Genomic DNA, 72089 nt, shown 5'->3' on the forward strand with positions numbered 1-72089 from the left:
TTTGCGATCATGCTCAACCATTTCTGTGAGCATCCTGATTACCCGTGTTTTGAATTCTGCATGTGATAGGTTGGCTTTCTCTTCACCACTTAGTTCTATTTTTGGAGCTTTGATCTGTTCTTTTATTTGGGCCATATTTTTTTTGTTCCAGTGTGGCTTGTAAGGGGTGGAGACGTAGGTATTCACCAGGGCAGGGCAACCCACATCATTGAGTTGTGGTACTTTATGTGGGGGAGGAGTCTGAGAAGGAATAATGCCACTTGCTAGGCTCTTGGCCAGCTTTCAGTCACTTACCCCACTACACACAAACAAATTGCACTCTTATGGTGCTGATTCCCAGGTGGGTGGATTTGTGTATATTCTAGGACCCTGTGGGTCTCTCCAACAGACTCTCTTGTGAGGCTGTTTCTCCTGCCACCACAATCCCCACAGGTGTTTTCATCAGAGATTTTGGGGCTTTCTTTTTCTGTGCTGGAACCCTAGGTTTTGTGGTCTCTCTCACTCAGTTGTTCCTCCTGGTATACCCACACTCAAATGTGGGACCACCCAGTCTGTCACCCATGGCCTAGCCTCCCTGGTCCTCCAGCTGCTGCCTTGCCACACATCATCTCCACCCCAGATGCCCATCTGTGCTCCTCCTACCAGTCTGAGTGAATGTTTCTTTTTTAATTCCTTGGTTATCAGACTTCCATACAGTTCAATTTTCTGGCAATTCTGGTTATTTTTGTTTTTAAATTTTTTGTCCTTCTTTTGGTTGTGCAAAGAAGCAAAGTGTATCTGCCTATGCCTCCATCTTGGCCCTGAGTTTCAGTTTTTGGCTGGTATATCTTGTCAACATCCATCAAGTCTGTTCAACACCAGTAGTTTGCTTGCACTTTGCTGCCCCAGCAAGTTGCAATTATTATATCACCACAGGAGCTTCTCCTACTTTGAGGGATAATCCAATAAAGAAGAATTGAAACAAATAACCTAAATACAATTCAAGTATCAAAATTGTTCATTATACTAATGGCACATTAACTATGGGTAGCTTGAAAAGAATTGTCCCATCAGGACATTTTGGCGGGGGGGGGGAGGTAAAAATATCCTTTATTATGATTGTGTTGGTGATTACACAATAAGTTGGTTTGTCAAAACTCATAGAACTATATAGCTTAGGAGGATGAATTTTACTGAAGGTAAATTATATCTCAGTATAGCTGCTTTTTTTTAAACCTTTTTAAAAAGATTTTATTTATTTATCTTTAGGGTAGAAGGGAAGGAGAGAGGGAGAGAAACATCAATGTATGGTTGCCTCTTGTGCATTCCCTACTCGGAACTGGTCTGCAACCCAGGCATGTGCCCTGACTAGGAATTGAACCGTGATCCTATGGTTTGCAGGACCATGCTCAATCCACTGAGCCGCACCAGCCAGGGCTCAATATACCTATTTTTTTTTAAAGCAATTGCAAGCATGGATAGACTTGGAATTATGCTAAGTGGAATAAGTCAGTGAGAGAAAGACAATTACCATATGATTTCACTTATATGTGGAATCAAATGAACAAATTGAACTAACAAGCAAGATAGAGACAGACTCATAGATAGAGAGCATGCTGACAGCTCTGGGGGGAAGAGGGTTAGGAGTGGAAGGATTGATCAAAAAAGAAAAAAGACAGAAAAAACTAATGGACCTGAACAACAATATGGTGCTTGCTGGGGGAAGGGAGAAGGGAGAGGTGGAAGAAGGTGTAGGAAAGTAATATGGTAATGGAAAAAATAAAATTCACAAATAAATAAATGAGCAGTTGAATACAAACTCTTCCCTTATTAATTTTTAAGTATATTTTATTGGTTATATTATTACAGTTGTCCCATTTTCTTAGTCCCTTTTATTCCCCTCTTCCCTGTACCTCCCCCCACCAGGATCCCCACACCTTAGTTCTTGTCCATGGGTCATACATATAAGTTCTTTGGCTTCTACATTTCCCATGCTATTCTTAACCATTCCCTGTCTATTTTGTACCCACCATTCATGCTTCTTATTCCGTGTACCTTTTCCCCCATTTGCCCCACTTCCCCTTCCTACTGATAACCCTCCTTGTGATCTCCATTTCTGTGATTATAGTCCTGTTCTAGTAGTGTGCTTAGTTTCTGTTTTTGTTTTTTTTAAAGCAGATGTTGATAGTTTAGTTGTTGTTATTTTACTGTTCATAGTTTTTTTTTTATCACCTTCTATTTCTTAGATAAGTCCCTTTAACATTTCATATAATAAGGGCTTGGTGAGGATAAACTTCTTTAATTTGAGCTTATCTGAGAGGCACCTTATTTGCCCTTCCATTCTACTTAATAGCTTTGCTGAGTAGAGTAATCTTGGAGGTAGGTTCTTGCCTTTCATGACTTTGACTACTTTCTAGCCCCTTCTGGCCTATAAGGTTTCTTTTTGAGAAATCAGCTGATAGTCTTATGGGAACTCCTTTGTAAGTAACTTTCTCTTCTTCTCTTGCTGGTTTTAAGATTCTCTCCTTATCTCTGATCTTGGGTAATGTAATTATAATATGCCTTGGTGTGTGCTTTGTTGGGTCCAACTTCCTTGGGACTCTCTGAGCTTCCTGGACTTTTTGGAAATCTATTTTGTTTGCTAGATTTGGGAAGTTTTTCTTCATTATTTTTTCAAATAAATTTTTGATTTATCTTATTTTTTATTTTTAGAAAGAGGGAAAGAGAAGGAGAAAGAGAGGGAGAGAAATATCAATGTGTAGTTGACTCTCATGAGACTCTCACTGGAGACTCAGTCCACAATCCAGGCATGTGTCCTGACTGGGAATCATACTGGCGACCCTCTGGGTCACAGCCGTGCTCAATCTATTAAGCCACACTGGCCAGGGCAAATTTTTAATTTCTTGCTCTTCCCCTTTTCCTTCTGGTGCCCCTATGATTTGGATGAGGAACCTGGAGTTTCCTCAGCCTCTCTTAATTTTTTTTTGAATTCTTGTTTTTTCATTCTGTTCTGGTTGAATGTTTATTTCTTCCTTCTGTTCTAAGTCATTAATTTGAGTCCCAGTTTCCTTCCCTTCACTCTTGGTTCCCTGTATATTTGTCTTCCCTTATTGATTTTATGATTACTAGGAAAAGAACCAGAGAACCACAAAAATTTCAGTAAATTTTTAGGGAGAAAAATTCTATCCAAGATCAAGCAAACACCTTTTCTTGAAAGTCCTGACCCAAAAAGAAAAATAGAAATTAATTGACAGCCCTGACTGATGCGGCTCAATGGGTTGAGTGTCTTCCTAAAAACCATAAGGCAATTGGTTTGATTTCCCATCAGGACATATGCCTGAGTTGCAGGACAAGTCTCCAGTTGGGGGTATGTGGGAGGCAACCAATAGATTTTGTTTTTGCACATTGGTGTTTCTCTTCCTCTCTTTCTCCCTCCCTTGCCCTCTCTCTAAAAATAAATAAATAAAGTCTTTTTCTAATTTTAATTAAAAAGAATTGACATGTTTGAATTCTGAAAACTGCATATCCCTCATCTGTATTAAACTTGGGTCTTTTCACCAAGTAACTAAAAATGGCTCCAAATTCATCTAGGTTCTTCATCAACAGGATGCCTTAAAGCTATGATAATACAGAAACCACTACATGTGGTTATTTCCATCAATTTAATTACAAGTAAAAATCAAGTTCCTATGGTGCACAAACCACATTTCAAGTGCTCAGTATCTTGGTGTGGCTAGCATTGGATTGCACAGATGTGGAATATTTCTATCATCACAGGAAGCTCTGTGCATGGCACTGATAAAAAGCTCAAACAGATTTATAGGCCACTGGAGTTTAATGATCTGAAGATTAAATTTGGCCAAAGAAAGTAAGAATTCACCGAGTGGTGCCATACCACACTGACTTGATAGCCAACTCAGTCTAAAATTAACACCATAAAAAATGAAATCTTGCCATTTGGGACACATGAGGGGCCTAGAAGGTAATATGCTAAGTGAAGGACAAATACTGTATGATTTCTCTAAAATGTAGACTCTAAAATACTGAAACACATGAATAAGCAAAAACAAAACAGTAATAGACCCATAGATATGAGAACAAGCTGGTGGTAGCCAAAGGGAAAAAGAGTGGGGAAGGTGGGTAAAAAAATAAACAAACAAACAAATGAATGAAATCAACACCATTGTTCACCTGGGCAGGTCCCGCCCTGGACAGAAGGTTGGACACTGACTTTCCACACACTGGCTCCTCAGCGTGTGGCAGACACTGTGGTCTGGCTGACCCCACACCCATCCTGACCCCCCTTTCCCTTCCCAAACCTTCCTTGCAATTAGGGGTGGCTGTGTGACCCAGAAGCAGCAGTTTGAAGGCACAAGGGTGACTACCACTCTTACTTACCTCTTCTGTCTTGAATGTTGAAGTGATGTCTAGAATTTAGCAGCCACTTGGAGGATAAGAAATTACCAGTGTGAGGAAAGTAAGGGAAACCAAAAATTGTTTGGCTAATGTAATAGATTTTTAGGTTGTATTTGAGGTCTTGTTCCCTGGCATATGCATTCAGTTTGGCTCAAACAAACTCATAAAAATTTTCTACAGGTTAGGATGCTTCTTCTATTGACATTTACTTGGTGTAATTGGCAGGATTTCAAAGAAGCCTACCCAGGACCACCCTGCCAGCACAGATCCTGTGCTAGGTACCCACAAGGGCCCATTATGCCCCACCAGCTCCCCACTTTACACAAGGTAAATTTGGTGAGTTTCTCTCAGAATTGTGGTCCTCCTGCTTTAAGTACTAGGCCATGACTTTATCACAGATGCTCTTAGAAAATCCTAGAGGTGGATAAGGGTTCTAATAACCCAGGAACAGAGATGCAATTTGTTGCTTTTTAAAAAATTTTTTTAAAATATATTTTATTGATTATGCTGTTACAGTTGTCCCATTTCCCCCCTCCACTGCCCTCCGCCCTGTTCATCCCTTCCCACCCACATTCCCCTCCTATAGTTCATTTCCATGCATCATACTTACAAGTTCTTTAGCTTCTACATTTCCCACAAGATTCTTACCCTCCCCCTGTCTATTTTCTACCTACCATCTATGCTACTTATCCTCTGTACCTTTCCCACTCTCTCTTCCTCCCATTCCCCTGTTGCTAACCCTCCATGTGATCTCCATTTCTGTGGTTCTGCTCTTGTTCTAGTTGTTTGCATAGTTTGTGTTTTTGTTTTTGTTTTAGGTGTGGTTGTTAATGATTGTGAGTTTGCTGCCATTTTACTGTACATGTTTTTTATCTTCTTTTTCTTAGATAAGTCCCTTTAACATTTCACATAATAAGGGCTTGGTGATGATGAACTCCTTTAACTTGAGCTTATCTGAGAAGCACTTTATCTGTCCTTTCATTCTAAATGAAAGCTTTGCTGGATAGAGCAATCTTGGATGTAGGTCCTTGCCTTTGATGACTTCAAATACTTCTTTTCAGCCCCTTCTTTGCCCATAAGGTCTCTTTTGAGAAAGCTGACAGTCTTATGGGAACTCCTTTGTAGGTAACTGTCTCCTTATCTCTTGCTGCTTCTAGGATTCTTTCCTTAATTTTAATCTTGGGTAATGTAATCATGATGTGCCTTGGTGTGTTCCTCCTTGGGTCCACCTTTTTTGGGACTCTCAGCTTCCTGGACTTCTTGAAAGTCTATTTCCTTTGCCAGGTTGGGGAAGTTCTCTTTCATTATTTGTTCAAATATCTTTTCCACTTGTTGCTCTTCCTCTTCCCCTTCTGGTACCCCTACAGTTCAGATGTTGGCATGTTTAGAGATATCCTGGAGGTTCCTAAGCCTGTCCTCATTTTTTTGAATTATTGTTTCTTCATTCTTTTCAGTTTGGTTGTTTCTTCCTTCTGGTCCACACCATTGATTTGAGTCCCAGTTTCCTTCCCATCACTATTGGTTTCCTGTACATTTTCCTTTATTTCACTTAGCATACCCTTCACTTTTTCATCTAATTTGGGACCAAATTCAACCAATTCTGTGAGCATCCTGATCACCAGTGCTTTGAACTGTGCATCTGATAGGTTGGCTATCTCTTCATCACTTAGTTGTATTATTTCTGGAGCACTGATCTGTTCTTTCATTTGGGTCATTTTTTTTTTTTGGTCTTGATGTGCCTGTTACACAGTGAGGGGTGGAGCCTTAGGTGTTCACCATGGCAGGTCAACACAGTCGCTGGGTTGTAATGCTATATGTGGGGGAGGGGTCCGAGAGGGAACAATGGTGTTGCTTCACTCTCTGCCAGATTTCAGTCACTTCTTCTGCTTCCCACAAGCAAACTGAGCCCTTCTGGTGCTGATTCCCAGGTAGGTGGGTTTGTGTACATTCTAGGACCCTGTGGGTCCCTCCACCAGACTCTCCTGTGAGGCTAGAAGTTCTTTCCGGCACCTCAATCCCCACAGGTGTTTCCAATCAGAGGTTTGAGGTTTTATTTCCCTGTGCTGAGACCCTGGGTTGTGTGGTCTGTCTCACTCTCTAGTTTTGCCTGGTTTATCTGCACGCGAATATGGGACCACCTGGTCCGACAGCTGCCTTGTACGCCAAGCCCCTCTACAAAATGCCACTTCGCTGGGTCTGTCCGCTGTTGCCCCGTGTGTCTGGGATCTGCTAGCCGAAGCTTTGCTGTCAGTCCTCTCCACCTGGCTGCTCGACTTTGCCCCTCCTCCTGGCCTGGATGAATGTTCTTTCTTCAACTCCTTGGTTGTTAGACTTCCATATAGTTCAATTTTTTGTTGGTACTGGGTTTTTTTATGTTTCTAAATTTTTGTTGTCCTAATTTTGGTTGTTTGAGGAGGCACAGTGTGTCTACCTATGCCTCCATCTTGGCTCGAAGTCCTCAAATTTTTTTCATTTTCAGTTCTCTAGCAGTTTCTCCTGCAGATGGTTCTGCCTCCATTAAAAGCTACTGAGAGCACATACACTTCTTCAGAGAAAGACTATAAGCTCTATTATTCCTGTTGACTATGGTAGCCACTACTCACATGTGGCTATAATTTAAATTTAAATAATTTAAAATTAAATGAAAATTTCAGTCCCTTAGGTGTACTAGCTACTAGAGTTTCAGTGGTTAAGAGTTACATGTGGCTTGTGGCTACTCTACTGGGCAGCTCACTAGGGGACGTTTCCACCTCACACAGAGTCCCACTGGGCAGCCCTCCCCCTGGGGCTCTCTGATGAGCCCACTCCCTTTGCAGACACTTGGACTCTCTGCTAACACCAGCCTCTTCTTCCAAGGCTGATAATGTTGAAGGATTGCCTGCTTTTGGTAGGCTTTGTTTATAGTTAATTGTCTAAAAGTATCATTAGATTTTGTGTGGCCACAGAGCAATGGTGAGCATATTTTCACGGCTGCTGTTAAAGGCACAGCTCAGCCTCAGAAACGTGCTGCTGCCAAAGCCTCCACATCTGGCTGTGTTTATTTTGCCTCCGGCCCTTGCGTATGTCTATCTTCTACTCTAACGTTTTCATTACGAAAGTTGAAGTATTTCCAAACTGTTGACAAATTCCCTTCTTATTCCAAGTCTAGATCCCACTGTTGGCCTCTAGGTGGAGCTAGGATCATAATTAATATTCTCCTGCTTTAAAGAAGGGGGGAGAAGGTACGGAAAATAAGTAGCATAGTTGGTAGGTAGAAGATAGATGGGGGAGGGCAAGAATAGTAGGGGAAATATAGAATCTAAAGAACTTGAGACACATGGTCATAAACTAAAGGGGGGGAATGGTGGGGGAGGAGATGTGCAGGGTGGAGGGGAATGAAGGGGGGGAATAGAACAACTGTAATGGCATAATTAATAAAATATATTTAAAAAAATAAAGAAGAACACATTCTGACTTGCGCCAAGACGGAGGCATAGGTGGAAACATTGTGCCTTCTTGCACAACCAAGTTCAAAGACAACAATGTTTTAGTAACAAAAATGCAGCTAAAACACAGAAAATTGAACTATATGAAGTCTGACAACAATGAACCCTTCAGTATGACTGGTAAGAGGGGCGGAGTCATCAACTGGCAGAGCGGGTTTGCACAGGAAAACTCGGTCAGACTGACCCAGGCATGTTGGCGGCGGTTCCCGGATCCCAGGTGTGGGGTTGCGACAGGCAGACCCAGTGAGGGCACCAGACGGCAGGCTGACTGTGGTCACACATTCGCGCGCAGATAAACCAGCGAGGGAGAGAGCATTGGCGGGCATCAGTGGCGGGAAGCAGCAGAGGGGACTGCTATTGCCCCTCTTTGACCCCGCCCCACATACAGCATCACAACCCCTCCACTGGGTTGCCCCGCCCTGGTGAACACCTAGGGCTCTGCCCCTCATGCATAACAGGCTCAAACAGACCAAAACATTATGGCTCAAAAAGAACTCAAAGCCCCAGAGCCCATAACTCTAAGCAACCAAGAAATAGCCAAACTTTCAGATGCACAGTTTAAAACACTGGTGATCAGGGTGCTCACAGAACTGGTTGATTTTAGTCACAAATTAGAGTGATAAATGAAGGCTAAACTAATTGAAATGAAGGGAAATGCACAGGAAACCAATAGTGATGAAGAGGAAACTGGGACTCAAATCAAGGGAGTAGACCAGAAGGAAGACAAAAATGACCAAACAGAAAAGGATGAAGATACAAGAATTCAAAAAAATGAGGAGAGGCTTAGGAACCTCCAGGACATCTTTAAACATTCCAACAACTGAATTATAGGGGTATCAGAAGGGGAAGAGGAAGAGCAAGTGGAAGACTTATTTCAACAATAATAAAGGAGAACTTCCCCAATCTGGCAAAGGAAATAGACTTCCAGGAAATCCAGGAAGCTCAGAGAGTCCCAAAGAAGTTGGACCCAAGAAGGAACACACCAAGGCACATCATCATTACGTTAGCCAAGATTAGAATGAGGAAGAGAATCCTAGAAGCAGCAAGAGATAAGGGGACAGTCACCTACAAAGGAGTTTCCATCAGACTTTCAGCTGATTTCTCAAAAGAGACCTTACAGGCAAGAAAGGGCTGGAAAGAAGTATTCCAAGTCATGAAATCCAAAGACCTACATCCAAGATTACTCTATCCAGCAAAGCTTTCATTTAGAATGGAAGGACAGATAAAGTGCTTCTCAGATAAGCTCAAGTTAAAGGAGTTCATCATCACCAAGCCCTTATTATATGAAATGTTGAAGGGACTTATCTAAGAAAAAGAAGATAGAAAATATGAACAGTGAAAGGACAGCAAACTCACAGTTATTAACAACCACACCTAAAATAGAAGCAAACTAAGAGGAGAGCTAGACCAGGAGTGGAACCATAGAAATGAAGATCTCATGGAGGGTTAGCAACAGGGGAGTGGGAAGAGGAGAAGTGGGGAGAAGGTACAGAAAATAAGTAGCATAGATGGTAGGTAGAAAATAGATAGTGGGGAGGGCAAAAATAGTATGAGAAATATAGAATCTAAAGAACTTGAGACACATGGTCATAAACTAAAGGGGGGAATGGTGGGGGTGGTGGTGTGCAGGGTGGAGGGCAATGCAGGGGAGAAATAGAACAACTGTAATGGCGTAATCAATAAAATGTAATAAATAAATACATAAATTAATTTTTGTAAAAAAGAAGAACACATTCTATGCGGAGGGTCATCTGGCTTTTCTCTTAAATCCTTAGGACATTTCCCATGAGGATGAAAAACACCCCATAATTTTAACTCTCTGCAGTTGTCCAATCAAAAAGGGAAGGGAAATAAGTCCTGGATATTTACCCACCATGTTTCCCTGTGACAACCCTCTACCCCCAAGAAACCCAACCCACTGGTTCAGTTTTTGAGTTAATGCACAGCTTCACTGTTCTCGGCTGACACCATGTTTGAGGGATTCTTGATGAACGACAAAATCAGGGAGACCTTTTTCTCCTTATCCAACCCTAAATTAATCTATTGGCTCTGCTTTATAAGTAGAGGAACAAATGTTCAGGACTCTGAGATAACAGTCAAAATATGTTGTTTTTTTAAAAAAATAACATAAAAAGGTAGCTTTGTTGTTGCGATGCCAGTGGCGGGCGGTGAGCAGCCTGTCTGACTGCAGGCTGAGGCTCTCTGAGGCCCAGGGGCCCGGGAGTTGAGGCAGCCCTCACCAAGTGCACCAGCCCCTGAGGGCTGCCCGGCCACACCTGCAGAGTGGGGTGCAGGACATCTCCTCCCCAGTCAGCCCAGCTGGCCGGGCACCCCTCTCACTGGGGCCCAGGCCACGCCCTCAGCTCCACCTGGGTCTCCTCACACAGGCCTTTTGCTCTTACTCACCGGCCTTGGCTTCTGGACCCGTCAGGTGTGAGTCCGGCCCTCAGAAGAGCAGCCACACTCCACATGGAGTCGGGCCCTGCCCTGGGCTTCGTTTTTTCTTCTTGGGTGGACGCGGCCCCCTCAGCCCCCAGTCTTGGCTCTCCCTTGCTCACAGAGGTGGTGGTTCCCAGGGTGAGACTTGGAAGCCAAGCCAGAGGCTCCTTGTCCCCACGACTCCGAGAGCAGGCCAGCAGGAGAGCTGTTTCTCCTCCTTCCCACCCTTGCCCTTCCTCCCCTTCCCTCCCACCCCCACCCTCCATCTCTTACTCTCCCCCCCACCTCCTTCCCAGCCCTCACTGGGGGTGTCACCTTTGTCAGGCTGCCTGAAGGAGCTGCCAGCCCCCAGGGCAGGTGCACAAAACAGAAAAACAATTGGCGAGCACAGGAAGGGAGAAAACCCACCAAATCAGGGTTGCCTTGGTCTACAGGTCATGGTGGGTCCCAGCCAGGGGACAGTCTGCTCAGCTCTGAGGCTGGACGTTCTCTGGAGCTGAGCACAGTCCTGTTCACCTCCTTTTTAGGTGAACTTCCCCCTCCCCAAGAACCCACACTGAGAGAGCCCTGGAAGGGTGTGCATGGTGCGTGCACTTGTACTGCCTGGGCTCGTGTTACACACACGTGCACACAACTGAAGGGGTGCCCCTGCTCCTCAGGGGCTTTTCTCTAGTAATAAAATCCTGTGCACACATATGAAGAAGATGGGCACATATGTGCACACACACAGGATTCTCAGAGAGAGTAGGAGGTGGGGTCCCCTGAGGCTCGCTGGACCTGGGCTGAGCAGAGGGCTCCCATCTGGGCGGGTCAGATGGTGGCTGGGAACAGAGGATCGTAGATCCATTTGATGTCAGCCTAGCAAGTGCCATGAAACAGCATGACAATAAAGCATCTGGATGGTGATCCGGCTGTCTAGAATCTTCTTGTTCCAGTTCTTTATAGTTTTGCAGTGGCTCCAGGCAATGGTGCCTTGCTGTCCCAGTTGGTTGTTCCCTCAGGCCCAGCAGCTGATTCTGCATTGGACACTCACGCTGCTCCTGCAGCTCCCAGGCTGGATCAGGTGCTGCTTTTGGTTCTCCTTGCTCCGGGAGCCGCCTATTCTCATCTTGCTCCCCGAATCATCCTCGGTGGTCCTGCCACTGCATTGCGCCTGGATCTTCAGGGCTGGTGCTTTTTGGAGGCAATCATGCACAGGCCGCCTGGCCACGTAGCAGGTTCCATCGCTGCGCACCCTGACTGTCTACTCAGTGCGTAGTGGTCTGCCCACCCAAGGGCCAATGGCCAAACTCAAGTGGCCATGACCCAGATCCTCCAGGCCTGGCAGTGCTTGCTCTCCTGGCCCTGGTCTCTGTGGTGCCTAGAGAGGTAAGGGCTGCACTTGGGGCCAGGGTTACTCCTGTCTTGGGGCCATGGTCATGGTCCTCTGAATGCTGTTTCCAGCCCACCTCGGGATCCTGGGAGAGGGATCGGAACTTGGTGGTGCTCTCCCGTGGAGGAACTGCCTCACCCTGTGTGGCAACAGGGGACTGGAGGGGGTGTGGTTGAAGCTGGAGTTGCCAGCAGCGGCCGCCTTAGGGGGCTCTCCAGCAGGGCTTTGGTGAGCAGTGGGGTGCTGTGGCAGCTCTCCGCCTTGTTGTGGGCACTGGTGCTGTCCTTGTCAGACTTCTCAGGCAGCTCAGAGATGTCAGACAGCTCATGTTTCTTGGGCTTGCCACCTGCTCACCCATCTGGCCTCCACATGTCCCACTCTCAGAGGCTCTCTTCCTCTGGCAGTCAGGCCTTAGATAGTGCTCCTGCAGCTGCTGAGTCTTCTCCACCAGCAGGATGTTGCATCACTGGAATTCCAGCTGCCTTAGCTCCTGCTCCAGCATGGCCATCTCATGGCACAGGCTCTCACTGTGGGTGAGTACTTGGCACTGTTGCCACAGGAGGCACAGTGGGAAGAGAAGGCCTGACTGCACTGGTTGCAGTTCTCCAGGTGGCACTTGATCTCCAGGAGCTCCCAGTAGTGCTGGTACTCCTAGTAGGTGAGGCCAGGGTGTTCCCCACCCCCAGCCCAGCCCCCTCAGCCAGCAGGGAGTCCAGGCTGAAGTGGGAGTCCCTACTCTGCAGGGTGTTCCCTTGCAGGCCAAAGTCGTGCAGGGTCCTAGGTGTGTTGGTGGCTCTTTGGGGCTCATTTTCCAGCAGGTCATGCTCAGAGCTCCCCCCTTGCGAATGCTCTTCCTTAGTCAGGCCTACCCCACTGTCCAGCTCCTGGCTGTTGGTGATTTCTGAGCTCATATTGGAGGGGGCCCTTTCTCCTCTTCATTTCTGAGCTGCTGGGAAGGGGTGATTTCAAATTCTGAACACACAGGTCCCCTCACTCTCTAAGTCCAAGTCATCCAGGAAGTCATCTGGTCACTGTCCTTCCATCGCTGTGCCAGCTGGCTCTCAGACCGGGCCACCGGCAGGGAAATGTTGGTGTTCTTCCCCTGGCTCTGCAAGGCCATGGCCTCCTCCTGGTTCTGGGCGTCCACTGTGCATGTGGGTGATTCGATCTCCCTCTCTGATCTCGCCTTTGGCTGCAGTGCTGCCAGGATTCACCTCCCAAGTGCTGATGCCCAGGTCCTCTCCACCGTCTGTGTGGCAGCAAACTATCAGGCCCAGCCCATCCCGGTGGCTGGCATGGTCCACCTCCTGCTGGCTGCTCTCGCTGAACTCCACTGGGTCCTAATACTCACAGCTGAAGGGGGAGCTCAGGCAGGATGGAGGCTCCAGGGTGACTGTGGGCGTGGTGGGCGGACTCAGCTTGAAGGTGATGTCAGGCTGAGTGCCACTGTCCACCAGCTGCAGGCTGTGACAGGAGCTGTCCCCCCAGAGGTGGGAGTGACACCTCAGCACCTGGATCTCCCGAGGCTCCTTGGAGGAGCGTGGGGCCTCCAGCGTGAGCTCCTGAGACACCTTGGAGAGCTCCTTCCCGTTCCCCTGGGGCATCGCTTTGGGCTGCTCCTTGGGTTTCTGGACCAGGGACCCACACAGGCCCTCCCATGGTGCTGGCCAGTGAGGGAAGTGGGGAAAATGTGGAAACGTTTTTCACCGGCCCCTGTGCAGGACCTTAAAAACAGTTTTTAATCTAAGTCCCTTTTAAGTATTACTCACGATAACGTTAAATGAACAATTAGACATTATAAACATGTTTTCCCAGCCCTCTGCTGACAGGTGTGTTTACTTCTTTCTCCTCACAATCCCAAACTCTGAAGCCTCTCTCATCTCAGTGCCCACAGTGCGGGCTGGTTCACAGTCAGGATCGGGGACGGGAATTCCTCGGGCATAGAGTGACTGCCCTCTCTTTTCACCAACATGACTGACAGTGACTATGTCGAATTACAGCTTCTCTTTCTCATTTGGGGCACTGGTTCTCAACTAGAAACAAACATCACAGAATAGAAAGCAAGTTTAGTTTCTCATGGCAGGGAGCAAAAAACAAAAATTTCATACGATAGAATATTTTCATTTGCATCCTTGGTTTGTAACATCAGCTTTTCAAAAACTGCTTAAATGCTAATAAGACTCATAAAACATTTGCAATAATAATTTCACATAATAACAACAAATTATGTGAATTTAGCTCTGTCTTCTACAATAACCAATGTTTCCAGAAAACTAGGATTTAAGAGTGTTTTCTGTATCAGTATGTGACTTACTTTGATAAAAATGGATACTCACATTATCTTGAAAATTATCAGCAAAATGGATGGTTTGCACGGGTGCAGATAAGCATGAACCTGGATGGTCCGACTGCCGAACTGTGAGAGGCCTCCTTACAAGGTCGGCCCCTGGCTGACAGCCAGGAACTTGGACTTGGAGAGGGTGCCCACCTTTCTCAGGACTGGTGAGAATGTCCTAAACTGTACAAATGTTATGGTTTATGGTGACCCATTCTGGGCATCTGCAATTCTGGTCTGTGCCCAGCAGAGGGCGCCCATGTGACCAGCCCCCAAGAAACTCCTGAGAGCTGGGTCTTTGCTGAGCTTTCTGGGGGCAGTGCTTCCTGTGTGGCCACAACTCACTGCTGTGGGAGTTGATTGTGTCCTGTGGCTCCAACGGGAGAGAGACCCTTGGGAGCTCACCTCGGTTCTCTGGGCTTCACCCCACATGCCTTTTCCCTTTGCAGATTTTGCCTCGTAACCTTTTGCTCTAAGAAATCAGAGCTATGAGTACAACTGTGTGATGGGACCTGTGAGTCCCGTGAATCATCTGACCTGGGTGACCTTGGAGACCCCAACATAGTCCCTTATGGGAACTGGTACCTCATAATATTTAAAATCAACAAAAAAAAAAAACAACTTCTAGTCATAATGTATAAACATATTTCATTAGACTGATTTCCCATGAGCCCATACAAGAAAGTCAGTGAAGAAAGGAAACCTGAAGCTTGGTCAAGGCCCTGCCGCTACGAGTGACAGGTGACCGTGATGTGTATGCACTGAAGGACAAGAAACTCTCTGACCCCTGCTGCGTGTGACAGGTGACGTGATGTGTGGGCACTGCAGGGACCAGTAGCTCTGTGACCCCTGCTGTGTGGAGTTTGGACGGAGGCGGCCATGCCATGAAATGGCTACAGGAAATAGGATGTCTCTCTCAGTCTCAAACATCAATTTAAATGATTCTCAAGAATCCTAATGAACTGTGTTCTAAGCTGGCCTGTGTGGACAGACTGAGATGCACGTGCCTTTGACCCTGTGGGACCTGGAGACGGACTCCCCTGTGATGGACGCACAAGGGAAGGGGCTCCGGGTGGTCCAACAGACACAGACTCAAGGGGGAGGCCACAGCCTTAGCTGGTGTGAACAGCAACATAAAGAGTGTGACTGGTGACACTCTCCTGCCGGTCACGTGTCATTCTGATCACTGATGATCGTTACACTTGGAACAATCTCAGCACATTCTCAGTGATAGACATGCTTCTCTGTCCTGCATGAATTTCAGTGGCAAATTCAGGGTCAGTGTGGGGTCATCTGGGGTTGCAGGAGTGACAGTTCCCCTCCTCACAGGTAAGGGTGCAATATGAACTTGGGCATCCACAATGAAAGAAAGTAAACTTTAGGAGGTCTTCTACCAGTTGCCCTCCTATGCAATAAGAGAATCGATCACCATAAAGTTTACTTCTCCAGGCCTGGCTAAAATAACAGTGATGTCCCTAGACTCTTCACTGGTCACCAAACCCTTCAAGCATAAACATGGCCACATGACCATGTCCCTCCTGCTGGGAAGAGAGGAGGACGGTGACGTTGGACTCAGCTGGTTTTGTTCCTCAGGAAAGGGCATCTGTAGACTGGAGAGCTTGAGGAAGAGGAAGTGCAGTGAATTAAAACGCAGAGACTCAGAAATGGGCGTTGAGGGCACAATTCTGCCATAATGTCCATTTTGGAGGTTGCCGGGCGGCAGAAGGATCAGGAATGCTTGTTCCCAGGCTGTGGGTGATGTCTGTGGTCAGGTCAGCAGCCTGTGAAGAAGAATCAAAGACAACCCAAGTTCAGAGGCTCCATTTCCTTTCCCTCTCGATCCCAGGAGAGAACAAATTATAGAGAGAGGCTGAGCGTCGGTCTGATGAACGATGGAAGAGAGTTTCTGGCGTTTCCTTGAACGACTCGGCAAAGCTCATTGCTTGTACCCACCCAAAGAGGGAAACGGACCATTGGCTCAACCTGAGCAAGAGGGTCAGCCTCGGAGAGTTTCTCCTGCTCCCCAGGGCGCTTCCGTGGTGCATCCTGAACACAGAGCACTCATTCGTGCTCCTGGTGCATGCTGCAGTGAAACACATCGCACCCCAGAAGGAGGAAGGGAGCAGAAAGACCACCTACTGGCTGAGGTCCTTCTGGTCTTGAAATGAGAGTGAAAGAGAAGTTGGAATTAGTCATTGAGGGAGTAAGGAGCAGCAGCATCTTGGAAAGTTATACAAACCTTTGCATCCCACGCGCACACCACTGGGAATGAAAGCAGGGCCCAAGCTGTGGACTCACGCTGACCCCAGGCTCAACAGAACACCCTGCAGCGTGGGGTCCCTGCTCGGGTCTCAGGTTGTCGCTGGGCCGAGGCCTCGGTCTAGGCATCTTCTTCCCTCTGCAGCTGTCATCGCCTGGTCAGAATCTCATCGCTGTGGCCTCATTTGCTCTGTCATTTTGCTTTTCTGTCTCAACTTCATCACTGAGTGAGGCAGTGGAAAGGCAATATTCACCACTTTCCAGAAGTTTCTTCCCTTGCTGGCCTCTGACAAGGAGAATGAAGCTCTCCATGAGGGTGATGAGCCCCCCAGCATGGAGCCCCCGACTCCCATCAGCATCTTGCTCCGGGCAGAATCTGGCTGAGCCTCTGGAAGGACCGACCCAGGGGCAGTCTCACCCCCACCTGCTGCAGTCCCTGGCCCTGCCCGATGCCTGGAGCCTGGCCTAGTGCACCGTGGAGACAAAGGGGAGGGCAGTGCCAAGCGTGGAACCACTGTGGGGGAGGAGCAGATGTGGAACACACTTAATGTTCTGGGTCTCAGACTGATGACACCCACAAGAGGAAAATGCTGGTTTTAGGTCAATGCATCAAGTCCCAGCATAAGGGACTGGAGGGAGATGGAAGGGAGAGGCCAGGTCCAGTGTGAGGGCCAGGCATGAAGGTGGTTGCTTTTCTGGGATTTTCAGACAAGCAGAGATTCTTTAAGAGTCCTCTAGGGCAGGGATAACTGCACCCTAGAATCACCAGAACCCTGCTGCTCCCAGCCTAGACCACAGTTAGGGGGTTGGTGAGGACACACGGGATGGTGTGGCCCTGAAGGGTAGTAAGTGGATTCTGAGCCTGGAGCCCAGAGGGCTATCGAGAGATAAGTCACTCCACTCCCTGGTGACAGGTCTGTCCAAGCTGGCGTGCTCCACTCAGCAGGTGTAGATTTCTCCCTGCTGGGGGTCATTTCCAGCGTCACCAGGATCTGGAAGGTCCAGTCTCCGTTATGGATTGGGTTTGTGGTCACACCCCCAGCTGTTTCCTCCTGTCTGTTCAGGAACCAGTGGACTTGAATGTTCCTCGGATAGAAATCCGTCACATGGCAGACAAGCAGGTTGGGGTGCTGTAGGGGCACCTCTTGGAGGGGGACACATTCACTTTAGGCTGGACTAGGAGTGAGAAGAAGAATCTTGCTAGGATAACTGAGACAGTTAATGCAGTGCATTTAGCAATTTTCTTGCCAAATCAACCTCTAGATGTTAGAGATGGATATATTGTCTGTTAAGCCACTCAGAGGCAGATCTGGGGAAGAGTGCAGGGAGAACAGAATAAAGTGTTCAGACGTTCCAAGAACGACCTTGCCATACACAATGCGGAGAGAGCAGGAAGAACAGGAGAGGGTCCCCGCTGGCACTCGGCAACACCTTCACCAGAAATGGGTGACGTAGTAACTAAGGTTCTTTGAACAGAAATGTTGAACCAGCTATGAAATTACCTAAATGTACATTCCCCTGTCTTGTTCAAAATGATGCATAATCCTTCCAAATATTGTCTCGGAATCAGAATGTATTGGATAGTCAATAGCATTCCTTTGGTCTACCAGTCTGATCTCCTCATCAAAAAGAGGAAGAATGGAGCCCCTGATTCATTCTTCGCTTAACCCACATGTCTCAAAAAAATGTTTGCAGCAAGATCCACAAACCCAATGTCCTCAGCTCCTCTGTGCTGGATTAGCAGGAGTCCTGCCCTTTCCCAGGTGGTCTGGCCCCTACGCACCGTGAAGCCCTTGGGTCCAGGCCACCCAGCCTGGGACGCGCTGGGGCCTGGAGACGGGGAGGAGGCCTGTCCCCTCCTCTGCGCCCAAGCCCAGACCTTCCGGGGTCTTCTCTTTCCCACCCGCCGTTCACCTCTGAGCTTCAGGGTGAAACCCTGGTCCAGCTGGCAGCTCTGTGTGCACACCGTGTCCACGGCGCGCTCCCTCAGCTCCAGGACCTCCCCTGGAGGTTCCAGTTCCTGGCTGTCCTGCACCCGAGCTTGGTCACAGCCACAGACACCCCAGGGCGCTGTCAAACTGGACGCACATGTCTCTGTTGTAAATGTGTCGCTCCAAGAAGCGGGTGTCCCATTGAACTCACAGCAGTTGCTCCTCCTGGGGTTCACAGGGAACTGTGTGTGGGTGAAAGACCAGGGCAGGGCTGAGCGGGAGAGGCCACAGTATCTGCGGGACCCGCTGCCCATGTCCCCACAAGGGCCCCTCACTGTTTGCTGAGCGGCGCAGCCCGGGCCACACAGTTCCTGTCTTTGCCTTTTCTCCCGGGTCTCCATCTTCCTTCCGGCAGAGCGTCCACTACAGGACTCAGAGGGGTCACTCTGCCCTCTGACCCAGGGCCTAGAGCTTGGCTGGAATAGATGCCGTGTGCTCACCACACCCCCAGTGTTCTCTCTGTCTCTTCACGTCACCTCCAATCTCTGACATTCTCAGTAAGTCAATGCACCAGCACAATATTACCTTTTTGCTGCTGATGTAAAGGCATTTTCTTTACTCCAGTCACCTGGCATAGTTAAATGAGAAAATACACATTTTCCTCACACCCAATCATAAGATCTTGGGAAAATCATAGACCCTCCCTGGACCAAAGGTTTCTTACCCAATAAATGGGGGGTTTAACTAAATAATCTCTGAAGTAGTCTCCGGCATTGATAATAAAGAGCCCCGCCTCAGGGGACACAGTGTGGCCGCAGTGACAGCGGTTCCCGGAGGCCTGGGAGCCGGTGCAGGGGCATAGGAGGCAGGTCTGCAGTTTGCTGAGAGCTGGAGGCCCAGCAGGTGTGCAGGGAGCTGCTGTTCATCGGGGTCTAAAGAGGAGCAGAGGACAAGAGCGCTCTGGCAGAGGTGCCCAGAGACAGGAAGGAGCCGCAGGAAAGGGAAGAGGGTGACTGAGGTGACAGTGGACAGGGCAGGCGGGCAGTGGTGCTGCCAGCTGTCTGTGCTGCGGGGCCCGGGGGTTTTCCTGCAGGGCATGGGCGTCATCTGATCTGTGCAGCAGGAAGGCTCTGGAGGGAGGTGGGGCACGGACTGGACCTTCCACAACAGGCAAGAGGTGGTGAGGGTGGAGATGGAAGGAGAAGCAACGTCTATTCAAACTAGGGACGGGAAGGACGGCCTCTTCGCACTTACAGCGCTGAGACCAGTAAGTGTGAAGCTTAAGGTCATGGCTTCTGTGTGAAGACGACCTCGTTCCTCTTCTGTCTCAATGACATAGTAGCTGTGTGACCTCAGTGAGACACAGTGTCCTTGTACCAAAATGGGGACAGTGATGTTTTCTGACAACACTGTGTGGGTTAACAGACCCAGAAGGGAGGCTGTGACATTGGCCTACAACACAGTACGGGCTCAGGTGACAACGGCTGTGATCACGTCCAGGCATTTATTTATGAAGGGAGTGAGGACGAGGACGAGAGCCTCCTGTCACGCCGTGTTCAGGCCTGGCCGCCACCACCACTCGGGCATCTGTCAGGTCCACTTCCTCCCTGACCCGTCCCGTCCCCAAATGGCCCTGACGAGGTTGAGTGCCCGATCCACTGAGCCACACCAGCCAGGGCATTTTAATTTATATTTTTATACAGCACCTAACCTAAGCCTTAGTACATACTTATGAATCAAACAAAGAATGAGAAGAGAATTGATTATATTTTTAAAAAATGTTTCCAGCTTTCTTAGGTATATTTGACAACCAAAAATTGTACGTATTGCCCTGGCTTGATGTGGCTCAGTGAACTGAGCACCAGCCTGCAAACCCAAAGGTCACCAGTTTGATTCCCAGTCAGGGCACATGCCTGGGTTGTGGGCCAGGTCCCCAGTTGCCGTGTGTGAGAGGCAACTGATCCATGTGTCTCTTACACATCAATGTTTCTCTCCCTCTCTTTCTCCCTTCCCCTCTCTCTAAAAATAAGTAAGTAAAATCTTTTAAAAAACTGCACATATTTACCGTGCGACCCACGGCCCGTCGTGAAATGTGCTACAGTCTCAGCACAGCCAAGACCCTCCGCGCCTCCCTCCCCTCGCACAGCTGTTTCCCTCCTGTCTCTTGCCCTGTGTGCTGAGAGCGCCCACAGTCCAGTCCTGTCGGCACGGCCGCGCTCCGTGTGCGGTGCCCAGGACGCACTCAACCGCGGGACCGAAACTGCGCCCTCCTTGACCTGCACCTCCCGCCCCTCCCGCCGGCCTCCGGTAGCACCCGCCCTGCTCTCTACTTCTGTCCGTCCCGCTGGGGGGAGTCCGTGCAGCGTTAGTCCTTCTGCATCCGGCTTGTTTTACTGAGCGTGATGTCCTCCGTGGTCATCCGCGTTCTCGCAAACGGCGGATTCCCCTCTTTCAAAAGGTCGAATAATACTTCACCATGTAGATGCGCATTTTCTTACCCACCAGCAGTCTACGGGCATTTGGGTTGTGTTTATAGGTTGGCTGTTGTGATTAATGCTGAAACGAGTAGGGAAGTGCAGATATCTCTTCAATACTCAGATTGTATTTGCTTTGGATATATACTCCGGAGGAGTGGGCTTGCTGTATTCTATGGAAGCTTTATTGTGCCTTTGTTGAGGAATCTCCATACTGATTTCCACAGTGGCAGTTCTAATTTACATTCCCACCAAAGGTGTACAATTGTTCCTTTTCCTCTACCTTCTTGCCAACATTCATTGTCCTCTGTGTTTTGATAATAGCCATCCTAACAGGTGTGGGGTGATATCTCATTGTGGTTTTGATTTGCATTTCCATGGTAACTAGTAAAATTGAGCACCTTTGCACAGACCTGTTGGTCATTTATATTTGTTCTTTGGAAAATGTTTATTTAGGTCCTTTGTCAATTTTTAATCTTTATTGTTATAGAGCTGGATGACCTCCTTATACATTTTGGATGTCAACCTCTTATCAAATATATGGTTTGCAAATATTTTCTCCTGTTCCATAGGTTTCCTTTTTACTATGTTGATTGTTTTTTTCCCTTTGCAGAAGCTTTCTAGTTTGATGCAATTCCATTTGTCTACTTTTGCTTTTGTTGCATATGTTTTTGGTGTCATATTCAGTAAAATCATTGCCAAGACCAATATTAGAAAGCTTTTCCTCTGTGCTTTCCTCAGAAGTTTTATGGTTTCAGATCTTACATTCAAGTCTTTAATCCATTTTGAGTTGATTTTTGTATGTGGGGTGAGATAAGCATTTAATCTTATATATTTCTGCAGGCGGATATACAATTTGTCAATATCACTCATTGAAAAGACTGTCCTTTCCTCATTTTATGTTCTTGGAACTTCTGTCAAATATCAGTTGACTATAGATGTGTATATTATTTGCAGGTTCTCTATTTCATTCTATTGGTGTATATAATTTTATGCTAGTTCCATACTATTTTGATTACTGCAGCTTTGTAATGTATTTTAAAACCAGGAAGTGTGATTCCTCCTTGTTCTTCTTGCTTAACATGATGGCCAGAGGGAATGGATTATAAATGACTATGTCTGTAATATAATTGGATGTTTTCTATTGAAGGAGTCTTTAAGTTGCAGCTTTTCTATATGACTTAAAATGTAAGTGGAAACTCCAGATTGAATTGATCACACAACTCCCCAGGCCAGAGAATGAGGTCAATGCTGCCCAGAGGCAGAAGAAAGGAATTTGAAGAGTATGTCAACCCGAGGCTCACTGTGTCTGTTCAGGGTTGAGTCAGGGAACCCAGGCTCCAAATGAAGCTTCTCTGCCTGTTTTTCCTGCTGCTCAGGAGCCTCAATGAGTTGCTGTCAAGGAAACTTGAGGTTCCAGGAGCAGAAGGAGGAGGGTGTGAGGGGGTCTGGACATTGTCTCTGTCACTGTGGAGATGGCCCAAGTTGATATGGGCGATCTGGTCACAGTTCTTGTCCTTCCTCAGTGTCCCGCATGCCCTAACTTGAGGCTGCTCCACTGGCAGCTCAGGTGGGAGGAAGGGGAGCCTCAGGAGCCACCACGCAAACCTCAGTGAAAACACACAGCTTTCAGCCTGTGAGGATCCAGCTGCACGTCCCTTCTCTCCGAACTCCTGAGCCTGTCTGCTTGCCCAGTGCTCGCTGCCTGTGAGTTCCTGGCCCCATCCAGTTTGGGGTCCCTGTGACATACGTCTTATACCTGCCCTCCCTGCTCTGCTCCTCGACCTAAGACCCCCACTAATAGTTTTCCCCATCTGTTTTCAATCAGGACACATTTTTGTGGTCCTGAATAGTGGTTTGAATTTTTCTTTTTTGCTTTTTTTTTTAGATTTTATTTATTTATCTTTAGAGGGGAAGGGAAGGAGAGAGAGAGAGAGAGAAATATCAATGTATGGTTGCCTCTCGTGAGTCCCCTGCTGGGAACTGGCCTGCAACCCAGGCATGTGCCCTGACTGGGAATCGAACCGCAATCGTGTGGTTCACAGGCCCGAGCTCAATCCACTGAGCTACGCCAGTCAGGGCTGAATTTTTCTTTTTAAAAGTACTCGACTTTTCCCCTCCCTAATGAAATAGTATTTGCAAAGCAGGTAGATATCAGACAAAGTTTTTTCAAGACTGCTTTTTTTGGTGTGTATGTGAGTATGTGAAAAATATTACAGTTTGTGAAACTCTTGAAGACATCTGAACTTTCTAGTGTAAAGCTTGAAAACTTCTGTAAGTAAATCACTTTTTCAGACCAGATCATATTAAGAATACATAACTACTCCAGAGTATAAGGAAGGCAATGTTGACAGTACATGAAAGATGTCCACAGACCAGCTGTGTGACCTGGGACAAATAAAGTAACTTCTCTGAGCCTCAGCCTTTTCACCTGTAAAAGGGAATAGTATTCTTCTTTTCTTACCTTGAAGGACTACTGTTAAAACTACAGAAGATGGTGTGAATAAAATTTATAGCAGTATCTGTCCCACTCAGTGGAGGGCAGAGTCCTTCCCCTTGTCAGGCTGTTGATGGGGGACTCAAATGTTGGAAAAATTTTGGTTTTAGGTAATAGTCTATAAGCTTATTAACCAATGCACATAAAAGCGATTGTTTCAGAAACTGAAGGTATGACCCGCCCTGGCTCCAGGAGACCACAAGCAGTTCCACCTTTGTGCCCAGGAGGACTGCAGCAATCAGGATGGTACCTGAGCTATTACTGTCCTCCAGGGAGAGATGTGCACCGCCTGGGACACAGATAAAGACCACAGTCCAGGACCCAGAGGAAAGAACGCTGCAGTGATTAACTTTTCCCCACAATCCCAAACCCCTTGCCTACGCTTTTCTTTTCTTTATAAAAAGGGCCGTTTTTTTAATGGAATTTAAGATGATCTGTTAGGGTACAAGCTTGTCATCTTCTCAGATTGCCAGCCTTCTGAATAAAGTGCTCATAAAGATTCATTTCCTGTCTCTGCTTATTGGATCTGGTAGGTGATAGGCAGCCTAAACACTGGCTTTTCTAGTTTCACTGTGATGGGCTGGAATATGTGGAGACAAAGAGAAGCACAAAGACCGAGCCCAGACTGCTCAGAATGACTCAAAAAGAGCTGTCCTTGTGTTGACGGGAGAGACCTGGTTCTTCTTGCTGATGCATGTCAAGAACTACAGATCAACAAATCTAGTAGTATGTCATCAGTTTATTAGTATCCCGTTCCCATGGAAGAGAGCAGGACTTGGTAGAATAGGGGGTGAAAGGCAAAGTTTCAGGGCAAAGCAGGGCGACAAAAGCAAGAGCAGCTTAAGGCCAGGGTGGCAAGCCCCCGGGTGGCCAGAGGCCCAATGGCTGGAGAGCCAAGAGCACTCAAAGCCCCTGAGAGAGCGAGTGAGTCCTTTGTCCTGAGGACTCATATAGTTGGTGGAATAGGAGGAAAAAAGTTACATATTGATTAATGGGTAAATGTGCCAGCTTCCCTGGGGGATGTGTCTACCCAAACTTAGGTATATGTGGGGGTCTGTTAGCTCGAATCCTTATCTTGCTCCAGACCCCATTTGTTCATCTTGTTGTAAAACAAATACGTGACAGGAGGCAGTTAATTAAAATTGGGGCACTTTCCCAAAATTATTTATGGGCTCTTTCTATAAGCATCAGGGACTCCCTTGTAAAACGGATAGTGACCAGAGGTAGGCAATTAACCAAAGTTGTTTTATGGGCTGTTCTTTGGGCACCAGGGACCCTCTCCCACATTCCAGTCCCTGGGATGAAAGCACAGTTTGAAGGCTTTCTTTCCCAGACAGTGGAAATGCTACACAGAACTTCAAGGATTTCCCTTCTTTCTTGCTAACACATTGTTTTTTGTGATGTTGGAACACCTGGCAATATTGTCAGACCAGGCTCAGGACTGCTGAGTTAGCATGTGAGACATGTCTTCTTCCTCGCCCCTGCCTCAGTTTACTATTTATTCTGCCTAAGTCGTAAAAGGCATTTCCTGACAACCAGGGTGCTAGACGCTGGCCAGTAACAGCAGTGCAGTCTCAGAGTTCTTCCTGTGCTGTCTCCTGCCTCACTTGGGGCACAGCCTTAATCCTCCAAAAGGGGGTTTTACTAACTTAATGCTGATAGTCTCTTTGTTTCCACCTCTTTTTCCACTGCTCTGTTGGAAGCTGAAGAAACCTTGAGAAGTTGGAAGAAGGAAATGCAGGAGTCTGATGACGCCTTGGAGCCCAGCCCCTGGACTGCACATTGTGTTTCTCAGCTTGGCACCTGTGCAGAGCACTGTGAACTCCCCTCCCCTTCGCCCGGGCAACTCTTTCACACGTGACCACTCATTGAAAGGACAAAGCCAGTCCCTTTTGCCGTTGTGGTACCATTTGCCTAGAAGGCCTACGACCTTGTTAAACATGACTGCTGTTTTACTCTTCTGAGCTTGTGTCCCCAGAACTGGAAATTACTGGAAAGCAAGAACAGAACTAACTGGCTCCCTATAGCCACTGGCAGAACAAACTGCAGCCTCATGATACAATGTCCCAACAGCCCAGGGGTCACACAACAGCAACCCCCACCCCTCTTTAATCCAATTATAATCCAATAAAAGCTCAAAGCTCCCCCCCAACAACCAAGGCTGATATATCTCCCTACACCTGTCCCTCTCCTTTCATGGTGAATAAAAACTATTTTCTACACTTTCTTCTCGTCAGTTCTTTCACAGCCCACATCACTGACCACCTTAACACTCATCTCATTCCTCTCACTAATCGGAACCCACCGGTCTCCCCCAGATCCACCCACCATGCTGTTCACTATTCACCCCAGAGAAGCCTCACACCCTCATTTCAATGAACTCACGTGAGCGGCCACCACCGCCCGGCTCCCAGAAGAGCTTCTCCTGGGCCCGCCCTGCACCACCACCTCTTCTCTCACCTCCTGTTGGGCATCGTCCCATCTCACCAGCTGCTCCCACAGGCCGTCCTGCCCTCCGAGACCCCAGCGCCTCCATTTCTCTCTCACCGGCAGGCACAGGCTGCACAGCTGAGCTGCCCTGGTCCGGTTCTGTGCCCACCTGAGTGATGAATGTCAGAAAATCTTCCCCTTCCCTCTGCCTGAGACATGGGCACAATGGGATGGAGTTTGGGTAGATGGATTGGGAAGTTTCAAAGGAAGCTTCAGTTCTGGAAACTGGGGAAGAAGCCTGAGAAAACCTGATCCTCAGGAAGCAGTGGGGCTGGCTTTATGGGTGATGGAGAGGCTGGGAATTTTAACATAAGCGACTTCACTGTTCTGTTCCCTGTTCTATCATGCATGGGCTTGGTGGGAAATTGGGGCTAAGAGAGGCCATGTCCTGTTTCTCACTTCCTCTCTGGCCCTACCCGGATATGCTCTGATCGGTTCCTGACGTGGCAACTGTCAGCTGCAGCAGGTACCCTGTCCCGCCTCAACCTCGGCCCGTCCTCACGCCCTCCTCTGCTCCTCTGGACTGACTGTGGCATGGGCCCCGCCCTGCTCTGTGGAAGGGTGTCTACCTGGAGCCCTGGCTGCACAGCACCGTCCTGGGACCCTGGACACGGCCGAGTGACCGTGGCTTCCCCTTTCAGATCTTTGATGTTGAAATGTCATCGTGACCCCTCCATGAGAACTTTGTCCCTCCAAAATCCATCCAGACCACCGGGTACCCTTGTGTCCAACAGACACAATCTCCTTCTTTCTCTGGTGGGAACCGTGGCCCTGGACGATGTCGGACCCCAAGGCCTCTCTGTGAGTGGGGCCCACGTGGGAAAGCCCCAGGGGCCACTCCCCGGAGCCGGGCCTCCCAGAGCAGCAGCTCTGCTCTTGTGTGGGGGGTCTCTGCCCTGAGCCAAAGGGGAGCTCAGCATCACCAAGGACATCATCAGGGCTGCCATCCAGGGGCTGCCAGGGACCTGCAGGACCAGCATTCTGGAGCCTGGGAAAGGCCGGGTCTGCGAGAATCGCAGTCAGAGCAGCTCTCACTCCACGGGCCTCCCTCCTGAAACGTTAGAGATGATGAGCCAGGGCAGCCTCCTGCTTCCCCTGGGTGTGGCTGGATTCCAAAATAGGAACCAGTTCGTAGGAAATGTCCTCACTCTCCAGGCAGAGGGTGGATGTAAAGCATATGACCCCTGAAGGTGTCAGATTCCCTGACAGCAGTGTGAGAAAAGGGGTCCTCGTCTTGATGGACTGGGTGAGTCAGGAGGGTCCGTGTTCTGTGTTTTCCTCGCTGTGGTGCAGACACCAGGCATGTCTCCCCCTCCACGGTGAATGCCACCCCCTACCATGGCTGCGTCCGGGGAATGAGCATGTCCTGTGAAGTGTGTTAAAGGTCCAGGGGAATTAGACTTCCTCCTTCAAAACTTTGAGGACTATCCTTTCTTTGCATTTCAATATTTTTTGGTAATTTTTAAATACCAAAATTAATTCTCCCAAACACTTGGTTCCTGATATGTGGTAAATACACTCTTGCTTAAATGCAAGAACTAAGAGACAAAAATGACACAATAAATATATGCTTCCCCCCCAAAATTAAATACTTAAAAATGTGAATAAATTAAACAAAAACATTTAAAATTATGTAAATGGATTTTTCTATTTAAGTAAGGATGCATTATAGGAAGGTAATCACACGGGTTTAGAGTGACATTTCCTGGCTGCGAAGCCCCTTTTTGCTGCTTCCTGACTTCCTGACCATGGACCAGTTATTTCACCGTCTGTGACTTAGTTTCCTCTTGTGTAGAATGGAGATTATTGAGGAAGCCAGGGCACTGGTTTACTCGTAAATCTGATTGAGATCACACTCAGTATCTGTGAATCTCTAAAACAGAGCCTTGCACATAGCAAGGCATCAAGAAATGTTAACTATTATAATGCAAGACTAGTTCGAAACAGAAAAACAACTGAATAAATATAAAATAATTAATTTTAGTAATATAAGTTCTATCATTTTACTAACAATACCAGAGGCTTTTACTACAGTTCTACACAATTTTATAATAAAGGCAATAATTTGTGAAATAAAGAGTGAATTTTATTTTATTTTTAAAATATTTTATTTATTTATTTTTAGAGAGAGAAGAAGAAAGAGAGGAAGAGAAACATTGAGGTGAGAAAGAAATATTAATTAGTTGTCTTTCACATGGCTCCCACTGGGGACCAAACTTGCAACCCAGGCATGTGCCCTGATGGGGAATCAAACCAGTGGCCTTTTGCTTTGCAGCATTTTGCCCAACCCACTGAGCCACACCAGCCAGGGCACAAAGAATAAATTTTACACTCAGTGGAAAAATATTACAGAAACTCGTAAAGATGACAAAAATGACAAAGATGACAAAAATTTCAAGGAGAAATTAAAAATATTACTTAGAAATGAAATAATTAAAAAATTACATTCTGATCACGTGTCTGGAAAAATCAAATTATATTCAGATTTCTCTGAAATTATCAAAGGTATAAAATGTTAAATATAATATTATTTGATAATGATAAAGTAAATTCCTTTAATACTAAGAATCATGATGAAATTATGAAGATAATTATCCATTCGGAAAAGTCACTACAAATAAAACTCCAAGCATCCCCTTGAAGAACACAGATCACGGTGTCTCCTCCCAGTGCTCCTCCTCTTACCCCTGCCCACACGCAGGTCCTGACGGCCCGCCCACCTCCCTCCCAGTGGGGCCCGCACAGTCTTTCCCCTCAGATGCCCCTCCCTGCGTTGTCTGGTTGGCTGAGCCCCGTCCAGCCGTCCCACCTCCCCCTTCTCCCTCCACAGGGGAGGGGAGTGAGCACACGAGTCAGGTCCTCCCGCCCCGCACGGCCTCCTTTCCTCCTCACTGCCTGGCTCACCCGCCCCTGCAGATGCAGCTTGAATAGGTAAGGAAAAGAAAACAAAATCGTGCCCTCGTCCCTGAGTGATGAGGGTTGAATGAAGCCACGCATGCTCTTGGTTACAAGGGTCGTGGTTGATTTGCCACGTCCCACGGACACACTCACTTCCTGCAGACCCCGCGATGCTTATCTCTGGGTCGGTGACACAGAATCTGAGCCTTCGGCCTCCACCAGTCTCGGAAATGGGGGAGCTGGTCCCAGATGCAGGACGTCATCTGGGAGGGGAGATGCGGGAGGGGAGCACAGGCACTGATGGGGGCAGAGGACACAGGGGCACCTTCGGGTGTCAGATCTGCTGAGCGCTCAGCCTGTGCCTGGGGAGGGAACACTCCAAGCCAACGATTTTCAGCTTTTTTCATCTCATGCACACACAAACTAATTGCTAAAATTCCGTGGCACACCAAAAAGAATGTTCTATTTCTGCCGATCTGACAAAAGATGAGTATAATTTTCATTCACTCACACACGATGGCTAGCGTTGTGTTGGCTGTTGTCACTTTTAATTTGACAGCCTGAGGGAAAAGAGGTCAGTGCCCCTGACTAAACAGTCAGGTAGCGCATGTTTTAAAACTCGTGCGGCGCACTGGATAAAATCGCCGTCTCAGAGCGCCCCCTGCAGGTCAGCCTCTTCTCCATCCTGCCTGACTGTCCTCTCCGTGGCTCCAGTTGCTCCCAGACACCTCTGCCCTCGGAGTGGGAAGGAAAGCTTTACTCGCCCTGCACCTGGATCCTTCCTCCTCCTTGGAGTCCTTTTCAGGTAGGCGTGTCTTCAAAAGATTCCTGAGTCGTTTGCATTCTGAGTTCAGTGTTCATTCTTTCACTTCACAAATTTGATGTATTTCTCAGAAATGTTGATGACCCACGGAGTGTTTTTCAGATTGTCAGCCTTCCCCAGCTCATGGTTCAGGAGTGGGATGCCCCCTCCCCCGCCCCATTGATCCCTTTGCCCCTCAGTCTCTGTGATCCTCTCCCTGCCCATCCTTGCTGTTCCCCCCCCCCCAGTGGTTCCTCAGCGACATGGCCCCAGGAAGCTGCAGCCACAGGGCTAGAGAGCAAAGGGATGGGGAGAGTGTAACATTTGGAAATGTGGATTTATCTTGCTGTTGATGTTTAAATGATCCACGCATCTCACTTTGGGTTGTGGCAGTAGGCCACCTGGAGCCAACCATGGCACTAAGGTCAGTGAGTACAGGTGTGGTTCTCCTGGAATTACCGCTAACGCTGCCTTCGGTTGTACCAGCCCTGGGTCCAGTCGCTTCCCACACCCCATCTGGACCCCTCCTCTCACAATGGGAAGCAGACGGCCTTCCAGCTGGGCTCCTGCTGCCCCTCATGCCCGTCACCCACATGACAGACACAGTGGCCTTCCCACTGTGAATCAGGGCGTGTCCTCACCACCGCCTCCCACACAACACTCCAGTGTCCCCCTCCTTGGGCAGAGTGAGCTCCCCACCCCTCACTGATGCCTGCCAGCCCCTCAGGACAGGGGCCCCTGACCGTCCGGCCTCTTCCCACCACTCTCAGCCCGGCTCACGGGTCCTGCTCACCTGGCCTCTGGACACTGCCCGTCCTCACGCAGGCGCCCGCCCTGCCGTGACTCCCTGTGGGCCCCTCCTCTCCAGGGACCACATGGCTGCTCCTCACTCCACCCAGGTGCTCAAGTGTTCAGGGTCACGTCCCCAGGGACGTCCTGTCCAACAAACTGAGAATATGCTCTGCCGTCCTGCACCCCCAATCCAGCCCATGCATGTTTTTCTCCACAGCAGTTATCACTGATCTTAGAACAAATCTTGCTTATTGTGAGTGTCACTGAAATACATGCTCAGTGAGCAGGGGCCTCGTCTGGCTCCTCACCACCGCATCCCCCGCATTGGCTCCAGCTCGCAGAGGGGCTCAGTGGGTCTGTGTTCAGTGAGTGGATGTGTCAGTGCAGCGACTGAGAGAAGCAGTTTGACCCTGTGTGTGAAGAGGCGTGAAATGGTCAAATGCTTTGGCCTAATATTGGCCATTTGAGTAGCCTGTCAGTTTAAAAATCCCAAGCAGAGAAAAATCTTTATGCACAACAATGCTTATCAAATCATTGTTTATGGGAAGAAGAGCTGAAAGCAGATGGATAGAAAAAGAACCTTCTTGTATCATGTTGTTCGAAATGGTATGAAGCTTGCAAAAGTGTTATAAATTCATGCAGCGTTTGTAACACGGTAAACCTCTTGTATAATAACACATTTCAGAAATAGTCCATATTCAGAAATAAATAGTCCATATCATATGAATGCAGCACTCCTTTTGTAAAAAAAATATTTGTTTATTTTTAGAGAGAGAGGAAGAGAGGGAGAGAAACATCAGTTGGTTGCCTCTCATACACCACAACCTGGGCGTGTGCCCTCACCTGGAATCAACCACCAACCTTTTGGTTTGTGGGATGACACCCAGCCCGCCAAGCCACACCAGCCAGGGCTGAATGCAACTTTCTAAAACGAACACAAACATGTACATACACCTATATTATATATAACATAGAATAATATATTTCTAAAGTATTGTGTATAACATTTCAATATATATATTTTTAATTTTATTTTTCGATTACAGTTGATGTTCAATATTATTTGCATTTGTGACAGGTGTACAGCATGGCGGTTAGACAATCACATCACTTCCCCAGTGTGTTTCCCTCCACGTTTCGAGTCCCACCTGCACCACACAGTCATCCCGTGTTACTGACGTGTTCCCTGTGCTGCGCTCACAGAAAACCACAGAGTGGCAACCGGGACCCCACACCGGGCGGCCCCAGGGAGCGCCACCCACGCTGGGGTCCATGAGCTCCCCACGGCGGAATGGTTAGCGGTGATTTTTGAGGGGGGGGCCATATTTCTGTATTTTGTCTGTGCATTTTAAAGTCCTCTGTAGTGAAAAGACTTTTTATTTTTTTATATGAAAAACATTTTAAATTTCAAAACACAACATGTGAAGTAGACATTTTGTGCCAACCGCACACAGAATCTCTCAGCTGGACTCCGGAGAACAGAGATCCCTGCTGCTGGCTCCTCAGAAGAAACGAACTCTGCGTCCGCAGCCCACCACCCACCCTCGGGCCGCGGAGCGCAGAGGAGCAGCGGAGGCAGCGCCGAGAAGGCCGTCAGCGTGCGGGTGTCTGACTGTGCGGCCTGTGTCCACGCAGGCAGTGCTGGCCTTGAGACTTGGAGGAGCCTGGGGAGCCCACCTGGGAGTGAGCCGTGTGCGCGGAGACCCCACACGTGGGAAACGCAGCTGGGGTCCCGGGATGGGTCCCACTCGCAGTGCGTCCTCGTCCGTGGAACCTGGTGAAGGGTGGGCCCAGGGAAGAGTTCCCACCTTTCTCTGGTTTGGGGGGAGGTGGGTGAGTCTTCAGGGACCAGCGAGGTACGGGTGCCTGGCGCTCCTAGAGCCATCTCCAGTTCCTCCGCTGAGGACCCTCCTGCAAGACCCAAAACTACATGTTATTTGCAACCAAGTTTTCTTCACTAAGGCAGGCATGACACCCCTCGCATCAAGGCTAATCATGTCATTCTCAATGACTCTTACTAATTAAGGTTCTAACTTGCACTGAAGCTCCTAACTTGCACTGAAAATTTGCCTCAGACTTGCACCTGAGTATTTGGATTCAAGGCAGAAAGTCATTTTGGGGTTTAGACCTTGTTTATGTAGAGGATGTTCTGAAAGATACCTTTTTCCAGGTGGAAGAGTGAGGGGAGCTCTGAGGGGCAGATGAAGTCCTGGTGGGCGCAGACAGATGGGCCAATTCTAAAGCAGCCCTGACTTTACCACATAAAAGTTTTTGGAATATATTCCCAAGCCTTAAAAAAAATTAATGTAAAACATATGTAACATAAAATTTACCATTTTTACCACTTTAAGTGTACAATTCATTGACGCCCAGTACATACGCAACACGGGGTGCTGAGCAGCCATCACCCAGCCCAGTTCCAGAGCAACTTCATCCCCAAAGAAGGAAATTGTTTGCCCATCAATGGGTCACACCCCCACCCCAGCCCTGGAACCACTAACCGGCTTCCTGTCTCTATTTGCCTCTTCCAGATATTTTATATAAATGGAATCATTTCACTTATCGAAATATCTTCATTGTTCATCCATATTATAGTATATATGAGTACTTCATTCTTTTTGTGGCCAAATAATATTCCATCTTATGACTACACAACCATTTCTTTATTCATGCATCAGCTGATGGGCATTTGAGCATGATATTTTCTTTTAAGTCATATAGGAGAGAAAACTTACCAAAATAACAAAAAAGCATAATGCTGGCTTTTTTATTGAGCTGCACGTAGTTACATTTACCAGTGTTCTTTATTTCTCCATCTAGCTTGAAGTTACTTCCTAGTGTTATTTCAGCTTAAATGGATCCTTTCATCATTACATGTAGGTGAGGACAACTAGCGATGAAGTTCCTCAGCTTTTGTCCATCTGGGAATGTCTTTTTTTTTTTACTAAGAATCACTAGAGTTTTATTTTATTTTTATTTTAAGTATATTTTATTAATTATGCTGTTATACTTGTCCCAATTTTTTCCTTTCCCCACCTCCACCCAGTGTCTGCCTTCCCAACAATTCCCTGTCCCCTTAGTTCATGTCCATGCATCATGTGTGCATGTTCTTTGGCTTCTTCATTTCCTATACTATTCTTAATATACACCTGTCTATTTTATTCCTACCATTTATGCTTTGATGTGGACACCGACCCTCAGTGTCCATGTCATTATGGATGAAATGAGACATTCACACATACTACCGAGTCTGGTGGAAGAAAAGGGACAGCATGGCTTTTTCTCTCAAGGGGAGCAAAAGCCACAGCCCTTGCCCCATGTGACCAGCCTTTATTGGGTTTTTCGGCACATTACATGATGGTCCTCATTTACTATGCGTGGGTTGCTTTAGGTGATTACCTTTTACAGAAAACAAAGGAGCCAATGCTGCTAATCACATCACAGAAGAGGGATATTTGCAAATGAAAAGGCAAAAGTGGTTGAACAGGTTATACCCATCCTCAGAAGGTTTAGCATGGATTTTAGGAAGTTATTTTGCAGTAAATGTTTGCCACAAATCTTGGTGAGGGAGTTTTTTTTAGCAAAAAGAAAGACTCGGAGCGACCTAGGCATATTGCAGGCCTGATTCCCCACTTCACAACCTATCTGTAGGCATGGGTCCTGTGCATCTCCGAGTGGGAGCTGGGCCCACGCCACACAGAACGGTCTCCTACACTGCTTCTTGACCCCTGTGCCATTTTCTCCTTGCTTCCCCTTCTTCCTCCCAGCTGATAACACTCAAAATGATCTCCACACCTATGATTCGGTCCGTGTTCTGGTTGTTTGCTTAGTTTGTTTTTGTTTTTATCTTTTAGACTCAGTTGTTGATAGCTGTGAGTTTCTTGTCATTTTACTGTTCATAGTTAACCTTCTTCTTTTTCTTAAATAAGTCCCTTTAACATTTTGTGTAATAATGGCTTAGCAATGATAAATTCTTTTAGCTTTACCTTGTCTGGGGAGCACTTTACCTGCCTTTCCATTCTAAATGATAGCTTTACTAGGTAATCTTGGTTGTAGATCCTTGCTTTTAAAAAAAATATATTTTATTGATTATGCCATTACAGTTGTCCTATTTCTTCCCCTTCATTCCCTTTCACCCTGCACACCCGCTCTCCCCCCATTCTCCCCCTTTCGTTTATGTCCATGTGTCACAGGTTCTTTAGATTCTATATTTCCCATACTATTCTTGCTCTGCCCCCCATCTATTTTCTACTACTGTCTATGCTACTTATTCTCTGTACCTTCTCCCCCCTTCTCCTCCTCCCACTCCTCTGTTGCTAACCCTCCATGTGATCTACATTTCTATGGTTCTGCTCCTGATCTAGCTATCCTCTTAGATTGCTTTTGTTTTAGGTGTGGTTATTAATAATTGTGAGTCTACTGTCCTTTCACTGTTCATCTTTTTTATTTATTTTAACATTTCATATAGTAAGGGCTTGGTGATGATGAACTCCTTGAATTTGATCTTATCTGAGAAGCACTTTATCTGTCCTTCCATTTTAAATGAAAGCTTTGCTGGATAGAGCAATCTTGGATGTAGGTCTTTGGATTTCATGACTTGGAATACTTCTTTCCAGCCCCTTCTTGCCTGCAAGATCTCTTTTGAGAAATCAGCTGATAGTCTGATGGGAACTCCTTTGTAGGTGACTGTCCCCTTATGTCTTGCTGCTTCTAGGATTCTCTCCTTCATTTTAATCTTGGGTAATGTAATTACGATGTGCCTTGGTGTGTTTCTTCTTGAGTCCAACTTCTTTGGGACTCTCCGAGCTTCCTGGATTTCCTGGAAGTCTATTTCCTTTGCCAGATTGGGGAAGTTCTCCTTTATTATTTGCTCAAATAAGTCTTCCACTTGCTGTTCCTCTTCCCCTTCTGGTACCCCTATAATTCGGATGTTGGAACGTTTAAAGATGTCCTGAAGGTTCCTAAGCCTCTCCTCATTTTTTTTTTGAATTCTTGTTTCTTCATTCTTTTCTGTTTGGTCATTTTTTTCTTCCTTCTGGTCCACTCCCTTGATTTGAGTCCCAGTTTCCTTTCCATCACTATTGGTTTCCTGTGCATTTCCCTTCATTTCAATTAGTTTAGCCTTCATTTGTTCCTCTAATTTGTGACTAAAATCAATCAGTTCTGTGAGCATCCTGATCACCAGTGTTCTGAACTGTGCATCTGATAGGTTGGCTGTCTCTTGGTCACTTAGAATTATTGGCTCTGGGGCTTTGAGGTGTTCTTGAGCCATAATGTTTTGGTCTGTTTGCGCCTGTTATGTATGTGGGGTGGAGCCTTAGGTGTTCACCCAGTTGCTGGTTTGTGATGCTGTATGTGGGGGCGGGGTCAGAGAAAAGCAATGGCATTTGTTCTGCTCTCGAATTTTGGTTCCCTCTGCTGCTTCCCGCAAGCAAACCTGGCCCCCCTGGTGCCGGCTCCCAGGTGTGTGGGCCTGTGCACCCTCCAGGACCCTGTGGGTCTCTGAAACAAACTCTCTGTGAGCCTGGGAGCCTCTCCCGGCACCTCGACCCCAAAAGTCTTTCCAATTGGTGCTTTTAGGCTCTAATTCCCATCGCTGGGGCCCTAGCCTGAGCGGTCTGTCTCACTGCTTGCTCCTTCACTTGGTTTATCTGTGTGAGAATGTGTGACCACGGTCAGCCAGCTGCCTTGGGCCCTCACTGGGTCCGCCTGTTGCCAACCCCACACCTGGGATCTGCCAACAGCTGCCTGCATTCTGGGGTTGGTCCAGCCGCTTTTTCCTGCCTGACCCCGCTCCACCAGCCACTGACTCCGCCCCTCTTACCAATCTGGCTGAATGGTTTGTTGTTGTTGGACTTCTGTACAGTTCAATTTTCTGTGTTTTGGCTGTGTTTTTGTTACTAAAACTTTGTTGTCTTTAAACTTGGTTGTGCAAGGAAGCACAATATTTACACCTACGCCTCCATCTTGGCTAAAAGTTAGGTCCTTGTTTTTCATCACTTTGAATATTTCTTGCCAGCTCCATTTTGACTGCAAACTTTCTTTTGAGAAATCAGTTGACAGTCTTATGAGAACGCCTTTGTAGGTAACTCTCTCCTTTTTTCTTGCTGCCTGTAGGATTCTCTCTTTATCTTTAACCTATGGCATTTTGATTCTGATGTGTCTTGATGTGGTTCTCTTTGGGCACAACTTGATTAGGACTCTCTGTGCTTCCTGGACTTGCATGTTTATTTCCTTCACCAATTAGGGAAGTTTTCTTTCATTAAGTTTTTAAATAGATTTCCAATTTCTTGCTCTTTCTCTTCTCCTTCTGACACCCCTGTGATGCGAATGTTGGATCACTTGAACTTGTCCCAGAGGCTACTTATACTATTTTTGATTTTTTTGATTCTGTTTTCTTCTTGTGTTTTTATCTATTTTTAGAGAGAGGAGAAGGAAAGGAGAAAGAGAGGGAGAGAAATGTCAATGTGTAGTTGCCCAGCACATTCCATGCTGGGGACCTGGCCTGCAACCCAGGCATGTGCCCTGGCTGGGAACTAAACTAGTGACCCCTTGATTCACAGGCCAGCACTCAACCACTGTGTCACACCAACCAGGGCATCTTTGAAATTTTTTATAATTTGGAGTAAATTTTAGAAATGATAATGCATAATGACATGAGAAATATTTACATATAATGTTAAATAAAAATTAGGATTTAAGCACGTGTGTGTGAATGTGTGTTAGTGTGTGTCAGTGTGTGTGCGAGAACATCAGTGTGTGTGACTGTGTCTGTGTGGGTCAGTGTCTGTGCATTGGTGCGTAGCAGGGTGTGTGGAGTCTGAGTGTGCCTTCACTTAGTCATTCACTGAACAGATGTTTTAAAATCAACAACCAGGCGCTTTCAGGGCAGTGGATACAGCTGTGAAAGTCAAATCTCTGTCCTTGTTCTCATAAAGCTTGTGTTCTCAAGGAGGGACAGACAGTAAACAATTACATACATACACTGAAAATGTGTGTTAGTGAACTGGGTGTGAACAAAAGCAAAGCAGATGGGGTAGGAGGGAGGCTGGAGGGGCCTGGGCAGGGGCCTGGGCCCCTCAGTGAGGACACTTGGGGACACTGCCAGGGAGGGAGGGGCTGCCTGGTGGCAGGTTTTCAGGCTCTGAGGTGTGACAGCCTGGGCGCCTGGCCTGGAGGAACCCGGGGAGGACCTGGATCTGTGCCCGTCACACGGCCACAGCTGTGCCACCTGGACCTGACCTGGAAAGGGCCTTGCAAATGAGAGCAGTTTCAGTGCAGCGTGGTGTGCGAAGCTCTCTCCAGACCATCCAAGGAGCTGAAGTGGGAAACCTTCCTCCCTTCCCAGGCCCCAGGCACCCAGGTTCTGTCAGGGAGGAACATGTTACCAATTTTTCCTGTATCCTTCCTGAGGAAAACTCATACAAATGTCACTGTTGCTACATCAAGATAGAGTACTGTGGAAAACAGAAAATAGAAGAAAATGCTTCTTTTCATTCTCAGGTGTTGTCATCATGGGCCTGGAAAGAGGGGTCACAGTGAGGAGGTGGAAACCTCAGAGGTGGCCCAGGCCTCCTGAGCTCTCCTCTCCCTCAGTCCCTGTCCCATCCCTGACCTTGACACCTGTGGAGTCCAGGACTGCTCAGAAGCTACTTCATCCCCGACCTTGTGCCCCGCCTCCCTGTCAACCACCTCTCACCAACTCCCGGACATACCCCGGGTTCAGTCAGCCTCTGGGATCAGCGCGGTGGCGCCCCCGTGTGGCCACAGGGCTGATGACAGAAGACCCTGCTTCTCTGTTGCTCCGCTGGGACCTCTTCAGGGTGTCCCTCTGCTCCCAGCACCAGAACAGGGCTTTGAACACAAGAGGAGGTCCCCGTCCAATGTCAGGTTCTGGTTGCGAAGTGTTTCTCACAACCCATACTGACAATGATGTTCCCTCCTCATTGAGTCACCGTGGATGCTCCCTCAGGGAAGGGTGAGGTCTCCTGGCTATGACAGCTGGTTCTTAGGTCCAGGATGGACCCCACGAACAAGCTAGGTGCCCTTAGTCCCCCAGAATGGAACCTGGGACACCCAAGTCCCTGTCATTTATTGCTGTTCCTCCCTCTGGCGCTAGAGGACCCTCCACTTGGAAATCAGTCCAGCGAGTCTTGGAACATGAGATTGGGGGGCAGGTGCTGGGGTGTTAGGTCCGGGAAGGAGAGGGAGCTCCTGAGGAAATCAGGGTACATGGAAATTAGCACATCAGAGAGGCAGGGGTTGCAGCGGGGAGACAGCATGGCCGTGGGGACACTTGTTTACGTTTGGAGAATGTCCTCCAGGTCATAGACAGAAAAGGGCCGGGCTGAATTTGGGGAGGCACTAAGAATTATGTTTGATGACGGGCTAAGGAAATGGAGACCAGCTGGTAGGTAGCAAATGCACACTTCATGGGAGACCCCTGTTATGTCCCTCAGAATTTGTGTTTTGAAGCACCAGCCCCCAAGGTGATAATAGTTAGACACAGCGCTTTTAAAGAGATCATTAAGGTTAACTGAGGTCATGAGGTGAGGCCCTGATCTGATAGGACAGGTGGGGTTATAAGAGAAAGAAATACCCGATACCTAAACCCAATCTTGCCCTCCTTCCCCCTCCACCCACAGGGGAGAGGCTGTGTGAGGGCACAGGGAGAAGGCAGCGTCCACGAGCCAGGAAGAGGGCCCTCAACCAGAAGCCAGATTTCCTGGCACTTTGACCTTGGACTTCCAGCCTCCAGAACTGTGAGAAAATGAACTTCTGTTGTTCAAGCTGCCCAGTCGGTGGTATGTGGATAGGGCAGTCTGAGGAGACTGGGACAGCCCCCAGACCAAACGCGGGCGGCCCCCTCCCAGTCCCAGACTCAGCTGTAAGGAGCCGGGTCACAGCGCGTGTTCACTCACTCACTCACTCACCCACGGTGCTCAGTGAGGCCCCTGCGCCAGGCTTCTCCTTAGTCCTGGGATCGTTTAATGCAGACAAACAGCACGCCTGCTCTCCTGGTGCCCACAGCCCGACAGGGAAGACAGACAGCGATGAGGACACACTGACAGTGGGGTATCACACGGTCTGTGTTCCTGTTACCTGTCACTGGGGAACAAACAGCCCACAATAAACTTGTGTTCTCTCCTGTCTGTGGTTGACTGGGTCAGTGGGTGGCTCCTCTGCCCCTAGTGACACGGGCTGGGGCTGCTGTCGTTGGAGGCCTGGCTGGTCAGGAACATTCCAGAGGGTCCCTCGGGGGCTCAGCAGGTGCTGGCTGTGCTGGGAGCTCCCTGGGCTGCTGACCAGGTGGCCTAGGCCCCCTCCACCCGCTCCTCCACTTGGCGTGGCCACTCCCAGCCGGGCCCCTGCTTCCAGGAGGGCATGTTCCAAGTGCACAGTCAGAGCCCAGCTCTCAGTCACTGTCACCTTCCTCGTGTTCCAGTCCTCAGAGCCACTCACAGGCCCGAGGGGATGGTGTCAGGCCCCCCTCCAGACAGGGGACGGCCAGGTCACATCACAAAGAGCATGTGGGCGGGGACGCTGCTGAGGCCACCTCTAGAAAAAGAAACCTCCACAGTTCGTTAGAAAGTGGTAGAAGAGACAGAGGAAAAATACTTCACAGCAGACAATCAGTGCAAAGTGATGGGAGACGAGGCACTTTTATTCATTGTCACTTTCAATTACAGCTGACAGTCAGTAGTACCTTATGTTAGTGTCAAGTGTACAGCGTAGTGGTCAGACATTTACATAACTCACACACTGGTCCCTGGTAGGTGTAGTACCACTGGGAACCATTCATTGCTATTCTAACATTATTAACTATATTCTCTATAGCAGGGGTGTCAAACTCATTTTCACCTGGGGCCACGTCAGCCTTGTGGTTGCCTTTAAAGGGCTGGATGTAATTTTAGGACCATATAAATGTAACTACTCCTTAAGTAGCAGCAAGGAGCTTGACGGTGCCACTGGCAGAAACGAGGTGCCGGGTTGGATAAAACAAGGTGGAGGGCTGGATTTGGCCCACCAGCCTTGGATTTGCCACCTGTGGGCTATACTCTATACCCATGCAACTATTTTGTGACTGCCAATTTGAAAACAATGTAAGTTATATTATTGTTTTAAATAACTAAATAAGTCAAACATTTAAAGTAACATTTTTGGCTATTTGACTTATTTCTTTGGTGCATTGTTTATATATATTTTTTGGTTTGTTCAGGCTTTATTCAGTCCCTACAAAGGTGGTGAACTTGAAATTCTTAATCCCTTCTGCTTGTTCACCTGCCTGCCTATCCCCTCTTCCTTCTGGCAACCACCAGTTTGCTCTCTGTATTTGAGTCTGTTCCTATGTTGTTTGTTCATTTATTTTGTTTTTAGATTCCACATATAAGTGAAATATTTCACTTAGCATAATACTCTCTAGGTCCATCCATGTTGTTGCAAATGGTAAGATTTCATTCTTTTTTATGGCCGAGTGATATTCCACTGTATACATGTACCACTTTTTCTCTATCCAATATCATTTTGGTCAGAGAAGATGCTTCATATGATTTTAATCTTGTTAAACTTACTGAGACTTGTTTGAGGTCCTAACATGCAGTGTGACCTGGAAAATGTTTCTTGTGCACTTGGAACGATGTGTGTTCTGCTGCTTTGGGGCAAAATGCTGTAAAACACCCACACGTCCGTCAGGCCTGATGTGCCATTGAAGGCATTTCCCTGTTGATTTCTGTCTGGAAGATCTACCCACTGATGACAACGGGGTGTGACAGTCCCTTGTGTGACTGTGCCACTGTCACCCTCTCCCTCCACGTCCATCAATATCTGCTTTATACGAGTATTTATTTGTCCCTGTGTTGGGTGGGTAGATGTCACAAGGGTTACTGCCCCTTGTTGGATGGATCCCTCCATCATCAGGGAACGTCCTTGGTCTCTTCCCACGGCCTTTGTGTCCAAGTCCATTCTGTCTGAGAGAAGCACCACCGCCCCCGCTGTCTGCTGGTCTCTGTTTGCCTGAGACGTCTTTCCCGCCCCTTCCCTCTCGGTCTGTGCCGTCCAGTCTGAGGTGGGTCTCGTGTAGACAGCAGGTGTCTGGGTCCTGTGCTCTTATCCATTCATTGGCGGGAGCATTTGATCCATTTACATTTAAAGTGATTATTGATAGGTATGGAGTTGTTACCACTTTATTACTCATACTTATGCTTGTTCTTATAGTGTCCCCTGTGTGGGTGTGTGTGTGTCCCCCCCTGAGGTGGTTGAGCTATAGTTGCTGCTGGTGCGTCCGTGCATGGGGCTGACCCCCAGGCCCACCGGCTGTGAGTCTGGCCACAACCACAGCACACCAGCTGCTGAGTGGGGGCTGAGCCCGTGGGACTCACCCCAGCAGGGCCTGGGCCTGCCCAAACCCCCTTGGACGTCCTGCGTGTGGAGGTAAGAGGGTGGAACTCTGCTGGGGTCTGAAGCCGGCCACCCAGCGTGTGGGGTCTGGGGCCTCTTGGGAAGGGGCCCAGGCCCAGCACTCCCTGGTCGGAGCTGCAGAGGGAGCCTTGGTTGGCAGCATCTGTGCTGGGCCTGGAGGGGCGTGGGAGAGACCACCCTGTGACTGAGGCCAGCAGCCCCCAGTGTCAGGCCTGGGGCAGGTCAGCTGAAGGCACAGGGCACCCGAACCTTCCTGCTGCCTGAGGCTGCCTGTGAGGCTCAGCCAGTGAAAGAGCCTCAGGTGGCACCTGAGCTGGATGAGGTGGGGCTCAGGGAGTCACCAGGGTGGGACCGGTGGTGTTCAGCAGGCGAGTGCAGACTCGTGTTTGGCCATGTGGGGGGAGGGGTCATCATAGGAAAGGGGAGGCTGTCCCTCCAGCCCTCACCCTGAAGCCACACAACTGTTTCTTCCTGTGTGTCTCTGGCAACATCTGAGCTGCTGTCCCTCCTCTGGGGTGAGTGCCTGAGGGAGTCTGTGCTGGCCCTTTAAAAGGAATACCTGGGCCCTGAGAAGTGTAGCTCAGTGGGTTGGGCATTGTGATTTAAAGGGACAGGTTGCCAGTTCCATTTCCAGTCAGGACACATGCCTGAAAGTTGGGTTTGGTTCCTAGTTGGGGTGCAGATCAGAGGCAACTTATTGATGTTTCTCCCTCACATTGAAGTATTTCTCCCTCTCTCTCTTGCTCCCTTCCCCTCTATAAGCATGTCCTCGAGTGAGGATAAAAAACAAACAATTCTGTTGTATAAATAAATAATTAAATAAATGAAAATTTGGTATCCCAGCAGCCCTCTGTCTCCCCCAGTGAGATGGAGTCCCCACTGGTTTTCACAGCCAGACGCTGTGGGCTCCTCTTCCCACCACTGACGCTCCGGGCTGGGGAGCCCCGTGTGGGGCTGGGACCCCCGCTCTTCTGAAGGAACCTTCACAGCTGAGGCATCTCCCCAGGCCTCCACTGTCACACGTGGGAGTGGGGCCATCCCGTCTCAACGTGGCTCCTTTGTACTCAGTTAAAGGGCTTCTGGTCCGCAGGTTCTCCAGGCTGATTGTTCTGTGATTCAGGTGTAATTTGATGTGGTCGTGGGAGGGGCGAGCATTTACTCCCCACCTTGACTGGAACCCTGACGTGGCACTTTTAACGAGGGTGGTCAGAGGGCCCCAGGGGTGACAGGTGAGCAGCCTGAAGCAGCGGAGACCCTGAGCCACACAGGCATGTGGAGGAGGGACGTCCCTGGGTCGCCCTCTGCGCCTGCCCAGGACCCTGACGGGGCAGCGGTAACTCTGTGGTGGGGACAGGGGGTCACACATGGCAGCCGTCTGGGGGGGTTGGGGGCCCCGGTCTCCCCCCTGGAGCTGGGGGAGGAGGCGGCACTGCTGTGTGGGGGAGACTAGGACGGGAAGGAGGGAGCACGGATGGGGAAGAGCAGGTGGGAACCCACACTGTGTCTCTGCTGTCGCTCCTCTGCATCCAGTGTCCCCACGTTGTGGTGGCTGAACGGGGACAGTGAGGCTGTCACACTGTGAGAGGCCCAGCGTTTGTCCCTTCACCTGCCAACCACAGGCAGCCCTGGCTGCAGGGAGGGAAGTGCTGACTGTGGACTCAGGACTGAGCGGCGCTGGACCTGGGGGCGGGGACAAGACACACCAGTGACAGAGCCATGGGGCCCTCCCCAGAGAGGAGCTGAGACACAGCTGCCTGGTGGAGCAGCTGAAGGGTCCTCAGTGTGACTGGGGTGAGGTGCTGTCCCAGCCCAGGGGTGAAGGTGACGGTGGGTCTCAGCCCCACCCTGCCCGAGCTCTCAGCCCCTGTACCCAAGGCCCTCCCTGCTCTCCCAAGAGGATAGGACAGGAATGTCCTTGGTCTCTCTGATCAGTCATTCAGAAAAGTCCTTCCTGCTCTCACCTCTTCCCTCCTGCTCTCACCTCCTCCTCCCTCCTGCTCTCCCCTCCTCCCTACTGCCCTCCCCTCCTCCCTCCTGCTCTCCCCTCCTCCCTCCTGCCCTCCCCTCCTCCCTCCTGCTCTCACCTCCTCCCTCCTGCTCTCACCTCCTTCCTCCTGCTCTCCCCTCCTCCCTCCTGCTCTCCCCTCCTCCCTCCTGCTCTCACCTCCTCCCTCCTGCTCTCACCTGCTCCCTCCTGCTCTCACCTCCTTCCTCCTGCTCTCACATCCTTCCTTCCTGCTGTACCTTATCCTACTGCCCTGGCTCAGACCTCTCTCCTCTGCCCTCCAGTGGTGGGAACGGCTCACTTCCCACTGAGCAGGGGGCTGCAGGTGGGAGGCTGGGCTCTGCCTGAGGCTGAGAGAAGAAAGGCTCTGGCCAGGGGTTGGCGGGGAGGGAGCAGGGCACAGCCAGAGGAGAAGCCCAAGGGCTGGGGGAGGTGAAGGGGAAAGATGTTCCCTCGTCATCGTTTTTGTTTTTTCTCTCACCATCTGAGGGATCCACCCTCTCCCAGCCCAGGGCCATCACTAAAGCAGCAGCAGCAGAGAAAGATCCCACATGAAAGAAAAATATAATTGATTCCTCCCTCTCACTCTTGCCTGTTCTGGTCAATTTTGCAAGAGAAACTTGTTACTGAAACTTGATATTATTGCTTTTAGGAAAATCTCCAAATATTAAGATATATGATTATTAATGAGTAAGCCCCACAGACGGGAACAGCAGAGGCTTTAAGAACAAAGGCATGTGTGGGGACAGCCACCATGCACTGGGCCTGAGGCTGCACTGACTGAGCTCTCAGGTGGCACTGAAGTAAGGCCACCTGTGAGCTGTGTCAGCTGGGGCGGTCCCTGGGACCTCTGTGTCCTCTTCAGAGAAGGGAGATGAGCCCCGATCCTGTTCTGAGATGTTATCCTCTGATCAAAGGAACCAGGACTCCTTAGAAGAGGACCTGACTTTAGGGCTAAGACAGAAAATCCAAGATGAGCCTGGAGCACCCTGTACTGTCAGAAGGGCAGTGCGTCCCCCACACACGGGGCAGGTCACAGGGTCGTGGGGCCAACCTGGGGGAGCTCCCTGTGGACACAGCTGGGACAGTGTGAGCACTGTGTAACACTGGTGGTGATTATAACCCACACTGTAAAGTTAGTGCCTGTGAGCTCATACTTGTGTAAATGATTGAAACTTTTCAAGTTGAGGGAGTGAGGGCCAATCTTCCTTCTAGATTCCCAATTCACACATGAAGGGAATCCCCCTTCCAGGAGGTGGAAGCTGAATCCCTCCCCGTGAATGTGGGCTGGATGTGGCAACTTTCTTTCAAAACATGGAATATAGAGAGTGACAATTACCACTAAGGGTAAAGTGACTGTAGTGACCCTTGAACAACACGAGTGTGAACAGTGCAGGTGCCCTCGCATGCGGATTTGCTGCACTGACATGTGCAGTGTTGTCAGTGTGTTTCCTCTTCCTGATGACTTTCTTAACAACACTTGCTTTCTTATAGCTACTTTATTTAAGAATACAGTGTGCATACATATAACATACAATCAATGCTAACCAACTGTTATTGGGAAGGCATCTGGTCTATAGTAAGCTATTAGTAGTTAAGTTTTCAAAAGTTATATGCAAATACTTACAGTCAAGATGGCAGCACAGGTAAACACAGCTCATCTCCTCACACAACCACAGTAAAATTACACTAAAATATATAACAACCATCACTCAGGACTATCAGAAATGAGTTGAATGGAAGTCTAACAACTATGGAATTAAAAAAACCACATCCATCTAGACTGGCAGAAGGGGCAGAGACATGAAATGGGCTGGCCCCACTTCCATTTGTTGTGGATAAAAATTTTGGAGGGATATTTTAGGAACGAGGAGTGAAAGCTCCACACCAGATTCCCCAGCCCAGGGTTCCAGTGCTGGGAAGATAAGTCCCCATAACTTCTGGCTATAAAAACCGGTGGGGATTGAGGTGGTGAAAGAAACTTCTGGAGTCCCAATTAGTTCTCCTTAAAGAACCCATGTGCAAACTCAGACTCACTTCTTCTGAGCTTCAGCACTGGAGTAACCACTTGAAAGGTGCCAGTGGCATGCAGGTAGGAACTGAATGGTCTGACATTAAGGTGGAAGCTGGGCAACAGCTTTATCCCTGACAGAAAGGTGGGCAGAGGTCATTGTTCCTTTTCTGATTCCTCCTCTAATAGAACCACAGAGCTGGCGGTGTGGGGTGGACACCATATCTGAGACTCCACCAGCCTAGCTAACACTGTTTGTCCCATCCTGGAGACTCCATGAGACTTTGTTCCACCCCACTTATGGGCCCACCCAAACAGTTAACTGTGACTTTTCCATATGAATGGCTGGTCTTATCTCACAACTTCCTAAATCCCATCAAACAAGCAACCAGCTGGCCTCAGTAAGCCCCCAACCCCTGTACCTCTTGCTAAGTGGCTCCAGGCCTGCAACTAGTGGCAGCCAACCTAGATTCATAGCTTGGCTTCACCTGGGAATCTCCAAGACAAGCACAAGTAGTAACCATCTCAGATGGCTTTATAGCTTATGGAGGTAGGCCCCAGGCAGAGCACAGGTGGAGGTTGACCTTGGCCTACAACAGCCGGGAAACCCAGAGTCTGTGCACCCAGTGGACAGCTACAGACCCTGTCAGAGTACCACCATCCTGCCCCTGCACAGAGGCTGATGGTCAGTGGTCACAACCAGTATTTGTGATGGGGGAACTCAAGAGAGGGAAAATTTTAGTTTAAGGTAATAGTTAATAAGCTTAGTAGTTAATGCGTATGAAAAGCTATTGTTTTAGAAACTGCAGGTATGGCCCGCTCTGACTCCAGGAGACTGTAAACAGTTCCACCTTTGTGCCTTAGGAGGACTGCAAGCATATCAAGATGGTATCTGAGCCATTGTGCTCCAGAGTGAGATGACCACCACCTGGGGTACAGCTAAAGACCACTGCCCAGGGTGAAAATGCTGCAGTTTTTTTTAATCCAATTAACTTTTCCTGGATTTCCAAACCCCTTATTTACACTCGTTCTCCTTATAAAAAGGACCATTTTTAAATGGAATTTAAGATTAGCTGTTAGGATACAAACTTGCTATCTTCTCATATTGCCAGCCTTCTGAATAAAGTGCCCATAAAGATTCAATTCCTATCTCTGCTTATTGGGTCTGGTAGGTGACAAGCAGCATGAACACTGGCTTTTCTGGTTTGATTTGAAGCTGACTGGCCTGTGTAAACCCCTCCCATTGACCTGCCAACAGCAATCAAGGCTCAATTACAAGAGGAGGGTATACTTAGCACACATAAAGGGCACACCTTGAATACCCAGCTTGGGTGATAGGGGAGGTTGTGACACTGGACCCTACAGGACACCTTCTACATTAGGCCAAACTACTAAGACACAGAGTCATAGCAGCTCTACTTAAAACATAGAAACAAACACAGGGAGGCTGCCAAAATGAGGAGACAAAGAAATATGGCCCAAATGAAAGAATAGACCAAAAATTCAGAAAAAGAACTAAACAAAATAGAGATAAGCAATCTCTCAGATGCAGAGTTGATTATAAGGATGCTCACGGAACTCAGTGAGCACCTTAGCCACTTAAAAAAGACCCAGCGATAAATGAAGTATACAGTAATTGAAATAAAGAACAATTTACAGGGAATCAACAGCAGACTAGATGAAGCCAAGAATCAAACCACTGATTTGGAACATAAGGATGCAAAAGACATCAATCAGTACAGCAAGAAGAAAAAAGAATTAAAAAGCCCCCAAAACCAAGAACACGAGGATAGTGTAAGAAGCCTCCGGGACAGCTTCATTATGCCAACATGCATCATATGGTGCCACAATGAGAAGAGAAAGAGCAAGAAATTAGAAATCTAGTTGAAAAAAATAATGAAATAAAACTTCCCTAATTGGTTGAAGGAAGTAGGTATGCAAGTCAAGGAAGCACTGATAGTCCCAAACAAGATGTATGCAAAGAGGACCACACCAAGAAACATCATAATTAAAATGCCAAAGGTAAAGATGAAGAGAGAATCTTGAAGACAGCACCAGAAAAGCAGATAATTACCTACAGGGGAGTTCCCATAAGACTGTCAGCTGATTTCTCAAAAGAAACTTTGCAGGCTAGAAGGGGTTGACAAGAAGTATTCAAAATGATGAAAAGCAAGGACCTAAAACCTAGAATACTCTATCCAGCAAAGCTATCATTTAGAATGGAAGGGCAGATAAAGTGCTTCCCAGACAAGGTAAAGCTAAAGGAATTCATCATCATCAACCATTACTAAATGAAATGTTAAAGGGACTTATTTAAGAAAAAGAAGATCAAATCTATGAACATTAAAAGGGCAACAAATTCGCAATTATTGGCAACTGAATCTAAAAACAAAGTAAGCAAACAAGCAGAACAAAAACAGAATCATAGATATGGAGAACATTGGAATGGAACAGTTGTGGGGGGTCTGGGAGGATGGAGGGAAAGGTGAAGGGATTAGGAAGTACAAATTGGTAGTTACAGAATAGGCGGGGGAATGTTAAGAGCAAGCATAGGAAACGAAGTTGCCGAAGAACTTACATGCACGACCCATGGACATGAACTAAGGAGGAGGTATTGCTGGATGGAATGGGTGGTACTGGGTGGAGGGGGGCAAAGAGGAATAAATTGGGACAACTATAATAGCTTAATCAATAAAATATAATAAAATAAAAAGTGTAAAAAATAAGCCAGACACAGAAATACAAATACTGTATGATCTCACATGTCTAAGATAGACAGAGTCACAGAAACAAAGAGTAGAATGATGTTTATTAGGGCCTAGGGGCAGGTGGAAATGGGGAGATATTGGCAAAGAGTACAAAGTTGCAGTTACACTAAATGAATAAGTTCTGGACACCTGTACAGCATGGTGACTATAGTTAAAATATTGAAATTGGTTAAAAGATTAGATATTAAAGGTTCTCATCACTCATAAACACACACAGAGAAAATGGTTACCATGGCAGATAGATATGTTCATGTTAATTAGCCCAGTTGGCAATCATTTCACAATGTGTATATATATATATATATATATATATATATATATATATATATATATATATATTCAAACATCAACTTGTATACTTTTAAAAAAAATTTTATTCATTTATTTTTAGAGAGAGGGGAAGGGAGGGAGAGAAACATCAATATGTGGTTGCTTCTCCCATGCCTCATACTGGGGACCTGGCCTACAACCCAAGCATGAGCCCTGACTGAGAATTGAACTGGTGATCCTTTGGTTTGTAGGCTGGAGTTCAATCCACTGAGCCACATGAGCCAGGGCTCAAATTGTATACTTTAAACACACTTAATTCCTATTTGTCAATCATACCTTCATAAAGCTGGAAAAAAAATCCCCAGAGTCTGCAAACACTTGGAATTACTAGAGAGCTAATTAAAAACATGTATTTCCAGACGTCACCCCCCACTGGACCCGAGTCTCTGCGCAGTGGTTCTGGGGGACTCTGTGCTTCGGAGAAGACCTGCAGGAGGCCGGGCTGAGCGGAGCTGGTTTGGGGCTTGCTTTCCTGGAGGGCAAACCCAAACCCCTCCAGCTGGCCCCTTGGGGCCCCTGCAGTCTGGCAGCTGATTACTGCTGGAGAAGACTCTACGACATCTTGGTAAGGCCCTCAACAATTTCCAATCCAATTTGTTGTCTTGGGCTTTTCTTGCACCTTAGCAACTTGCCTAAATTCATGTCACTCTAATTCCTATCCTTTGTCCATTTTCCCAAGAAAAGCTGAAACAAAAGCTGTACCTCCCACAGCCTCTCCCTCTCCCATCCTCCACTCTTTCCCTTGTCTCTGTGACAGGGTCCTGTCTTCTCCACCCTCCGTGTGGTCCCCTCTGGTTTCCTGGGGTTGGTGCGCCATGTCTCCAGGTACCAGGTGACAGAAGAAGCCTTGAACGTCCTCTCATTTCTGCACTGACCTCACCTCTTTCCTTCCCGTCGTACCCTGACTTCCTGAAAGAACAGCATAATCCAGCTCCAACACTGCTCTGTTCTAGCGATGGGCAACCGAAGACAAATAAAATGCTATTTCAGCCCCCAAGGATCTTACACCCGACTCCAACCTGACCCTACTTTTCATCCAATGTTAGTGCAACTCTTGCTCCCCCTGCTGCAGCCAACCTGCTCTCCCCAAGGTCTCCCTGATTTTCAAACTCACACTTCAACCTGTCTTTATTTCCCCTTCCTAAGTCACTGCTACCACTGTCCACTGTGCCTTCAGTCACTCTCTCAGCCTCAGCTTCTATGCGACTGTAATGGTTTAGAGTCGGGTGCAGGCTGAGAGGCTCCAAGGCCTGGAGCCTGGCTTGGGGGAGGGAGAAGTGGCAGCACAGTGATTAAGAGTTACTTTGCATGTAAATAACAGGGGCTAGTATTATAGAAACACTAATTGCTGTGCCACCATGTTACCGAACAGAGGTCCAAGGAGGGGCAATATTTGGCCCACCCAGGGATGACCCAAAAAACTGCTACAGAACAGGTGCCCCTCCCAAGGATGGTATACTAATACCTACTGAGCTCGTCTGTCTGCTGCCAATTGGAAAGACATCTCTCAATGCCAGAGATTTGTGAAAAGGAAACAAAATGTTTATTTAATGCTATCCAGGCCTAACACCTCCATTAAAATATCAAAGTCCTTTAGGGTATACACCTACACCCACACAGCTCCCTTCTCTCACTGTCCCAACTCCGAGTACTGTAAATCAGGAAGAAAGAACACGTCCGATTTTCCAGGCTGCTGGTATCCTCAACTATGTTGACATCCTGGCAGGATCTCTAGTTAATCCAAGGTCATGTGGCACCCTCTCATGGTCCACTGGCAAGAGATCTTTGTACCAAGTTCCAGTCAAAGTCTCTCCTGCTTTCCAGGCCATGCGGCCAAAGGGGGCACCCCAAAGCTGCGTGGTCCTCTTCTACCAAAGCTGCAGGGGTCTGCACTCCACCAAAAGTGTGTAGCTTTCTTCTTCACCTGGCTGCAGGGATCTCCGTTCTGGCAAAACTGCGTGGTTTTCCCTTTCACTTGGGAAAGAGGGGGTCCTCACTCTGCCCAAAACCGTATGGCTCTCTCTTTACCTGGCCAAGAGGGGAGCCTTACTTTGCTGAAACCGTGTGGCTCTCCTCCTCCTGGCTGCAGAGGTCTACATTCTTCCAAACTGCGTGGCTCTCCCTCTTCAATGGCTACCGCGTCTGTGTTTTAAATCCTCACCCACCTCGCCCCCCCTGCCAGTCCTACTTTGCAGCCCCATTTCCGACTCCTCCTACAATCAGTTACACCTGCCAGGACTCTCATACCCTCCCAGCTTTACTGGGCTGCCATCATTAGCCTGGGCAGGTGTGGCCCCATGGCTTGGAGCCAATTAACTCTAAGCTCTCACGCAGGCACTGTGACTCAGGGGACCAGCCCCCAGTTACATCCTGGGTAGAAGCCACTCCCTTCTCCCTAGCTCAAAACTTGGCCACAGATATTCAACATATCTATGAAACCAGTTAAAGGTTATAGATATGTTAAATGACCATTCCAGAGGTTAGCTGCAAAACTGTTGCTATGCAAAACAGCTCTCAGTGGCCCTGCTCCATTTGTCCCTACCCCCGGGGGTGGTGGTGGTGGTGGTAGTGAGGACATCTTAATATTTCCTGGACACCCCGAGCTCTGGACCCCATTCCAATTTTTTTCTGGGGCCCTCCTCTTGGCTGCACCCTGTTACAACCAGAGGCAAGCGAGATGGGCAACACTTAGAGCTCACTGTGGGTGGCAGATAACCCTATGTCCCTGCCCGGATCAATAAGGTAGTTGGGGAAAAGCTTTACCTCACCTGTGCCAAAAGCATGAAATGCTGAGGGATGTAGAAGACTCCGAATGAGTATTTAAACTAGGCACATGTAGCAACTCTCTTTTTTTGGACACATGGTTCTAGATTAAAAGCTGGAGAACATGGAGACATGGCTGGTGGTGCTGGAAATTGCGGGAGCCTAGCTGAGCTCTGACAACTGGGAGAAGCCTGAATGCTGAATGGGAACCTGCCTAGCCAAGTTGCAGACTTCTTTTTCTGTTTTTGTTTTTCCTGAGAGACAGTATCTCTGACTGGTCTGGTTTGGGAAACGGAGGCAGAACTGTATGTGTTTATGGGTGTTTGGTTTTAAGAGACTCTGGGATTTTGACAGAGTTGTGCCATCATTCTAAATCCATATAACTTTTACTAAATACTCCCTTTGCTTCTCACCTAACTCTGGGAGTTAGGTGTTTTGGTGGTGGGCAAACGTGACTGGGAGTTACGTTTTATGATGATGGGCAATAGAATCCCAAATCTGTTCCAGAACCACATAGCCTAGCATTCTGTTACACTACTTCTCTGCCCAGACTCTCCTAACACCTTGTCTTTACTTTCTGGAACTTTCTTTTAGCTGGCATCAGTCACAGTTGTTCACATTCCTAGGAGTCAGTCCTTTGCTCTTCTCATTGGTTCTCCTTCTCTGGACTATCTCATCTGGTCCAGAACCTTCTCCTCAGAAGCTTCAGCCCCAGAGCTTCGCTGTGCCTACGCATCAGATGGTACACTGAAAGCCAATGTCTGAAACCCAACCCCCGCCCCCCACCCAATGTTTCTTCTCTACAGCACCTGCTGCAGAGGTACCACCACCAGCCCCATCTCCCCCAGCACACACCTGGAATTTATCCTGTCTCCCTGTTCCTCTTACCCCCACATCCAGCAGTTGCCAGAACTAATAAACTCCTGAAGATCTCATTTCATTTCATTCTCAGCCCCACTCTGGTCTTTGGACTCTCTTCCTCCCCATCAGTGTCAGCCCAAAGTCCCCTTCATGCTTCATGCAACAGCCTGCAGTCGTTAGGTTTGGCCCACTGCCCCTGTTCTCTGGGCTGAGCCCTGCCCCACGCAGCCCTCACCTGGGTGCATAGGCCCTAAGCCTCCCCACAGCTTGTAGTTGTGTCTGTACTCTGTCCTCCATGGCCAGTGTCCACTCGAGGACCTGCATCTTTTCCAGTTCTCAATGATGGAACATCCCGGTGTGGTCACCGCCAGTGCCCCCATGTTGTAGTCCAAATGTAGACACTACTTCCAAGGGTGGGTATGTCTGTGCATCAGGTGCTGTGTCCTGCTTGGTACCTGGCATTCGAAATGCCTCTACAAAAACAAGTATTCTCCACAGTAAGTCGCACACCTGCAGAGCTCCCCACATGGCCCAGGGCCGAGCAGAGCAGCATCAGTGGCCCCAGCATCCTGCCCTGCCCCTCCTGGGCTCCTTCCCTTGCTCTCCCTGGGATTCAAACGCTAGGGGCTCCTGACCATCAGGCCAGAGAGCACTAACCCAGCACCCTGTGCTCTGGGTGCTGCTGAGCCTATCAGCCCTGCTCTGTATCTGTCCAGCTCCTGCTGTGTCTCTCTTACATTTATTGAGACGTATGTGCATTACATTCAATGTATAAGGTTCTGGTTCTCCTCCCTCAAGCTTCCTACATCAGGGCTGGGTTTCTAATCACTGTCTCTTCTAACAGGGAGTTATGGGACCATAGGCAGGTCACAGATACTCTCTAGGTCTCCATGTTCTCACCTGTGAATGGAGAAGATTTCACTGAAGTCCTGTCTAGCACTGAGTAATAGAAAGACCCTTCACAAGGAAAAGAAGTTAGTAAGTAAATAAACACACATGTACATAAAGATATAAGTTGAGAGTCAGTGCTAAAGGGCGGCTCAGTGACCTTCAGACAGGCGTGGTTGTGCTGAGGAGAGAGCACGGGGTCTTCCCAGGAGGGGCTGTTCCTCCTGGGGTCTCAGGGAGGAGCGGAATCTCACTGGGGAGAGGCCTGAGCAGAGGCCCCGCCGGGACAGAGGAGCTGGGAATGGAGGGTGTTCTCTCTGACGCCCTCCCCTCCACTGTCCTCCTGGGACAGTCTGGGCTCACACGTCACCTCCTCCAGGAAGCTTCCTCGTATTTCTTCCGCTTTTGCACAGTCAGGTCTCTCTCTTCCCTGCCTGTGTTACATCTTGAATATACCTCCATTTGTCCTGCTGCATTGCTAGAAATATGGACATAGTGTCTTGAAGCTTCCTTAAAGCTTGGTGTGAGAAAGCTTCCTAGTTCGCAAGTTAATGCATCTCCTCACTCTCAAGCACGGCTGTGGGGAGACCTGACTCGGAAGGTGTGGAGTGTCCCCTGATCAGTGAAAATTGTCACACCCTCCAGAGATCAATGGGGGTGGATGCCGTGTTCCTAGAGGCATTAATGATGTAATTTTTAATATTAAAATGTGGCAGCCTCTACCTGCTGCTCTTGGCAGGGAATGTGTCCGCACAGAGATGACAGTGACCTGGCACATGGCTGTTCTCTCCGTCTGAGTCCCTGGGGACCTGCTCCATTCTCGGTCCCATCTGGGAATCAGGGAGGTGAGAGCGTTTTGTCTGTTTCATCCTCTCCAAGTTCACTTCTCAAGGCAAATACCTACTGTCTTCTGTTTTTACTGAGTGCTTTTACCACAGTGCTTAGTGAGTGTTTGTGCATTAGGAAGTGAATGAACCAACACATAAAATGAACTACATGCTTGGAACATAAGAGGAATCTCTAAGGTTTATGAAATGTGTATTTTACATACCCATCTCTTATCTCATAAAAAGAACATCTCAAATCTAAACACCAGAGCTAATGTGTCACACCACTGTTGAGACGTCATTTAATTACAGGTATGGTGGCTGCAAATTTTTTAAATGGGATGTTCACCTGCTTTTCACCCTGTCAGGGGAGGATTGGGAAAGGGTGAGGCAACCACAAGAAGCAACCCCCCTGATGAAGCTGCCCTGCAGCCCCAGCCCTAAATACTGGGAAGCCTCCCTGATGGTAGAAGAAAGTAGGACAGAGGTTCCAGGAGCAAGAAGGGGGCTGTTTAGGGGTGATCTGTCTGCTACCTGTGTCCAGAATAACTCTGGTTCCTCTGGTGAGTCCTGTCTCACCTCCTGCTCCCTGGAATCTGCACAGCTGGTGGCAGAGGACAGGAGAAGAGGTGAGGCTAGGCTCAGGGACCACCAGAAAAGCCTTTTGTCTACATTGTCATTGTTAAGGCAAAGATCTCACTTCTTGGCTCAGATGTCTGACCTGCCTCCTCTTCCAGTGTCTTGTGCCCCAGGACCCTGAGCCCATGGCCCCTTTTCTGCCCAGAAGTCTCTCTTGTTCTGTCAGCCCTCGACACCTACCCACCCTGCTGACCCAGTTCCAAGTGTGTTTCCGTAACTTTCATCAGTTAGTTCTTGTTTCTCCTCCACAATGATCAGTCAGGGAACATTTGTCAGTTTAGAAAAATAATTTTGAAATTTTGGGGGTAATATCTACCTTTTTAAATAAAGGCTCAAATCCCAGCTCTTCTACTTAGCTGTGATCTTGAGCAGGAAGAACCTAAGTTTCCATTTCCTGAAATGTACACTAGAAATAACATTGTTTATCCTGAAGGACTGACTATGAGAACTGGACAAGTGAACACATGTAAAATGTGTAGCATGTGTCAGCCCCCTTCTCCCTCCCATGTGTGATCAGTTTCATATGTACACAGTTTAAAGGAACTCATGGGAGAGACCTGTGCAGCCCACAGACTATGGGAAAATCTGGAGAGAAGGTGCCATTTGGACTAGACTTTAAGGGTTGAAAAGTGTTTTTTTTTTTAATTTTATTTACTTATTTTTAGAGAGAGGGGAAGGGGAGAAGAAAGGGAGAGAGACATGGATATGTGAGAGAAACATCGATGGGTTGCCTCTCCCATGCCCCCAACTGGGCACCTGGCTCACAACCCAAGTACGTGCCCTGACTGAGAACTGAATTGGTGATGTACTGGTTGGCAGGCCAGGCTAGTGCTCAATCCACTGAGCCACACCAGCCAGAGTGGGAAAGTTTTTGTTGAGTGTTTGCTGGCTAAATCTTCCCACCTCCCATTTTCCCTAGTAATTTTATTTATTTGGGAGATAAGGAGGACAAAAGAGTAGGTACAAAAAGCTCAAGTCCACAATTGTTTCTGCAGCTGCCCAGGCGGTGTGACAGGAGGGACCTGGGACTGTGGCTGGAGGCTCTGGGGCAGTGAGTGTGCAGAAGCGGGAGCCTGGTCAGGAGGCTCATTTAAAGTGTCAGAGCTAAAAGGATGTCCCCTCCATGAGTCTGGTTTCTTCAAGCAGATGTGCTGCCTCACCACCTGCTCGCTAGGGGTTGCCCCTACTTCCTCAAGTCCAAGCTTCCCTCTCAGGAAATTTCACCCCTGGAAATTGAGGAAGCAAAATGAAGGCAGTCTATCCTGGGTATATCCTAGACTAAAGTATGGAGGGTCTAAAGAGGAAATATTCAGGAAAGAAAAGGCAGAAGTTAGTGAAAAACTAAGAATAACTAGTTCATAGCCCTTTCTCTCACAGTACTGGGTATAAATTTGAACTAGGGAGTTAAGAAGCCTTCTGATCAATAAGCATAGGACCCTAGAAGCCATCACGTTAATTATCCATAGGGAGGCAGCACAAAGAAGAGGACTTTTCCTGTCACTACTTCCAGGCCTTCTATGTACCTACACATTCTCATCTGATTCTTTATACAAATCTCAATCCACTCTAGTACTCTAATGGGATGCAGTAAAAGCACTGCTAAGGGGAGAATTTATAGCTGTAAATGCTTATATTAAAAAAGAAGAAATACCTCAAATCAGCCACCCACTTTACAACTTTAAAAACTAGCAAAGGAGTACTAAACCCAAAGCCAGTAGATAAAGGAAAATAATAAAGATTAGAGTGGAGATAAGTAAAATAGAGAATCAAAAGACAATAGTAAAAATAAACAAAACCAAATGTTGTTTTTTTGGGAAGATTAAGAAAATTGAGAAACCATTATGTAGTTTGGCTAAGAAAAAAAAAGGTAGAACAAATTACTAAGATCAGAAGTGAGAAGGGATACCACTACTGATTTCACAGAAATAAAAAGGATTACAAGAGAGTACTGGGAACAATTGGTTAACTAACAACTCAGTTAACCTAGATGGAATGGACAAATAGTAGATCTGTAACTAGTAATAAGATTGAATAAGTAATCAGAAAACTCCTGATGTAGAAGATCCCTGGAGCTGATGGCTGTGCTGGTGGATTCTACTAAATATTTAAGAACTAATAGCAATTCATCTCAAATTCTTGCAAAAAAATGAAAAGGAGAAAACACATTCTAACTTATTCTATGAAGCTAACATTGCCCTGATACAAAGCCCAGACAAAGACACTGCAAGAGTGAGACCAATGTCTCTTATAAACATTGATGCAAAAATTAACAAAATATTATCAAACTAAATTTGACAGCATATTATAAATATTATACACCAAGTGGGTTCAACATACAAAAACTGATCAATGTTACATAGCACATTAACAGAATGAAGGAGAAAAACTCAACTTATCATCTCAATAGATGCAGAAAAAGCATTTAACAAAATTCAATACTCTTTTGTGGCAAAAACACTCAAGAAATTAAGAGTTGAAGGAAACTGCTTTAATATAATAAAAACCATACATGCAAAATCCACAACTGACATCATACTTAATGATGAAAGACAGAAATCTTTCCATGTAATTCAGGAAGAAGACAAGGATACCTGCATTTGCCACTTTTATTCAAAAATAGTATTTGAAATTCTAGACAGAGAAATTAGGCAAGAAAAAGAAATAAAAATATTCAAATTATAAATGAAGATGTAAAATGAGATTTATTCACATATGACATATCCTTTTAAATAGAAAACCATAAAGATTCCATACATTAAAAAAAACTTAGAATAAATAAATGAATTAAGCAAAATAGCAAGATACATAATCAAGACCCCAAAATAAATTGTGTTTCTGTATATTCATAATAAACAATCCGAAAAGAAATTAAGAATGAGATCCAAGTTGGCAGAGGAATAAGTGAAAGCTACATTAATGTCCTCCCAGGACCAATCTAAAATTACAACTAAATTGTAGAGAAATCATCCCGAATAACTAACTGAACACTAGCTAGAGAGAAGTCTTATTTATAACCAAGGACATATGGAAGAAACCACTTCACCACAACATGACTGGTAGGGAGTGTGGATGAAGTGTGAGAGAGCTGACTGGGATTTCATGTGTGGCAGCCAACATTCTGGAGGGATACTTCATGGGATGGGAGTTCCCCCTGAGAAGTATAAGGCCTAAATCACAAGCAGGGCTCCCCAGCCTATAGTACCAGTGCTGGAAAGGAACCCAGATAACATCCAGCTGTGAAAAGCAGCAGGGTTTCTGCCTGCCAGGGAGAGATAGCCAGAGATGCAGAGAGGGCCGATGCACGAAATTTCATTTGCAGCCACTTACCTTGTGCTCTGTCAGAGGGAGGGCAGAGTGAACTAGAGACATTCGAGGAGAGTCAGATTGGTGGCTCTGGGGAGAGAACTGAAGGAACAGCTACCAGGATACCTGTGCTGAGCCATTCCCCATACTGAGGAAGCTATCTTTCTCAGGCAGATGCTCCTCTCCAAGTGCATTAGCCTGAGGGGGAGCAACAGGCCCACCCAGAGAAATAACTCTTCTCCACTCTGTGGTGCTTAGGCTGGGCTGCTGATTACAGCTTGAGGCAATATCAACTTAGCTTAACAACTAAGGTAGAAAACACAAAGAAGCAGCCAAAATGGGAAGACAAAGAAACAGAGCCCAAATTAAAGAACAAGAGAATTCTCCAGAAGAAGAAATAGATGGGAGGGAGGCAAGCAATTTATCAGACAGAGAGTTTAGAATGATTATAAGGATACTCAACAGCATGAAAAAAGACAGAGAAACCATAAAAAGAATAAGTTGGAAGTAAGAATGCAATATCTGAAATAAATAATATGTTGGAAGGAATAAACAGCATGTTAAATGAAGCAGAGGATCAAATCAGTGATTTGGAAAATGAGGTAGAAAAAACCACCTAGACAGAGCAGCAAAAAGAAAAAAAGATTTTTAAAAAATGAGGAGAGCTGAAGAAACATTTAGAACAACATGAAGCACAACAACATCAGCATCATGAGAATATCAGAAAAAGAGAAGAGTGAGCAAGGCATTGAGAACCTATCTGAAGAAATAATGACTGAAAACTTCCCTAATCTGGGCAAGGAAAATGACATGCAATTCCAGGAAGTTCAGAGAGTCCCAAACAAGTTGGACCCAAAGAGCCCTACACAGAAACATATCATAATTAAATTGCAAGACTTAAAGACAAGGATAGACTTAAAATCTGAAAGAGAAAAACAGAAAGTTACCTACAAGGGAGCACCAATTAGACTGTCATCTGACTTCTCAACCAAAACATTTCAGGCCAGGAGGGAGTGATGTGAAATATTTTAGGTGATGAAAAGCAAGCACCTACAACCAATGCTACTTTACTCAGGAAAGCTATCATTTAAAATAGAAGGAGAAATAGGGAGCTTCCATGACAAGAAAAAGCTAAAGGAATTTGTTAACACTAAACCAGCACTGCAACAAATGGTAAACGGCTTGCTAGGAGAAGAAGGAGGAAGAAGAAGAGAAGGAGGAGGAGGAGTGGAGAAGGAGGAGGAGGAAGAGAGGAGGAGGAGAAGAAGAAGAAGAAGAAAAGAAGGAAAAGAAGAAAAACAACAGCCCTGGTTGGTGTGTCTCAGTGGATTTAGCCTGAGAGCTGAAGGATTGTAGGTTCAATGTCCCTAGGGAACATGCCTGGGTTGTAAGACAAGTCCCAAGTAGGGAGTATGCGAGAGGCAATAACACAATGATATTTCTCTCCCTCCCTTTCCCTCTGTCTAAAAATAATTAAATAAAATCTTTAAAATTTTAAAAAATCAATTACATGTTTTATTTTTTAAATATATAATTATTATATATTTTCCATTACCATTTCCCCTCCTCACAGCAATCCTCACCCTGTTGTCCATGTCTCTGTGTCCTTTTTCTTTTTTCTCAATCCCCCACCTCCTAACCCCCCACTAGTTGTCATTCGTTCTCCATCTATGAGTCTGTCTCTGTTCTGCTTCTTATTTCAGTTTGTTCATTAGATTCTACATATGAGTGAAATAATATGGTATTTGTCTTTCTCTGACTGTTTTTTTATTACTTAGCATAATGTTCTCCAGGTCCATCCATACTGTCACAAAGGTAAATTTTTTCTTTTTTATGTCCAAGTAGAACACCAGTGTGTAAATGTTTCATAGTTGTTTTATTCACTCATGTATTGATGGACACTTGGGCTGCTTCCATATCTTGGCAATTGTAAATAATGCTGAAATGAACATAGGGGTGCTTATGTTCTTTCAAATTAGTGATTTGGGTTCTTTTGGATATATTCCCAGAAGTGGGACCACTGGGTTAGAAGGCAGATCCATTTTTAATTTTCTGAGGTAGCTCCATACTGATTTTCATAGTGGATGCACCAGTCTGCATTCTCACTAACAGTGCAAAAATGTTCCCGTCTCTATATCCTCACCAGTACTTGTTGTTTGTTGACGATAGCCATTCTGACAGGTGTGAGATGGTATCTCATTGTGGGTTTTTGCATTTCTCTGATGATTAGTGACATTGAACATCTTTTCCTATGTCTATTGGCCATCTGTATATCCTCTTTGAAAAATTGTCTATTCAGGTCCTTTACCCACTTTTTAATTGGGTTGTTTTATTTTTTGGTGTTGAGTTTTATAAATGTTTTTGTATGTTAACCTCCTTATCAGATGATTCAGTGAATATGTTCTCCAATTCTGTGGGTTGTCTTTTTATTTTATTGATGATTTCCTTTGCTGTGCAAAAACTTTTTAGTGTGGTGTAGTCCAATTTGTTTATTTTTTTTCTTGTTTCCCTTGCCTGGGGAGATATATCCTATAAAAATTGCTACATGCAATGTCCAGGATTTTGCTGCCTATGTTGTTTTCTAGAATTTTTATAGTTTTGGGTATAACATTTAAGCCTTTGATCCATTTTGAATTTATTCTTGTGTGTGGTGAAAGAAGATGGCCTAGATTCATTTTTCTGCACATTTCTGTCCAAACTCACTAGCAGCATCACACTCAATGGGAAAAACTACAAGCATTCTCCTTAACATTGGGAACAAGACATAAATGTCTGCTCTCACCTGTCTTATTCAACATAGTACTATGTTGAATGGTTAGAAGTACTAACCACAGCAATCAGACAGGAAGAAGAAACAAAAGGCATCCAAATTGGAAAAGAGAAAGTAAAACTGTATTTTCAGATGACATGTTACTGTACATAGAGAATCCTAAAGATTCCACAAAAAACCCTACTAGAACTGATAAATGAATTCAATAGAAGAACAAATCAAATAGCATTTGATAGAACGCTCCAACATCCGAATTATAGGGGTACCAGAAGGGGAAGAGGAAGAGCAGGTGGAAATCTTATTTGAACGAATAATAAAAGAGAACTTCCCCAATCTGGCAGAGGCAATGGACTTCCAGGAAATCCAGGAAGCTCAGAGAGTCCCAAAGAAGTTGGACCCAAGAAGGAACACACCAAGGCACATCATCATTACATTAGCCAAGATTAAAATGAAGGAGAGAATCCTAGAAGCAGCAAGAGATAAGGGGAAAGTCACCTACAAAGAAGTTCCCATCAGACTGTCAGCTGATTTCTCAAAAGAGACCTTGTAGGCAAGAAGGGGCTGGAAAGAAGTATTCCAAGTCATGAAATCCAAAGACCTACATCCAAGATTGCTCTATCCAGCAAAGCTTTCATTTAGAATGGAAGGGCAGATAAAGTGCTTCTTAGATAAGGTCAAATTCAAGGAGTTCATCATCACCAAGCCCTTATTATATGAAATGTTAAAGGGACTTACCTAAGAAAAAGAAGATAAAAAAGATGAACAGTGAAAGGACAGCAAACTCACAGTTGTTAACAATCACACCTAAAACAAAAGCAAACTAAGAGGACAGCTAGATCAGGAGTGGAATCATAGAAATGGAGATCACATGGAGGGTTAGCAACAGGGGAGTGGGAGGAGGAGAAGGGGGGAGAAGATACAGAGAATAAATAGCATAGATGGTGGGGAGAAAATAGCAGGGGGAGGGCCAGAGTAGTGTGGGAAATGTAGAAGCTAAAGAACTTATGATATATAGACACGAACTAGGGGAAGGGGAATGTGGGTGGGAGGGGGTGCGCAGGGTGGAGGGGAATGAAGGAGGGGAAGGGGACAACTGTAATGGCATAAGCAATAAAATATATTTTAAAAAAAGAAGTAAAACTCTCCTTATTTGTGGATGACATGATACTGTATATAGAGAACCCTAAAGATTCCAACAAGAAGCTACTAGAATTGATAAAGAAACTCAGCAAAGTAGCAGGATACACAATTAATGTCCAGAAGTCAGTTGTATTTTTATATGTCAATAATGAACTAATTGAAGGGGAAATTAAGAAAACAATCTCATTCAGAATTGCTACAAAAGAGCAAAATACCTAGGAATAAACCTAACCAAGGATGTAAAAGACCTGTAATTGGAAAATTATAAGACTATGAAGAAAGAAAAAGAAGATAGAAATAGGTGGAAGCACATATTATGTTCATGATTGAAAAGAATCAACATCATTAAAATGTTCATATGGTTCAAAGCAATCTATAGATTCAATGCAATTCCTATCAAGATTCCAATGATGTATTTCACAGAACTAGAACAAATATTTCAAAAATTGATGTGGAACCACAAAAGGCTCCACATAAAACAGCAATCCTGAGAAAGAAGAACAAAGTTGGAGGAATCATGCTGCCTAAAATCTAACTATACTACAAGACCATAATAATCAAAGCAGCATGGTACTGGCATAAAAACAGACATATAGATCAATGGAATGAAATAGAGAGCCCAGAAATAATTGACTATACACCTTTATAGTCAATTACCATTTGACAGAGGGAGCAGGTCCATACAATGGGCTAAAGACAGTTTACTCAGTAAATGGTGTTGAGAAAATTAGATACATGCAGAAAATGAAATTAGACCACCTTTTTCCACCACACAAGAATAAATTCAAAATGAATCAGAGACTTGAATGTTCAAGCTGAAACCATAAAAGTCCTAGAATAAAACTGAAGCAGCAAAATCTCAGACATTGCTCATAGTGATATTTTATCTGATATATCTCACAGGCAATGGAAACAAAAAATTAACAAATGGGACCACATTACACTAAAAAGTTTTTACCCAGCAAAGGAAAATCATCAACAAAATGCAAAGATCACCCACAGAATGGTAGAACATATTCACTGATGTATCTGATAAGGGGTTAATATCCAAAATTCATAAAGAGTTCAGAAAATTCAATACCAAAAGAACAAATAATCCAATTAAAAAATTGGTAAAGTGCCTGAATAGACACCTCTCCAAAGACAATGTAGATGGTCCATAGATATGTGAAAAGATGCTCGACATCATTAATCATCAGAGAAATGCAAATTAAAACCACGGTGAGATATTATCTCACACCTGTCAGAATGGCTATCATCAATAAATCAACACACAACAAGCACTGGCGAGGATGAGAAGAAAGAGGAACCCTTTTGCACTGTTAGTGGGAATGCAGATGATTGGTGCAGCCACTGTGGAAAGAAGTATGGAGATATCTCACAAAATTAAAAGTGAATCACCCTTTTGATCCAGCTATCTCACTTCTGGGAATATATCTGAAGGAACCCAAAATGCGAATTCAAAAAAACGTAAGCACCCCTAGGCTTGTTGCAGTGTTTTTTACAATCACCAAGATATGGAAGTAGCCCAAATGTCCACCAGTAGATGAGTGGACAGAACTATGGGAAATTTACACAATGGAATACTACTTGGTTGTAAAAAAAGAAAAAAAATTTACCCTTTGCAACAGCATGGATAAACTTGGAGAACATTATGCTAAGTGAAATAATCCAGTCAGAGAAAGACATATATCATATAATTTCACCCATATGAATAAATGAATCTTATGAATAAACTGTAGTAACAAGGAAAATGAGGACAGACTCATAGATGGAGAGCAGAATGACAGCTAGTGGTGGGGGAGGTGAGGGGCTGGAGGGATTGAGTAAAAAGGAAAAAGGCTTCATGGACAAAGACAACAGTGTGGTGAATGCTGAGCGGGGAGTGAGTATAAGGGAACTAAAAGGTAATGGAAAAAATACAATAAAGATTAAATTAAAAAACAAAAGAAATTAATGAAATAGTTTCATATATGATAGCCTAAAAATGATTAAGAATTAACTTAACCAAAAAAGTGAATTCTATGTGCACTGAACACTAGAAAACATTGCTGAAGACATAAATAAATAAAGAAATGTTCCATGTTCATGGATTGGGAAACTTAATATTATTAAAATATCAATACTACCCAAAGCAATTTACAGAGTCAATTAAATCCCTATCAAAATCTTAATGATGCTTTTTTCAGAAATAGAAACATCCATCCTAAAATTCATATGGAATCACAAAGACCGTGAATTGCTAAAATAATCTTGAAAAAGAAGAGTCAGAGGCCTCGCACATCCTCACTGAACGTTCCCCGAAGAGCCTGGCGTGGTGCTGGTGTCAGGACCAGCACCCAGACCAGGGCAGCGAAGGGGCCAGAAACAAGCCCTTCTTACCTATGTGGTCAGATAATTTCTAACACGAGTTCAAGACAATTTAATGGGGGAAGGACAATTTTTTCAAGAAACAGTGTTGAAAAAAACTGGATATTAGATGTAAATGAATAAAGTTGGACCCTTGCCTAACACTATACATAAAAATTAACTTAAAAGATTTAAATGTGAGAATGAAAACTATGACACTCTTAGGAGAAAACAAAGGAAAAAAATTAATGATATTGAATTTGGCAGTAATTTTTGGGATCTGACACCAATGTACAGGTAAAAAAGAAGAAATGAAAGAATTGGACTTCATCAAAATTTTAAAAAGAACTTTTGTTTATAAAAAGCTACTATCAACAGAGAAAAAGTTAACTCGCCAAATGAAAAAAATTTTTTAAGATTTTATTTATTTATTTCTAGAGAGAAGGAAAGAAAAGGAGAAAGAGAGGAAGGGAAACATCAAAGTGTGGTGGCCTCTCAAATGCCCCTCACTGAGGACCTGGCCCACATCCCAGGCGTGTGACCTGCCTGGAAATCGAACTGGTGATTCTCTGGTTCACAGGACAGTACTCAATCCACTGAGCCACACCAACCAGAGCAGAGCAAAGTATTTTAAAATCATATATTCAAGAGGGGATTAATATCCAGAATATACAGGGAACACCTACAATTCAGTAACAACACCAAAAAGAATCCAATTAAACGATGGAGCTAAGGACTCGAACAGTCATTTCTCCAAAGAAGACGCACAAGCGTTCAATAAGAGAAGGATCATATGCTCAATGTCACTGATCACTCAGGAAAGACCCACCAAAACCACTGTACTGCACCAGCACCGCACACCCAGCGGCTGACTGATGCCAAAGAGCAGAGAACACGTGTTGGGCTGGGCAGTGAGACACAGGAACCTGGCCTTTCCTCAAAAAGACGTGAATTTTTTATAAAAAGCTTTTTTTTTTTTTAAGCAGGAAGATCTGCATCTGTGCCTTTAAGTGTTCAATTTAAGGGTTTTCCTACTACCACATGAAATTGTTGCTCCAGAGTGTAATGAGGCTGGTTATATGTTTTTTTAAGACTTGCTTCACATAAAAGTTTTAATGTGTAGATTTCAAACTATCTACAAATACAAGGGAAGACAAATCTTAGCTTCAACATTCTCAGTTTCTTCCCAGGAGATAGAGGTTGAGGCTCTGAGATTTAGAAGTCAGGAGATGGGAGGGGAGAGTTATAGGGAAGCAAGCAGCTTCTACCAACACAACAGAAGTCTGTAGAGCTTGAAAAGGGATGGCCAGTAAGAAACCTGGTAAACTAGGGCTGCCCCAAGATGACCAGAGCACTGTGCTTGTTGCAGAAGGTGGAGCAAGAGACGATGCGGACCACCTGGCATAGGTAAGCACACACTTGCATCACTTTTCTGTCCAGAAAATTCTGGTGAGAGAACTAGACCATTTGAATTGCTGCATTTATGTGGGTTGGGCACTTGGAACTATTTAATTAATTACTAAGGAAAGGGTCACCCCAGAAAGTTAAAGACCTTGTAGACATCTATATTGCACATCAGTGTAATGGGTTTTCTTCTTTTTATCATGTCGCTCCTAGTTCTGCGCCCAGCCTTCTATGGTAGATGAAGAGAGGTTTGATGGAAGGAACCACAGATGTGATCCCAGAGCCTTGAGCAGTGCCAGAAGCAAATTAGATTCAAGGTAATCAAATACATACATACAGGGTGGGCAAAGGTAGGTTTATAGTTGTCTGTATGAAAAAAGACTTGCAGGTTGTGATTGTTACAATAGCTTTATTAACTCTGCTTTGCATACTCACAACTGTAAACCTACTTTTCCTCACACCCTGTACACCCACAAAATAGATCCATCTAAAACAGAAAACTTGAAAGGTAAGATGCCCTCTGATGGAATCTCTATGTAGTAACAGGCAAGGACCCAGGGACCCTTGGCCAGCAGGCTGCTTAAATTGAATAATCTAAGAAAAGGAGTAAGTAGCCAACCAAGAGCATCCCAAGCAGCACTGTCCAATAGAAATATAATGGGAGATACATATTCAATATCAAATTATTTAGTAGCCTCATTTAAAAAACTAGTAAGAAATAGCCCTGGCTGGTGCAGCTCAGTGGACTGAGCATAGGCCTGCAAACCAAAGGTTCACAGATTCAGTTCCTAGTCAGGGCACATGCCTGGGTTGTGGGCCAGGTTCCCAATAGGAGGTGCTTGAGAGGCAACCACACACTGATTTTTTTTTCCCTCTCTTTCTCTTTTCCTTTCCCTCTCTCTGAAAATAAATAAAATCTTAAAAAAATTAAACGCGAAATTAATTTAATGTATTTGAAACCTAATAAATCCAAAATATTAATTAAGCACTAATCAATATAAAATTATTAGTAAGGTTATATATTTACATATATAAATACTTTTCATTTTTATTATTTGGGGGCTTTTAAAATTTTATTTTATTTTTCATTTAAATTATTTTATTGTTCAATTACACTTGTCTATATTTTCTCCCCACCCCTCCCCCCACCTCCTCCAAACACCCCTTCCTCCCTTCCTTCCACCTTCCCCCTTGGTTTTCTCCATGTGTCCTTTATAGTAGTTCCTCAAAACCCTTCTCCCCACAGTCCGCCCCCCCGACTCCCTTCTGGCTATTATTATATTGTTCTTAATTTCAATGGCTCTGGTTATATTTTGTTTGCTTTTTTCTCTTCTTGATTATGTTCCAGTTAAAGGCAAGATCATATGGTATTTGTCCCTCTCCACCTGGCTTATTTCACTTAGTATAGTGCTCTCCAGTTCCATCTATGTTGTTGCAAAGAATATAAACTCTTTCTCTCTGCTGCATAGTATTCCATTGTGTAAATGTAGCATAGTATTTTTAAAAATATATTTTATTGATTATGCCATTACAGTTGTTCTATTTCCCCCTTCATTCCCCTCCACCCTGCACACCCCCTCCCCCACCATTCCCCCCCCTTTAGTTTATGACCACGTGTCTCAAGTTCTTTAGATTCTATATTTCCCATACTATTCTTGCCCTCCCCCCTATCTATCTTCTACCTACCATCTATGCTACTTATTTTCTGTACCTTCTCCCCACTTCTCCTTCTCCCACTCCCCTGTTGCTAACCCTCCATGTGATCTTCATTTCTATGGTTCTGCTCCTGACCTAGCTGTCCTCTTAGTTTGCTTTTGTTTTAGGTGTGGTTCTTAATAACTGTGAGTTTGCTGTCCTTTCACTGTTCATATTTTTTATCTTCTTTTTCTTAGATAAGTCCCTTTGACATTTCATATAATAAGGGCTTGGTGATGATGAACTCCTTGAATTTGATCTTATCTGAGAAGCACTTTATCTGCCCTTCCATTCTAAATGAAAGCTTTGCTGGATAGAGCAATCTTGAATGTAGGTCTTTGGATTTCATGACTTGGAATACTTCTTTCCAGCCCCTTCTTGCCTACAAGGTCTCTTTTGAGAAATCAGCTGACAGTCTGATGGGAACTCCTTTGTAGGTGACTGTCCCCTTATCTCTTGCTGCTTCTAGGATTCTCTCCTTCATTTTAATCTTGGCTAATATAATGATGATGTGCCTTGGTGTGTTCCTTCTTGGGTCCAACTTCTTTGGGACTCTCTGAGCTTCCTGGATTTCCTGGAAGTCTATTTTCTTTGACAGATTGGGGAAGTTCTCCTTTATTATTTGTTCAAATAAGTTTTCCACTCATGGCTGTTCCTCTTCCTCTTCTGGTACCCCTATAATTCAGATGTTGGAGTGTTTAAAGATGTCCTGAAGGTTCCTAAGCCTCTCCTCAGTTTTTTGAATTCTTGTATCTTCATCCTTTTCTGTTTGGTCATTTTTTTCCTCCTTCTGGTCCACTACTTTGATTTGAGTCCCAGTTTCCTTTCCATTACTATTGGTTTCCTGTGCATTTCCCTTCATTTCAATTAGTTTAGCTTCCATATGTTCCTGTAATTTGTGGCTAAAATCAACCATTTCTGTGAGCATCCTGATCACCAGTGTTTTGAACTGCGCATCTGAAAGTTTGGCTATTTCTTTGTTGCTTAGATTTATCAGCTCTGGGGCTCTGAGTTGTTCTTGAGCTATGTTTTTGATCTGTTCGTGCCTGTTACGTATGAGGAGAGGAGCCTTAGTTGTTCACCAGGGCGGGGCCACCCAGGTCGCTGGTTTGTGATGCTGTATGTGGGGGCGGGGTCAGAGAGGGAGCAATGGTGGTCCCCTCTGCCGCTTTTTGCTGCTGGGGCCTGCGTGGTCCGTCTCACCGCTAGCTCCTTCACTGGTTTATCTGCGTGCCAACGTGTGTCCGTGATCAGCTCTCAGTGGGTCCTCCCGCCTCTCCACACCTGGGATCCGCCCACGGCTGCTGGCGCACCTAGATTGGCCCGGTGGATCTTTCCTGCCGACCCGCTCTGCTGCTGGCTCTGCCCCTCTTACTGGTTTGGCTGAAGGGTTCGTTATTGTCAGACTTCCATGTAGTTCAATTTTCTGTGGTTTGGCTGTATTCTTGCCACTAAAACTTTGTTGTTTTTAAACCTAGTTGTGCTAGAAGGCGCAGTGCTTCCACCCACACCTCCATCTTGGCGGAAGTCCCCCTAAATGTAGCATAGTATTTTGATCCACTCATTTGCTGATGGGCACTTAGGTTGCTTCCAGAACTTGGCTATTGTAAGTTGTACTGCTATGAACATTGGGGTGCATAGGTTCTTTTAGATTGGTGTTTCAGAGCTCTTAGGGTATAATCCCAGCAGTGGAATTGCTGGGTCCAAAGGCAGTTCCATTTTTAGTTTTCTGGGGAAATTCCATAGAGTTTTCCACAGTGGCTGCACCAGTCTGCATTCCCACCAGCAGTACACTAGGGTTCCCTTTCCTCCACAACCTCTCTAACATTTGTTTGTTGCTTTGTTTATGATGGCCATTCTGACTAGTGTGAAGTGATATCACATTGTGGTTTTAATTTGCATCTCTCTGATAGTGATGCTGAGCATCTTTTCATATGTCTCTGGGCCCTCTGTGTGTCCTCCTTATAGAAGTGTCTGTTCAAGTCTTTTGCCCATTTTTTAATTGGGTTCTTTGTCTTCCTGGAGCAGAGTCATGTGAGTTCTTTATATATTTTGAAGATCCAGCCCTTGTCCAAGGAATCATTGGCAAATATGTTTTCCCATATGGTTGTCTCTCTTTTAATTTTAATGTTGTTTTCTTTAGCCATCAGAAGCTTAGTAGTTTGATGAAGTACCATTTGTTCATTCTTTCCTTTGTCCCTTGATTTAGGGAACATATCCATGAAGATGTTACTGCATGGCATGTCTGAGATTTTCCTGCCAATGTTTTCCTCTAGGACTTTTATGGTGTCATGACTTATATTTAAGTCTTTTATCCACCTTGAATTTATTTTTTGTATGGTATTAAGTTGGTGATCGAGTTTCATTTTTTTTTTTTTTGCATGTAGTTGTCTAGATCTCCCAACACCATTTGTTGAAGAGGCTATTTTTTCTCCATTTTATGCTTCTGCCCCCTTTGTCAAATATTAATTGACCATAGAGACTTGGGTTTAATTTTGGGCTCTCTGTGTCTGTTCCATTGGTCTCTGTGCCTGTTTTTATGCCAACTTATTTTGATTACAGTGGCCTTGTAATACAGTTTGATATGAGGTATTGTGATCCCTCCTGCTTTGTTCTTCCTCCTCAAAATTGCTGCTGCTATTCAGGGTCATTTATGGTTCATATAAATTTCTGAAATATTTGTTCTATATCTGTGAAATACATCATGGCTACTTTAATAGGGATGGCACTGAATCTATAAATCACTTTGGATAGTATAGACATTTTAATGATGTTAATTCTTTCAATCCATTGTCATGGTACATGCTTCCATTTGTTGTGCCTTCCTTAATTTCTTTCTTCAGTGTTGTGTAGTTTTCTGAGTACAGGTCTTTTACCTCCTTCGTTAGGTTTATTCCTAGGTACTTTATTTTTCTTGTCACTATATCAAATGGGATTTTCCCCCTGATTTCTGTTTCTGATATTTCATGGTTGGTATACAAAAATGCCTTTGATTTCTGAGTATCAACTTTGTGTCTGGCTGTTTTGCTAAGTTTATTTATTAGGTCAAGTAGTTTTTTGGTGGAATCCATAGGATTTTCTAAGTACACTATTAAGTCATCTGCAAACAATCACAGTTTTATTTCCTCCTTTTCAATTTGGATGCCTTTTATTTCTTTTTCTTGTCTAATTGCTGTGGCTAGAACTTTCAGTACTATATTGAATAGGAGTGGTGAAAGTGGGCATCTTTGTCTCATTTCTGATCTTAGTGGGAAAGCTCTAAGTTTTTTCCCATTAAGTATGATGTTGGCTATAGGTCTCTCACATATGGCCTTTATTATGTTGAGGAATGCTCCCTCTATTCCCACTTTGCTGAGTGTTTTTATCATAAATGGATGCTGTACCTTACGAAATGCTTTTTCTGTATCTATTGATATAATCATGTGATTTTTGTCTTTCATTTTATTTATGTGCTATATTATGTTCATTGATTTGCAAATATTGTACCATCCTTGCATCCTGGGATGAATCATGCTTGGTCATGGTGTATAATTTTTTTAATGTATTACTGCATGTGGTTTGCCAGTTTTGTTCAGGATTTCAGCATCTATGTTCATCAGCCATATTGGCCTGAATTTTTTTTCTTTGTTATGTCTTTATCTGGTTTTGGGATTAGAATGATGTTGGCTTCAGAAAAAGAGTTTGGGAGTCTTCCATCTCCTTGAATTTTTTGAAATAATCTGTGGAGGATTGTGGTTAGCTCTTCCTTAAATGCTTTGTAAAATTATCTTGTGAAACTGTGTGTTCCAGGGGTTTTGTGTGTCAGAAGCTTTTTAATTACTGTTTCAATTTCATCAGGTGTTATTGGTCTGCTCAGGCTTTCTGCTGCTTCTTTATTGAGTTTTGGAAGGTTATATTTTTCTAGAAATTTCTCCATTTCATCTAGGTTTTCAAATTTCTTGGCATATAGTTCTTCAAAGTAATTTCTTACAATCCTTTGTATTTCTGTGGTGTCAGTTGTAAACTCTTCTCTTTCATTTCTGATTGTGTTTATTTGGGTACTCTCTATTTTTTTCTTGATGATTCTGCTTAAAGCTTGTCAATTTTGTTTATCTTTTCAAAGAACCAGCTCCTGGATTTACTGATCCTTAGAACTGTATCTTAAGTTTCTATGTCATTTAATTCTGCTCTGATCTTGGTTATTTCCTTCCTCTTAATTGCTCTGGGTTGTCTTTGTTGTTGTTCCTTGGGTTCTTGTAGGCATAGGGTTAGGTTGTTTGTTTGAAATGTTTCTATTTTTTTTTTTTAGGTAGGCCTACATTGCTATGAACTTCCCTCTCAGGACTGCCTTCACTGTGTCCCATAAGTTTTGGGTTATTGTGAGTTCATTTTCATTTGTTTCCAGAAACTTTTTGATTTCTTCCCTAATTTCATTCTTGGCCCATTCATTGTTTAGTAGTATGCTATTCAATCTCCATGATTTCGAGTGTTTTGAGTTTTTTCCTTGGGATTAGTTTCTAGTTTCAGTCCCTTGTGGTCAGAGAAAATGCTTGATATGATTTCAATTTTCTTGAATTTGCTGAGACTTGTTTTGTGTCCTGTTATGTGGTCTATCTTTGAAAATGTTCCCTGTGCATTTGAAAGGAGTGTGTATTAGCTTTTTTGGGATGAAAGGCTCTGTATATATCAGTTAAGTGTATTTCATCTAGGGCATTGTTCAGTGCCATAATATTTTTGTTGATATTTTGTTCAGAAGATCTGCCCATTTTT

General features: G+C 45.8%; 1 long non-coding RNA gene and 1 pseudogene across 1 annotated transcript; one reads left to right on the forward strand and one right to left on the reverse strand.

Annotated features, from left to right (window-relative positions):
- Positions 1 to 11172: 11172 nt before the first annotated feature.
- LOC119065226 (PDZ domain-containing protein 4-like) lies at positions 11173 to 26657 on the reverse strand (annotated as a pseudogene).
- A 1873-nt stretch (positions 26658 to 28530) lies between these two features.
- On the forward strand, positions 28531 to 31504 carry LOC128628229 (uncharacterized). The gene is made up of 3 exons (XR_008392552.1): positions 28531 to 28608; positions 29290 to 29380; positions 31248 to 31504. It is a non-coding gene; the product is annotated as an uncharacterized LOC128628229 (long non-coding RNA).
- The last annotated feature ends 40585 nt before the right edge of the window (positions 31505 to 72089 follow it).

The sequence above is a fragment of the Artibeus jamaicensis genome, unplaced genomic scaffold (assembly GCF_021234435.1).
Source record: "Artibeus jamaicensis isolate MK-2021 breed Jamaican fruit bat unplaced genomic scaffold, CSHL_Jam_final contig_601, whole genome shotgun sequence".
Lineage (NCBI taxonomy): Eukaryota > Metazoa > Chordata > Mammalia > Chiroptera > Phyllostomidae > Artibeus > Artibeus jamaicensis.